Raw genomic sequence first — 72,089 nt, 5'->3', positions numbered from 1 at the left:
AATGTTTAATTTATAGTTAAATTGCAAAACCTTTAACAGATAATATTTTGGAATAAAAATATGAGGTCTTGATCTATGTCTTGATATTTCTGGGCATTTTAAGGAAGGCTTAACAAACCATTCCCCATATTCCCCACATACATTAAATTTCTCAATAAGAACACTGAAAACTAAAAACAAATTATTGTTAATGGGCTGAATATTATTCGTTAAATTAGATTGAATTGTGTTTTTATAGTGTGCATAACGTCAGTTTCTAATTTTTTATTTACAGATCCTTCCTCATGCCCAACCTTACAATTTCGGGTACGCAATCAGGGATCACACCAGTGACCAATACAGGCAAGAAAAAGGAAATGGACTTGGAGGTGTAGTGGGAAGCTATGGTTTCAAGGATGCCAGAGGAATCATTCGTAATGTCAACTACGTGGCTGACCATGCTGGATTCAGAACACAGGTCAACACCAACGAACCAGGCACCGCCAATCAGAACCCTGCTGCCGTTCTCGTCAATTCTCATCAGCCTGTTGTAGTTAAGGCAGTCGAACCTATTCATCCAGTTCCCGTGGTTGCTGCCCCAGCTGCTCTTGGAGATTACAGATTCGGACCTGGATTCGCAGATGCCTTGGGATACCATGGAGGCGTCGACTTTGCTTTGCCTTTAATCGGAGGAGCTGTTAGTGGATATGACAGCCGATTCGCTAATGTGATTGTTTAAATAATGTTTCTCCTGTAAAATATTCAATTCCTAAAGTAATTTAATATTGCTTGTAATAACTTCATCGTTTTCTTAAGAAAAATCTTCAGCTTTTCTATCAGCTGCTTTTAATCATGCTTGCTTAATAATTCTTAATAAAGAAAAAGAAGAAAAAAATACATGTAAACATTTCTCTACATATTCTTTATCATTTGCTTGATTTAATTTTATGGAATGCTGAGTATAAATCTTTGCATACTTTCTGCATTTTGCTTTCAAATAAATTTGCTTTGATTCTATTTCTTGTGTCACTTATTATTATTATTGTTGTTGTTTTGCGATCATCTCTATTGAAACAAGTCAATCCAAATTTATTATTTGTTTATGAGACATTCCATAAAAGGGATTCTTAGCTAAGAATATATCACATTATTGCTAGTTGTTACATTAATGAATATGAATTATGTGTTAATTTTTCATAAATATTTGCTTCAGGACACGATGAATTTTTTTAACTACCAAGCAAGATTTTAAAAATTTACATGCAATTATAAGCTGATCTTCATAAAGAGTTTCTTTGAGAATTTCTTAATATACCTGTATACTATACTATATATTAATATTTTTTGATTTTGCATTAATACATCGGAAAACTAATATAAAATTTAAAATGAATATATAATATTAATAACTATAATTTAACTGAAATCTTTTTCAAAATTCAAAAGAATATTTTTTACACTGAATCTTTATTTGGAAAAAAAAATATAATTTGATTGATACTTTTAAGATATTAAAGAAAATTTTATACGCCTGTTGTAGCAACATACTAGTGAAGATTTCTTCATAATGAAATTGTGTGAATAGAGACTCAAAAGAAAACACAATCACAAATTCATTCTCGTTAAAATATCCAGAAGATTTCTCATTTAAACCTAAAAACAGTTCCAAGTACTATATATTCGTAAAATTAGAAAACATTATTTGTAAATGATAAAACATATTTTACCTTAAATCCATCTACTAAAATTTAAAGCTGTTTGGTCGAATTCGAAATCTGGCACTTAGTTTTTAAATATTTTGTTTTTGTTGTTTAGACTGATTTCAATCTGATTTTTAGAATAAAGGTAAATTTTGATATATTTTTACAAGCTTCAGACCCTTTGAGCGATGAAAAGCTCCAAGGAATTAACTCTTAGATAATGAATGTTACCTTTTAAACATGTCAAAATTTGCATGTCAAAAATTTTTAAGGAATACGTTTGAATTTGTAACAATATTTATTACCAATAGAACACGTAATGAAAATGTTATTGTATCATTTTGCAACGTGTTAATGAATCAGTAACAGAAAAAAGCGAGAGAGATTGTTCTTCATTTCTGATTATAGGTCATTTTCACTTTATTTGATGATTAAAATATGGTATTAGCATAATGTAGATATCAGTTATAGCTTCAAAACTAAAGTATTTAAACTCTAATTCACAGTATTCTCAATTTTTCTTTTTGTTTACATCTGAAGCCAAGCATTAATAATGCCCATTAGACACAGACTAATTATAAACTGTAAATAATGCATTAAACAGCAATTGCTTTTTTTTTTTTGGTTTTTTAACAGCTATTTAATGCAAGCTGCAATACTTTATTCAAGGAATGAAAACCAAAAACATTCTAAGAACAAATCCTGCATTTAATGGTTAAATCTTCCCTATTTTATTTGATTCAAATAATGGAAATTGAATCAATAATAAGGCACATGCTATGTGCGATCCTAATTAATTGTGAGATTTTGCAACTAAAAGATATTTTGCTGTTATTTGTATTTGTTCTTGTTGTACAAGCATTTATAATTCATAATTTTAATCTTCAGTGTATTCTTTCAATATATATCTGTGCAATATTTTATATTTTACGCTAAAATGTTTGAATACTATTCTCATTACACAAATATTATGTGATAAGAATAATAAATTATCTAATTTGCTTGCTGGAAATTTTCCCGTTGTAAAATTGCTATGTTTTACATAGTTAATAATTATTTTTGAAAAAAAAAAACTATTTGTTCTGTTTCATACATCTAGCACAGCCTGCATCTTTAAAGTAAAACATAAATGTTATGTTGAGCCTTTGTAACGTTTTGAAAAATAAACTTCACCTGAATCCATATTTCATTTTATTTTAAACCGTCTTTGGTTTAACACAAAGTAAACAAATTTTAACACTTAATTTTTTTTTAATTTTTTTTTTTTTGTTTTAAGGCATGGCATCTGCTTTTATTTGTATGTTAAGATCTCTTATACAAATTAAAATTGTTGCTAGACTTTATTGTACTCTCCCATATTCTATTCTTCCATTTATGAATAGAACAAAATCATTCATAGAATTTACTGATTCCTCCGAAAATAGAAAAATCTTTGCTTTCTCAGGTTTTCATCTTGAAATATTCGGAAGCCTTTTTATGTAATTTCTAAGAATATTTTTGGAAACTTTTATAAAATCAGATTAAAATGGGGTTTTTTCTTGGGTTTTCTAAAAAAAAACCCATTGCAAAAATCTCAAACTATCGACTCTCATTTTGGTATCATTCTGATATACTATAAATATAATTCATAAATACCAAAATATGGACTTTCATCTTTTCCTGAGAAGTGGTAACCTTTTAATAGGTTCTATAGAAGAAATGTTCATTCTGAACTGATTTATGTAACTGTTAGATATCTTTTCCAAATTTTTCAGTCATAAATTTATAGTAAGAATTCTCTAAATAATAAAAATAAAAATCTTGAAGGATGTATGATCTATTGAATCATTTAAGTTTCTCTTAATACTGCCATCAATGAATGATTCTGCATTCCGTTTTGAAAATAATTCTCGTTTTTAATTTTATAATGATTTCTAATATGTTGCGTCAATTCTTGTATTAACTTAATACAGAATTTGGATTTTAGGTACAATGTAATTTTATGTATGTAAAGGTGATAACAATATACAAATCTCAATGTTTCCATGGAAAAAAATATATATGTTAATTTAAATTTTCTACAAATTGTGCATCGATTTTAATTAAACTTTTTAAGAGTTGCCGTACTTTAATGATTCTTACTCGTGATGACAATTTCCGACCGAGTAAGAATTTAACGAGTCACATTCAGGGTAATAAGTAAAGGTCTGAAGTGACTATTGCGAGTCAAGCTCGTGGAATGATCATCGGCGAAATATGTACACAAATCAAACTCATGGAAGGAAAAGTTGGGCATATATAGTGTTCAAGTTTGAATATTGTCTTCGTAGCTTTATGTTCCTATTAATCATAGAAAGGCCAATCGTTCATATAATTGTAACAGTAACATTTTTTTTTGTTTTTTTTTTTTTTTAATTACGGCCAGTCACATTGTTACCAAAGAAGTAAGCAGTATAAACAGGATTCTTTAGGGAACTGTTGGTATATGGACGAAATCAACAATCTGAAAAAGAATTAACTGTCAGTGAAATCTGGGTTTGAATGGTTTCCATTATATTACGTAGCTGACCACGCTGGTTTGAGGGCTTGAGACCATTCCAATGAATCAGCAGTTCACCACAACGCGCCTCTCGTTGCTCGCATCGTCTCCAATGGTCTTCTTGCAGGTGACGTTGTTTCAGCTCCTACCTGACCTTTCGGCAACCTGTCCTAATGTTGACCCTCTTCTTGGATATGATTAAGGAGTAGACGGATCTGGTTACAAAGGTGCTTTGGAATACACTAGCGTACATGGCATTAAAGAGGTGTCTATTGTGCCCGAAATTGTCTAGCCAGTTTGGAATATATCACTCTATTTTTTAAAGACATTATAAGAATGTTTTTATTTGATACTATTTTTTTGGAATATTGTTACTATTGACTAAAGCTTATACCTACCATAATACTACTTTTGTTGCTTGAAACTTTATACATTTTAGAATTACTTATATTGCTTGATTTTTTTTTTTAAATTTCTTTTATTTTTTTATATTTTTGATTTGTTAGCTTTTATGTTGTACTTACTTCATTAAACCATATATTCTTCATGCATACACTTTTAAAAATAATATATAATTGAAATAACCTTAATTCCATTAGAGAGTCTTCTTGCGTATATGACATCGAGTTGACATCATAAGAGTGAATTGTCAAATACATATTGTAATGATTCAGCTTCTTCCCTGGGTGACCACTGTGACATTCCTTTTTCCCACACTCGATAATTTACATTCCGGGCCATTCTTCATCAACGAAACTCCCACAGTGTTAAGTGCCTCCAGATTGCCAAATGGAAGACCCTCCTTTTAAGTACGGTCGTCTGGCCAATTAGTGCTAATCCAGATAAGGAACCACACGTGCGTTCCCAGGGAAATAAATCGTGTCTTCGAAAGGCGAGAGTGTCAAACACTCCAGATGTCCAGATGTCCTTCATTTTTCCCACTGTGGAGGGTGGATCATCAATGGACATTTCCCACGGGCGACCAGAGATGATTCAGGTTGTTCTGAACGGTGATTGGTTAACAGGGAGTGGACAGGAAAGGTGGAGTCTGAGAGAAAGATAAAAGGTGAGATTTTTCGGAAGAAGGGGGAGAGAGGAGCTTGGTATGAAGTGGACTTCTGAGAAAAATTCAACCCGAAGGAAATTCGGTGGATTCCTAGAGCTAACCCTGCAGTAGCCTGAGACGCCAACCGCCTGTTAGCTGTTCTTGTGAAGGCGTTTTCTCCAAATTTGTTAGAGGAACTATTCTTGTTTAAATTTCGTGCTAAAAATAGCATCATTCATTTAACCTAGATGAGAAAGAGTTGTTTTTATGTAATAAAGCTGTAAATAAAGAATTTGATCATAACGCTACCTGTTATTGGATCGAGACTTTACAATATATATGAAAGTCGTTCTGTATACAAGACTTGCAATTATACGTGCAATAAATGAGCAATATTTGTTTATGTGTTATACTCTGAATATTCTGACTTCAGCTATGTCCGAAAGCAATTTTGTCTCCAACGTTTTTTTGGGATTATTAATATATATATATTGCAAATATTAAACACAGATATATCACATTCGCAAATTTACAACACGAAAGTTACATTTAATAGATGAAATGAATTTTCTATCATATTTAGAGGTCATTTTAATAACGAATTTTTTCTTTGGCTAGTCTAATACTTTTCTGAAGCATTCAAAATTAGAAGAAGGATAGTCCAAAAAAATTATTACCCAATTTAGAAAAATATTTTACAAAGTGTTAAAAATAGTTTTTTAATTCTGATTTAAAATAATTACAAAGGTTAGTAAGAAAAAGTTAATGACAGAAATATGCTTTAACTTTTTCGCATATAATTTCTTATCCATGTACGTTGGATTTAAACCGTTGACTAAATTTTTTTACAATTAAACCATAATCATTAGTATCCAAGATTATCTCAATAAGGAAAAATATTTGTAACAATCTGTATCTTAAATCGGAATCTGGAACGATATTTGTCTCAGCCTGTTGAAAGGATGAAAAAACATAGGAGAACATATAAATAGAACTAATTATAAAAGCAATGTCTGAATATATCATATCAAGAAACATAAAGAATTCACTCTTTTGTGACTATGGAATTACAGGAGTTCGACAAATCAAAATTTTAAATAAAATGATAACAATATTGCAATAATATTCTAAATTTTTTAATGCCATATTTATTATATAATTAATAATTTTTCTGTAATCATATTTTCTATTTTTAATTTATATTGAAATACTTAATTTACATTAAAAAAAACTCTAATATATTATAAAGCAACTTTCTAAACGTAGAAAATATTTGAAATACATAATTTGGCTGTATACATGAACCTTGAGTAAAGTAATAATATGTCGATTACCAGATATGAGGATTAATAAATATAGCATTAGTTTTAAGTCCCTAATTAAAAAAAATAAATATTGTATATAAAAAAATAATCCGATATAAATCAGTAAATGACGTCTTTTTTATCCTAATAACAAAAATACACAAAATTTATACAGCAATTACGAACAGGAAAACTATAAAAGAAGGAAATAGAAGTGGAGATATCTATAATTATTTCAAAAAATAAAAATCATTTAATTTCCCGAATCATTTATGCATTTTATAAAATGGATATATATTATTTTATAAATATTTCTATACGGAAATTTAGAGGGAAAGGTCAAATCATTGATGCATCATCTAGATGAGATGAGATAAGAATAAGATGAAATACTAAAATAGATATAGTGAAGTTTTCAAAATTCCATGCATGACAACATCAACAAAAAGTTAAAAAAAAAGAAATGCGAAGAATTTTTTTAATTAAGGTGTTAATTTGGAACAATGGAAAAGCGTTTAATGTGATTCGACAAGGTAAATTCAAATAATTTGGGCATGAAATAAGGAAAGACCACATTTCTTTTGAAAGCTTTTCGTTGAGAAAAACATGAATCATTCTGAATGCATGAAATTCAGAAAATTTCTGGATGAATTGGATCCTTCTGATCTTTCAAGCTTTGAAATTATTTTAAGTGTTTGGAACACAAAAATGTATAGAATTACTCTGAAAATTCCTATAACTCATCTGATACTATCTGCAATTGCGATTTTGGCATTTGCAATATTTTTAAGAATCATCAATCAATAATCATATCCATATGTATATCCATCCTCTTTATATATAGATATATCTATCAATCTAACTCTCTCTCACACAATATATATATATATACAGGGTGTTTATAAAGTCCCGGACCCATTTTGATGTTTAATAACTCGTAAAATAATAAAGATATAAACGAACTTAGGGCATTTATTGATGGAATAACTCATATATTTTCCTTTTCAGGTTTGAATATTTTTACTTTTGTAAATATCGTCTGCACGTGTGGTTAATTTCAGATAATTTCATTTTCCAGTCTAAATATCTGTACTTTTCTAAATATTGTCTGCTTATTAATTGCATTTTTCTCTCTTTTGTTTTTGGCAACTATTGCAATGTTATGTTTACTTTTGATGTGTTTTTTCTATGTAGTACTTTTGTATGTGATGTTTTATTCTAGCGGATATTAAGGAGAATGCATACACCACAAGAGAAAGCACAGATTTTATGGTGGTTCATAGAAATGAAATCGATAGTGCAAGCACAGAGAAATTTCAGAAGAGTTTACCAAAAAGATCCTCCATCCAAAAACAGCATCTTGCGGTGGAAAAAGAATTTTCTAGAAATTGTGAGTATCGAAGATAAGAAACGTTCCAGACGTCCTTGCACAAGTGATTTTGATGTTGAGCGTGTCAGAAAGACATTTTTACACAATCCTAGAATATCTGTGAGATCAGCGGCAACAGAATTGGATATCCGAATTTCGACGGTGTACAAGGTTATTAAGAAAAAATTAAGACTGCATGCATACAAAGTTCAAATTGTTCAAGTTTTGGAACCGAACGATAGGTCTAGGAGGATGGCCTTTACAACAGATATGCTAAGAAGGATAGAAGATGCTGCTGATTTTCTGAAGAGCATAATGTTCTCCGATGAAGCATCCTTTCATGTTTCTGGCATTGTTAATCGCCATAATGAGAGCAAATGGCTCTGTGGATGCCGACATGCTTGTCGTTACCTGGCGTGAAATTGACTATCGACTTGATATTCTCCGTGCGACGAAGGGGGCACACGTGGAAGTTCATTGACAAGGGTCATGAAACTTTTTGAGTCTATTTAACCATTTATGTTATTAATTTAAATCTATCTTTATTATTTTATGAGTTATTAAACATCAAAATGGGTCCGGGACTTTATAAACACCCTGTATATATATATAACGCAATGACTGATTACGGGACCTCATTAATCATAAGGAATTCAAATAAATTCGTCAGGTTTTTTTCTGGGGTAGTATTCTTCTTCTTTCAATGCAATTAAATAAATATTAAGAAAGGATTTAATTCCTTCTTTGTTATTCAGAAGAAAAAAAATATCATGAAACTGACTATTATAGTAGTTTACCACTTTACTAATTGAATTTCAATTATCTTGCGAAAACCTGAAGTTGGATGCTGCTCAAATTCTGAATTATATTTTGCAATACTAAAAAAAAATATAAGGAAATTTTTTTACAGGATGTGGCAGAAAAACCCGGACAAAGTTTTTAATATAACTTGATTAAAAATAAATAACAAAATATAAAGAATAATAATAAGAGTAGACTCTTTCTAATAAATAAATTTAGTTAGTTTCAAAGTGGCCACCTTATGCAACATTGCAGAAGTGCAAACGCTTATTGAAATTTTCAGCAATGGGCTGCAACACTTCTACCTTTAATCTATCCCATTCCAGACAAAGCGATTGCTGTAGAGAATACTAATTACAAGAATTGCAAACCCTAGATTACAAAATGGACCATACACCGTAATCATTGGATTGAGATTTGGAGAGTATTGTCCCACTCTCCAGATGATATGGAAAATGAGCTTTGCATCTATTACTCTTCTGTTTTTTAGTCTTGTAAGCTGGTGCAAAGTCTTGTTGAAATTACCATTTTAAATTGCCGAAGTGCGTTTTGTCCCAAGAAAATACAACAGCTTCTGGAATATCCCGCTGGTACACTTTTTGATTTATTTTAACGTCCTCATCCATAAAAACCAGAGGTGTTTTGCCGTTGGTTCAAATTCCTCCAGAGGCCATGGCCGACTTTGGATATTTGCGATGTTCAACAATTGATGAAGTGCTTGGAGCGTCTACAGATTAGATCCTATAGTTCTAGGAGGTATGAGCTTTGGAACGGTAAAGAGCTTCTCATTAGTGAAAAGGAATCTCTCTCAACGCTGACTTGCGGCCCGTTTCAAAAGTTTGCAGCGTCTTTGGAGCCGCACGAGTTTGTTTTCTTCGGTGAGAAGCTGAACTTTTTGAAATTTAAAAGCTTCAGTCGAAGCTCTGTTTTTGCCATTCGTAGCACTGATGCCAAGGCACATTAAGCAAACGAACGACTTCGTTTACTGCCGTTTTCCTTGCTTAAACAACAATAAAATAGCAGATATTTTTATTTACATTGTAAAAAAACAAAAAAAAATGCGTACATTAAAAGATACATCATAAATTATGTTAAAATGGAAATGATAGACAAAAAAGAAATGAACAATAATTAAAGAGAAATTAATTTACTTCTATTCTGTGATGCAATAGCTTTGTCCGAGGTTTTTTTTTTTTCCCTCACCTTGTAAATAAAATTCAGAACATTTTGTGCAATAAATATTTTTAGTTTTTTTTTATTTATGAAATATTTTTGAAATCATTTATTCATTATTTAACAGATTTTGATAATTCGGTGGTCCTTTGAATTGTTATATGCCGCGTTACTTAGAGAAGACTATATCAAAATTTAAACCATTAGAGCTTTAATCCAAGTGCAGATACATGTATTAACTTCAATAAGAGCGATTAATTGCCAAAAAAGATGACTAAAAATACAATGTTAGTCTATTGACTATTCTCGTCAATATCATGATGGTAAGTCTGAATATCGCAGTTAGTACACAGGTACCTGCATGTATCTTTAAAAAAACTGATGTTATATTCCCTTTAAAGATAGAAAAGAACTTGGACAATAAATAAGTTGATAAAAATTCTACATTTGCCTTCCAGTTTGCCTACAGGATTTTTTTTTAATCTTTATTCGATTTTATCACTGTTGCAAACATCATTATATAGACAATAATAAGTATTTCTGAGCATAGAATAGATGATATTTCTTTTGCTCAAATTCACAGTTGCAGAAGTGACCAAAGAATTGAACTGCGGAATGTGACTTTGACTGGAAAATTACTTTTTTTTTGTAAAAGTAACACCATAACCCATTAAAACGGACCAGAAGGGCCATGAGTATAAACATATATTATTAGTTAATTAAGAATGCGATTTTACTTGATTTTTTCAAACAATAAAACTTAATTCAAAAATAGAAAAATGAACAAAGGCAATTCTTCAAATTGTGCTATTATTTATTATCCATTTTCCACCAAGACATGCTGTTAGATCGGTGAACCGGTTGGTATAGCTGATATGCAAATCAAAAATACATAAATTCTGAGCAGGGGCAAAATTTTTTCTCCACAAATCACCCTGTAGATAGTTTTTCTAGTGTTTTTGTCTTTAATTTATTGCTTTAGAAAGTCAAGAACTGATGACCGAATCAAAGATTTATTTTTGTAGGACATTAAAAATAGGCAGCAGTTTCATATATTCTTCATCGAATCCAATTTATAAAATGATATTTTACGAATTCAACTTTCATAACTGAAATATTTTTTTTAAAAATATCATGAATACCTTTCATTTCTGTGATCACTAATGACCATGGATTTCAAAAAAGCAGCTATTTAAAAAAATTATGAAATAAAACGTATATAATAGAGCCAAAACAGAAAATATAGATAAGAATGAAAAAGTTTTCATGACATTGAAAAGATAATGATTGTCAAATATTTTAATCGTAAATATTCTCTTCACTAAATATTAAAAAAATAAATGATAATATAATCGATTCCACATTTTTTAAATACCATTCCTTCTGATTTCTTAAAATTTATTCATTGAGTTTTAATTTATGAAAGTCGAAAAGATACAGAGTATTCTAATGTTAGAGATATTCATCACAAAATACATGTCATTTCGGATTTGAAGGTTAATCTGATTTACTACAACTTCCGCCGCTAAAACACCAAGCAATGTCAAGACTTTGACCTAGAAAAATAACAAGAAAATGTAATGCTTCGTTCAACTTCATTGCAGAACATCAGGTATAAATATGTGAATTTAGAATCAAACCAATCATTCAGAAATCACTGAAGAACCTGTGAAAGTAAGAAAATTTTTCTTTTTCTCCATCTTCTTAGAAATTATTAGTGATTATTATTACTTTAGAATTATTCGTGAGTTCTCGCTCACAGAAAGGAAAAAAAACCTTGTTTTATGAATTACAATTTAATTGACATCGTAACTTCAAATATAATTCAGAAACTTAAAATAAAGATTTAAGTTTGTCGAACAACTTTAAATGTAGCAAAAAAATATTACGCTCTAATATTGAATTTTAATGCAAGATATATAAAGGGGGAGAAATCTTAAATTCATATAATCCAAATTTTATAAAATGTCTAATATATATGCGTAAGAATCTTCAGGCATTTAAATCTTAATGAAAACAAGATAAATTTTGAGCTCAGACTGTTATTAAATGCAACATTCTATGAAATTTTATTATCTTAAATACAATCAAAATCTCTTAAAAATTGCTTTATATATAGCTTATGAATTTAAAATATAATTCTCATTAGAATCAATAATTTCAAAATTTCTTTATGAACTTTGATGCATTTAAATAAAATAATTAATTATTCTAAAAGTATAACACAATTTAAAACCAAAAATACTGTAACCAGTCCGAACTGGTATCTGTCATAGTTGAGTCTCAGAACCATAAAGCCATCGGGATAATAATAACAGTTTTAAGGTTCAATACAAAATGGCTTCTATCAACTTATGCAACAATTCTTCTCGATGGAGGTTAAATACAACATTACCACGATTATTGTATTTTACAAGTAAGCGAGTACTTGCTTACTTGTTTAGCTAATTCTCTTCTTAAAATTTGAAGCAGATTTATCATTTTAAAAGACTAATTTAATTGATGAAAGTGATGAAATTTATTTGCTGTATAATATTGGATAATTAATTCTATTTACTTAAAATTGATTAAATTTTAAAGAATTTACGCAAATTCATTTCTTTGCCTGCTTTTGGAAACGAATGGCGAATAATTTAATCTATTAAATGTAAACGAATTAACAATAATTGAATCTATTAAATGTATTATCAATTAATCCTATAATTAATCAATTAATATTTCCCAGCACAAATTTGAAATTCCATTTGAATAATTTTTTTTCCTTTTAATTTTAACGATTTTTTCAAATTGTAAAGTTTTTGATTAATTATAATCTTATAAATATTTTAGTAACATAACATATCATCGTATTTTGAAATATTAAGTTTCCTTTTTTTAAAAAAGGTCTTCATTATATATTTATTAAATAAAAATTCTTTTCAGATGTTTTGTCTAGTTGTACTTTCCTGCGTGGCTTTGTCCCAGGCCTCCCAGTTTTTGTCACCTGTAAGTATAAAAATCAGTAACGTAAGAGTTAAACTCAACTAATAAATTTGTGATAATGCTTGCAGAATTAAAATACACTTCAAAATATAAAGCTTTAGGAAGTATTCAAAATTTTTCTTCAACTAAAGATAATTAGAATTATTTGATCGATTAAAAGATAACACTTAATTTTATATAATAAAATTAATTTCTAAAAAAAGATGAGAAAAAAACCTACTTTAAATATACCTACTTAAAAAAACCTACTTAAATAAAGAGCAACTTTATAGCAAAGTTAAAATATATATATTTCCAAAAATTCATGTGCTCAGTGTAATTTATTATTTTAAATACTAGTTCTTAAACCAAACACTTCACAAAACAATTGTAATATCTTTACAAATATAGATTGCCTGAACTGCAACATTGTTATTAAATATAGAAAAGGCTATAATTTTAATTATAAGTTCGCATTAAACCTTGACTGATAACTTTAAAACTTAATTGATAATTCTAGGATTAAAATCCAGAAAACTGTATTTAAGGCTTTATTTGGATAGAATTATAAGTGTGAGTCATGAAACGCTTTGCGATCGAATCTTTTTCATATGTTATAAAAAGTCACTTTACCGTATTCGGAAGACACGAAAATAAAATAATATTACAAGCAAATATTGATAATGAAGTCTTTTATAATAAAAATAATAGCAAGATTAAATACTAAGTTTTCTTTCATTTTTGATTTTAATTAAAATGATTTTGTAAAATATTTAATCTCTGGTTTAAAAATAAGAAGTTATACCAATTAAAAGTATTGTTTCTCTCTTAAATGTTCCTCATTTTTCAGCATTTTGATGACGATTCAACAAAGCCTTTTTTATATTCTCCTCATATGTAAAATTTCTCACCATGATGTATCGAAAAGAGGCAAAACAGTTATTATTAATGGGTGAAATATCAATTTATTTCGATGAAATTGTGTTTGTTTAATATGCATGTTTTCTATTTCTAATTTCATTTACAGATCCTTCCTCATGCTCAGCCTTACAACTTCGGGTACGCAATCAGGGATCACACCAGTGACCAATACAGACAAGAAAAAGGAAATGGACTCGGAGGTGTAGTGGGAAGCTACGGTTTCAAAGATGCCAGAGGAATCATTCGTAATGTCAACTACGTCGCTGACCATGATGGATTCAGAGCACAGGTCAACACCAATGAACCAGGCACCGCCAATCAGAACCCTGCTGCTGTTCTCGTCAATTCTCATCAGCCTGTTGTAGTCAAGGCCGTCGAACCCATTCATCCTGTTCCCGTGGTCCCTGTCCCAACTGCTCATAGAGATTATAGATTCGGACCTGGATTCGCAGATGCCTTGGGATACCATGGAGGCGTCAACTTTGCTTTGCCTTTAATTGGAGGAGCTGTGAGAGGATACGATAGCCGATTCGCTAATGTTATCGTTTAAATAATGTTTCTCTTGTAAAATAAGTTTTTACTGTTGTGAAATAAATTTCCTTTATTCTACTTTTTGCATCTTTCCTTTTATGTAATCCTCTCTAATCTAAAAAGACATTTCAAAATTTCTATCCGCTTATCAGAGAAGCGATAAACTTATTCTTGCCTGATAAATTTTTAAACTGTTACCAGATATTACTTCAATAAAGATGAGCTCTATACTTTTTCTAACTTTTACATTGCACTTTCTTAATGAATATTTAGTAAATATTTGTCGAAATACAAAATTTATTATTTTTTTAATTAGGGCGCGAGCGTTTAAAAACTACTTATGATTATAAATAAAATTATTGAAGATTTTCTTAGAGAAGTTTTTGTTGCACTTGCGTATCGTGTATATATATTAAATGTTCTTTATTTCGCATTAATATATAAGATAACTAATATAAAATTTAAATCTAAAATACTGTTGAAAATTATGAAGAATATTTTTAAATCTGAATCTTTATTTGGGAAAAAAAATATTTTGATTGATATTTTAGGATATGAAAGAAACGCTTATACGCCTATTGTAGCCACTTACTATTGATGAGTTCTTTCTAAAAGAAATTGTAATGGGCAAAGAGCGGTAAGACGATATATTCTTTTAAAAACAGAATAGCGATCGCATTCTTGTTAACAATTAACCAGAAATGTGCTCTTTTATATTTAAATAAAATAACTATACTTCATATATATATAAAATAGGTGCCACAAAATTTCACCTAATTTCTTAAATTTGAAGCTGTTTTGCAAATTCAAATGTGGTACATGCTTTTTATATATAATTTTTTGTGTTACGAGGTCAAATTGCCACGAAGTTTAAAACATTGCGGTGGATGGTATAAATTAGCATTCAAAAAATATTTTGAGCGAGTTAGACGAATTCTTAAATGGTGAGCTATGAGCATTTTTAAGTAAATCAAAATTATAATAGATTTAGTTAGAAAAACTTACAGTATTGCTGTCTTTACAGCAATTTAATGCCAAATTTCATCTGTTTTTCTAGTATATAAAATTCGAAAAAAAATCTATTTTGCTAAAAAAAAAAATTCACTATCATGTTTTTTATCTGTAAAAGTCCCAATCAGTTTTTTTTTTCCCTCTAGAGTAAAATTTGCATCTAAAGAAGAACAGATGAATTTCAGCAACGAATATTCAAATTAGCAAATTGTAAAATCTTATATTTATTAATTTATGTGCTTATAGTTAAAATGGTGAATTTAAAAGCATGGTATAGACTAAATCTTGTTATAATTTTTCATAAAAAATATATTTTCTTTTGTGCCCATATTTCTCTCTTTTCTTTTTTTCCCGTCCCGTCATAATTATCCTTATCGTTACTGTACTTCTGGGCAGGTACTCACAATGAAAAAAAAAATCAATGAATGCTTAATTTATGATTAAGTTTACAAAAGCCACTTTTATTCAAAGAATTCAAACAAACATGCCCATTTTGTCGCTAAGAAAAATACTTTATTCTAGAATTAAGTGCATAACTTAGAATTGTATATGTCTTAAAGTTATTTAAATCATTGCGTTTACATGTTTTTGAGAGTATGGACCGACAGACGATCAATCCTCTTGGTGAATTTGTCTCAAACTTTGACAAAAGTCTACACTATTAATGTTAAATCTGAGTACCGACTTTTATTTGTCTAGCTCTCCCCGTTTTGTAGTTATTCTGTTAGCTTATATTGGAAAAGCCGGATAGAAGATCTTTTTCTAAACAGATTTTAGTCAAAATATGATAGAAATCTGCAAAATTGGTTTAAAGACCGTATACCAAATTTTAATTGCCTAGCTCACAGAGTTTTTAAATTATCTTTGTTATATACAGACAGACGGATATTTTCCAAAAATGGACTCTGTTTTGTTTAGAATTTGTAGATTCGTCAAAATCTCGAGTTCGAATTTTTTTGACGATTACTATACATTCTCTATATTATGTAAAAGAGGAAGAAAAATTTACTATTTGTTGCCATACACAGACATGTACCGGACACTGTATGGCATTTCTTTTTTTTATATATAAATAAACCAAATTATTTTCTAAAGCTTTATTTTCTTTTTGATAATATGCACAGAAGTGAAAAATCATTGACTCTGTCATTAATTATGGGTTTCCATTAATCATAAGGGATTCAATTAAAATTAATCAGGTGCTTGTTTCTTGAATAATAGTCTTCGTTTTTTAAAAGTGATTAAATGCTAACGAAATAATTTATTTCATACTCTGCTATCGAAAGAAATTACTAATCACTAATTAAATTACTAATTAACTGACTATTATGGTGATCAATCTATTTACTAACAAGATATCAATTATCTTGCAAAAACCTAAAATAGATTACTGCCCAAATTTTGAATTATATTTTGCATATAATATCCTTTATTATATGAAAGATAATATTTTTTAAAAATAAAATTCTACATATTTTGCACAGAAACATCATAAATTTTGTTATTTGAATGCATTTTTAAATGAATTTTTCGTTTTTACAAGGCTTTTGTTTATTTGACTGTCTTGTTTGATATATGTAGCTTTACTGAAAGTGCACTATATTAAAAAACTAACATTATAACTTTACCCATGGACGGATACTTGTATTAACCCTCTAATCGACAAAAATAAAAAGTCGCCAACGAAATAATGTTGGTCTATTGACTGTGTTTACAAATGATATACGGTTAAGCTAAAGCTTGCCAATGACATGATGGTAATACGCAAATACCGATGTATACATTAAAAAAAACTTATGACATATTCTCTTTTCCTCCAATTAATAATTATAATTTCAATAATAAAAACGCAAAAGAAAATATTTTAATTCCAAAACTAAGAAAAATAGAAGATGTTTTCCCTTCCTAAGTAATTGTAAAATCAAGCAATAAATTCGTACATTCCACTATAAAACGATATTTTTTTTTGTATTTAATTGAAAGAATAATAACTGCAAGAGATAACGTTCAAATGTTCCTTCAAATATGTTTAATAGATAATGTTAGTGTTCCTTCAAATATGCTTAATATGCGATGATAAAATTTTACTTCTTGCCAAATAATACAAAGCTTTGGCACTTGCTGAATACAAAATTTTTCAATAATAAAAACTTCTTTGCCAGCTTATATTTGTATATTATAATATTTTCTTTATCTAAATAATATTAATAATACAGAATTGCAAGCGAGTAATAAAATCCTCACCCGTGTTTACTTTTCAAAATTTAATAATTCCTTATTTTTGTTTAAGGATTAAGAAGAATTTTAACAATAACTTAGGATAATAAGGATTCTTCCTTCACTTTCCAGCGTGCCGAGGAGAATATTTTTAAATCTTCCAGTTATCTTCATCCAACTTTTTCACAGTTTCAACTATCATTATATAGACAAGATATTTTTCCACACAGAAAACTTCTTTTTGTTCTAATTAGCAGCTCAGAACTGATCAAAGCAATGGACGGCGGAAATTACTTTAAATGGAAAGCTACGTCTTCATAAATGTATTAAAACAGGCCAGAGGTATCATGAGGATAAACAGTGATACATTATTAGTTAAATAAGAAAACGATTTCGCTTTTTCCAAAGAATATAATGTTCTTGCATCGTCAAAAATATAAATAGGAAACAAAATTATTTAAAAAAAATATAAACATAAAGACAATCCTTCAAATTTTACTAATATGAAGTAATGAGCTTGCACCATAGGATTATATTGTCTCGGTGACCGTGGTAGTACAACTGATATTACAAACACTGATGCTTAATCTCCGATCAAGAACTTATCTTTTTCTCCACATATCCCCTTTAGGGTGTAATTGTACAAGTACAATCAGTTTCTGTCGACCGGAAGACCCCATTAGAAATTTTATTTTCAAATGACATTAAAAATGTGAAGAAATTTCATACGTTTCTCCTAGAATCGCATTTATCAAATGTAGTTTTCATTTTTCTTAACCTCTCATTTATGCAATCATTAATAAATGTGATATTTAAAAAGAATGTTTTTAAACAATTAATAGAATAAAACGTTTATAATAAAGAAACAACATAAAACAATAAATATTCATAATAACAAAATTTTCATGTCATTGAAGAGGTTAACATCGTCAAATAGAATAATCTAAATATTTGAAACAAATTAAATTGCAGGTTTCTTTTTCAATATTATTGCTATCACTTTCTGAAAGGTTATTAGTGATGAAGTTTATTTTATGAAACCTGACGCGTTACAGTGTATACTAATATTATAGATACTCATCAGTGAATGCATGCTTTTTCGGATTTAAAGGTTAATCTGTTTTACTGTTACTTCCTTCGATAAGAAATCAAACAATGTCATGACTGTGACCTAGAAAAATGGCAAATAATGAATTGCTTCGTTCACCTTGATTGCAGAACATCAGGTATAAATACGTGATTTTAGAATCAAACGAATCATTCAGAAACCACTGAAAAGCCTGTAAAAGTAAGAGTATTTCTCTTTTTCGTCTTTCTAATATCGGTTTTTAAATTATTTTTGAGTTTTCTCTTACAAACAAAAAAAATGTCCCGATTTGAAGATTCAAATGTTAACTGATGTCATAATTTGAAATGTAACTTAAAAGCATAAAATGAAGCTTTGAGTTTAACTAATGAAATGTATAAAAATGCAACTGAAACGTCTATGCTTATACTGAAATTGAATGCAAAATATCATGTAGAATAAGAAAATCTTAAATTTTCATGAAATCCTAAATTTTGAAATATTTAATGCATATATGTAAGTAGTTAGAGCTATTTAAACTTCAAAGAAGAGTAGATAATTTGTAAGCTCAGATTCTTACTTAGCGGCGAAATTAGAAACTTTTTAATTCCGTGTAAACGCAAGAATTTTGAAAAGTTACTTTAAACATAACCTATGAATATAAATATATTTCTCAATAAATTCGATGAATCTAAAATATAATTCTCAGTAGAATCAAAAATTTTAAAATTTTTCTAAAAGCTTTGATACACGTAAATAAAATTTTTCGTTTAAAGCATAACGTAATTTAAAACCAAAAAGAATTTTACTTGTCCCTGCTCGCATTTTTTTTCAATATCGGGTCAATGCAATAATAACAAGAATTCTAATGTCAGTTACAAATGGGCCTTCAGCAGATTATACAACAATTTCTCTTAAAAAAGGTAAAATATAACCATACCACAATCATTGTATTTCCCATAGAAATGAGAATTTTAATTTATTTTTCAAATTCTAGTCCTAATATTTGAGGTACGCCACAATAATCAATGATTTAAAATAATAATTTATGAAATTAAAAATTTAAAACTTGTCTGCTGTTTAATATATGTGCATAATAAATTCTCTCTGCTAAAATTAGATTAAATTTTATCGAATTTATAAATGCTATTCTTCTCATGATTTCACAAACGAAATATTAGTTGACAATCTATTAATGTATTGAATGCTATCTGTTCCAAATTCAAGTTTGGAATTCTAATTGCATATTTTTTTCAAAGTTCCCAATTATTTTAAACACATTAGTAATAATAGTACAAACTCTAAAATAATTCGAATAATTAGAATCTTATAAATATTAGCAAATTTTATCTCCGATTAATATCATGTTTTTTTAAAAAAAAATATCTCCATCATATAATTATGAAATAATTTTTTTCAGATTTTTTTAGCTGCATTTAAATTATTTGTCGTAATTTATTGCACATATTATGTGATTTATTACACAGACACATGAAATTTATTACACAATATTTCACAGTGTTAAATATAATTGGTCGACTATTTAGAATCTGATCTTGATTATTTAAAATATTTCAGTATCGTAGCCTGTTTCGGTATTGTAAATATCATATTTATTACCAACTTCATTATGATTTATTTAATAAATTTTTTTCAGATGTTTTTTCTAGTTGTACTTTCTTGCGTGGCTTTATCTCAAGCCTCCCAGATTTTGCCGGCTGTAAGTATATAAATAAACATTTTTTTAATTAATATTAACTAATATATATGCTCTCTTGCTTAAAGAAATAAAATATACATCGTATCATCAGTTTTATGAAGTATTTCGTTTTTACTGAAATGCAATTAGAATTATTGACGTAATAAAAAATTGTTCCGACTAATTCCCGATTCTATTTTGTATGTAATACAGAAATATCTTTAAAATGATTAAAATAAATTGCCTTCAATACAAAGAGCAACTTGAAAAATGTTTTTCCAAAAGCCCATGTTCTCAAATTCAATTCAGTATATTAAATAGCAATTCACAAGCCAAAACTCTCACAAAAGTGTTGTAAGATTGTTTAAATAGTAGGGAAAATTCGAGTATGGATTGATTTAAAACATTGAAATTAGATATTAAGAATACTTTACTTTATTTGAACGTTAAAATTTCAGCTGAGAATCCAATAATTCAAAGTTTAAGTCTAAAATTCCAAATTTGGAATTTAAAGATTTTTGTAAAAGAAATTTATATAAAATGAAAATACAAGTCTTTCCTTAAGAAAGCAGTTATTTACTGGAAACGACAGCACTGGCAGTAAATAAATATTGATAAAATTCAAAATCAACTGTAGGACATGTAATGTGCATTGCTTTAAAATGACAAGTTTTGTCCTTTGGTAAACCATGATAATAGAATGTAATGTAATTCAACTTTTAAAATTGAGCATGAAATGATTATTTGGAAAGCAATATCTGGGTGACATGAATTTCATAACATGCTAAAACGAAAATGATTCAAAGAAAGGATGAATAATTTAAAAAAGAATAATAAAAAATATTGCATACCATCATTTAATTTTATTTATGCCACCATTTATTATTATTTCGCAGTTGCATCTTACGAATTTTTATTATTTATTACTAATGCATTTAAGGAGAATTCAGGATGTTAAATCACGTCTTTATATTTAAAAATTATATACTGAATACTATCTTAAAAAGCTAATTTTTTAAATCGATATCAATTAATTACTAATAAATTTTTTGAAAAAAATTATAAAAATATCGATGAGTTTTTCTTAGTTAATTGGATTATTGCATATTGTCATAAACCTAAATTTGAGGTATACAAGCAATGCACTTATATATCATAGATTGTATAATGTCACTTTAATAATATAAGAGCTTTCTCTTGCAGTAATATTAGCAGAATTTATAATTAATATTCTTTTAATTTCTGATTTTAGTTGAAGTAAATTTGTGAAATGTAAAATTCTCTCTTTTAATTTGAAGAATACATATCAAATAAATTTTTTATATAATATGACGATATTCATATATTTAATAAATATAAATATAAAGATTTTTGTTTAATTGCATTATGTATCACTTTATTAATGGATAAATCCGGTGTCGAAGCTCTATACCTCTTAATAAAAGGCTAATTATTGTCATTTTAAAAATTTCAAAAAAGAATCTAAAGACGTATTATGGCTAAATAATGACATGATACAAAGATCTCTTTAACTAAAAATTTTTGTAAAAATTAATATCAATTATTTGAAATTTGGTTAAAATGATTATATTAAATATTTAATATCTAGTTTAAAAATAATAACAGATAAAAAAATTAATTTATAAATAAATGTATTTCTGTTTCTCCAGTAATCCTTGATCTTATTTTGCATTTTGGTGGAGAATTAGCAAGGCATTTCTTATATTATCCTAATATATAAATTTCTCATTAAGAAGCATTGAAAACTTAGAAGAAATTGATTGTTATTGGGTCTTAAAATATTATTAGTTTTAATTCGATTGATTTGATTTGTATTTGTATAGCGTGCATATATTCACTTTCTAATTTTTTTATAGATCCTTCCTCATGCCCAGCCTTACAACTTCGGGTACGCAATTAGGGATCACACCAGTGACCAATACAGACAAGAGAAAGGAAATGGACTCGGAGGTGTAGTGGGAAGTTATGGATTTAAAGACGCCAGAGGAATCGTTCGTAATGTCAACTACGTCGCTGACCATGCTGGCTTCAGAGCACAAGTCAACACAAACGAGCCAGGCACCGCCAATCAGAACCCAGCAGCCATTCTGGTTAATTCTCATCAGTCTGTTGTAGTCAAGGCAGTGGCGCCAATCCATCCAGTTCCCGTAGTCGCTGCCCCAGCTGCTCTTGGAGATTACAGATTTGGTCCTGGATTCGCAGATGTCTTGGGATACAATGGAGGCGTCAACTTTGCTCTGCCTTTGATCGGAGGAGCTGTCAGAGGATACGACAGCCGATTCGCTAATGTGATTGTTTAAATAATGTTTATCTTGTAAAATATCCGACTCTTCATGTAATATTGCTTGTAAGAATATGAATTTCTTAAGAAAAATTTCTGCTTTCCTATCACCTACTATTAATTATGTTTGCTTAATAATTCTTTTTAAACAAAAGAAAAAAAACGAGATGTTAATATACAAATTATTTATCATTTGCTTCCTATTATTGTATGGAATTCAGGGCATTAAGCTTTATATAGTTTCGGCATTTTTCTTTCAAATAATTTTTTATTCTTTTGTGAAATAAATTTGTTTTGATATTACTTTTTATGTGTTTTCCTTTTTTGCAATCATCTCTATTAAAATATAACAATCTAGAATTTCTATTTGCTTAAGAGACACGCCATAAAAGTATTCTGGCCTAAGACTATATTATAATATTACTAGTTGATGCATTAATAAATATAAATTTTGTTCTGTTGTTCTTGCTTATCCCCCTTGGATTGAACTCCAATTGAAACAAAATCCAAAGGATCGGGGAAAGAGGGGTGCAGTAGCTTGACCCCTAAGCACCCGAGGTCAGAAGTCTGACCTTAGCTCATAAGAAGAAAACACTCAAACAATATCTTGTGCGACCCCATTTTACAACGGTGCTCCTTCCCACTTCTTACAGATAGAACAAAGGGTAAAGAACAATTAGGCCAGCATCAGGACTCGAACCTGGGACGGCCAGATCTTGGGGAAGAAATTATGTTCTTGCATAATTAACAACATGCAAATTTCACAGAGAAAACATGCAAATTTCGCAGAGAAAATGTATTTTTAGTATAAATTTTTCAGAAATATTTCTAGGAAATTACAACTACTTATTCATTATCAAACAACCGATTAAAAATCTACATGTGATTAAAGGTTGATCTTCATCAAGTTTTTCTTTGAAAATTTTTTAATATACATGTATATTGTGCCATCTACTATATATATATATTTCGTATTTCCACATCGGTGAACTAAAATTAAATTTCTAATATCTTTTTCTATAAATCTAATTTCTTTTTAAAATATTTTTAGGATATAGATTAATTCCTAGATCAAATATATAGAAAAAAAAATAGTTTGATGGATATATTTAAACGTGAGAAAAATTCCTATACTTCTACTGTAGCCATCTCTTTATGATAAACTCAGAGTCATTTCATGAAGAAATTGTGACAAAGACGAAGAAAGGCAAAATGTCATATCCTGATTAAAACAGAACAACAAAATATTTTTTTAAAATAATTATTCAAAATGTTGTTCTTTTATACTTAAAAAAATACCCATGCATTATATTTTTGTAACGCGAGAAAGATCTTAAATCTATTAGAAAATTTAGGGCTGATTTTGCGAATTCGAAATGTAGCACATGATTTTTTTAATGCATTTTTTTGTCACTACAATTAAAATTAAGTACTTAGACATTAGTAGAAACCAAAAAACTGCACCCTGAGTAATTTTTAGAGTAAAGGTAAATTTTATTATTTTTCGCCAAACTTCATATTCTTTGCACGAGAAGAAGATTCAAAGAATTAACGTTTAGATGTCGAGTGTTGTCTTTTATACATGTGAAATTCTACCTTTTCAAATACATCAAGAATACGGTTAAAGTTCTAACGCTTTTTGTTACCAACAAGATACATATTGAAAATGTTATTAAATCAATTTGCGACATGTTAAGGACAAATTTGAAATATATTGTTGTATCCATCTAAACTCAAGTGTTACCAATTTGCAACATACATTCTCTTTATCTTAAAATGGCATTTAAAATAACTATTTTTAAACCATTGTCTAGTGATTTACTCAAGCAATGAATGTCGAATTAAAACAAATCAAGTATTTAAGGCTGCTGCCTCTGTACCAATATACTAAGTTATACAGAAATTATGAACAAGAAAATTCAAAAAATAATGTCAGATATAGTATTTTCTGTATTTAAAGCTTACTTTTTAATGCAGTTAGTATAAAATTCCCATTAACTGGACATTGACAAAAAAATGAAATTAGAATTCTGCTTATGGCGCTGGGTCAAATTAACCCAACGTTCAAAATTCCCTCTTAAAGATCCTGAAATAATCAGACTAATGATTATTATCATTTAACAGTAGAGAAACACGTTTCATCTCTAGTGTTAATTTTTGTTTTTCAGTTGTCAAGGTTTTCTGCCAATTTATAATTCTTATTTGACTTTAAAAATTATATTACGTTTTCATTACATTTGCAAAACAAATGAAACAAATATTTTTAGAGGCTTAATAATATTAAAAATCAGTTGTACCTTGTTAAATCAACATTTCAAATAAGAGTTTAAATGTTGAGATTAATTTGATACAAGAATGATTTAGAAGATTATATTAAATATTTACCGAATAATCGAAAGCAAATTTTTAGGAAATAAAAAGTGCTATTAATTAAAATTTTCTTTTAAGGATGAGTTTTTCTATTGAGAAATAATATACAAATTAAACATCTTTGAGATACATATTTTTGTTTTTTCAAATGAAAAATATTTAATTCTCTAGAAAATGAATGTCCTGATTCTTTGAAAAGATCTTATTTCTATTTTATAAATATACTTTTTTTTAACTATTATAATATTTTATTCCATGTACTTATTTTATCTTAAGGAATCATAATCAGATAATTTAATTCAGCGTTTTGGATCTGAAACATATTTTGAATACGTATGGCCAATTTATGACCAATCGATAATTTATCCCTACTTTTTGTCACCCTAAGCAATATCGTTCGAGATTTTTAAGGATTTTTCTTTACTCTTAACATATATAATATATGAGAGAAGCTGAAAATCATAAATTGACTTCGTAACAGAAATTTGTAATTGTTTTGTCAAGTGACAACAGAAAGATGCACTTTAAATTGCTACTTAGAGAAATATTGTCCACTAGGTGTTATGTTAGTTAATTTTGTTTAGATTAATGTTTCTTTTTGAAAGTCACATGAGGCAATTTTTGAATGTAATCGAATGTCGAAAATGTTTACTAATATAAACTTCAACGTCATCTCAACAAATGGTATTAAGATAGCTTTTGTGCCATAAAGCAAAACTTCAACAGACACCAAAATTACGTGCCGTCAAAAATTACTTTTAAAAATCTCTTCGCCTTTGCTTAGAAAAAAAAATCTTGAATTTACATAATCAGTGCATTCAAAGCCAAAACATTATAGTAATATTTTAATCAACCCGATTTGACATCCCCCCCCCTTCCAAGGTATCATTGAAATCGAAACTCGCCAATTCAAGTAAGAGACAAATGAGGTTTTTTTCAGGCTGAATCGCCTTTTATAGGTCAAGAAATATTTGGATACTTCTTGTAATAACAAAGAGGCAATAAATTCAAAACAAGGAAATACTGAAATAAAGCAAAACAAAACCCAAAAAATAGCACAGAAATAATATAATTCGTTTAGCAGAGTTATTACAATAATCTTTTACATAAAACAGTTTTAGAACTTGAAGAGTCCTTAATGTCAGAATATATTTCCAATTTTTAATATATGTGGTACGCTTAATATTGTTACGAAATTTTCCGGGGGTTCGTTTGGATAGAGGGAGTTATATGGTGTGAAGAACGCTCATTCACCAGGCGGCGGTAGAAAATTAAACAACGATGTTTATTTACACGAGGACACACAGGACAGCACAAAGACGACAACTATATACAACACAAAAGACGATTATCTTCATCCGAGATTATCTTCATCCTGCAGCATACAACAGAATACAAAATAGCAGCATGCAACAGATTCTACTACAGACAGTAGCACACAGCTTAGTTCAGCACTAGCTTCACTCCGTCGCTGCTCCGCTTATCTCTGGAAGGTCAGTTCTTTATCGTCGGTTCCGACTACGACGACTCCATTGGTCCACGACTACTCTCTCCGATCTGGTTCACGACGACGACTACTCTTCGACTCCACTGGTTCGCAACATCTCAACCAATCAGGAACGTTCGAGACGTAACTCGGTTCCTACTGGACGGATCGGGAAAATTCTCGAAGTTTCGGGTATAATCTATTTTGGCGCCAAAGTCACCAAGTAGCCAATTGGTCGCCAAGTTTGTCGCTAAGCTCTGGGACCTAATATGGAACCAAATATGCTGGGAAGTAGCATCACATGTTCGTAACATTGTCCCCCTCCTAAGTGCAGTCCCACTTCAATCCAACAGCTGGCTTAGGCTTCCGAATGATGTGATGATGTTGATGCGTTTGGCGACTTCCGCACTTTCGAAGATGATATCATTCACTAATTTGGCGGTGACTAACGATCCATCCGAACCTTCTCAATGCTTTTAACACGGACCTCTTCGTCGTTTTGGATTGTACACAAAGACTTGATTTCTCTTCTTGAAATGCAATGTGTCCCATGGAGCGAAACGCTGGATCGTAGTAGAGGCTGCCGGAATGAATTCTTGCCAGGCTGGTCGGTTGGTCACTTTAAACTTCTTCCATCGAACCAATCGTATATCAGGATGATCCAACGGTGCCTTCTGAAGTCCACTCGAAAGCCAGGTATTCGCCTTCGTCGCCAAAGCTTCCGCGAGAATATCTCCGCCTATTCCCGGCCCATTCTCGAAACTTGAGAATTGTCAGCAGCTCTCCACGATGGATCTTCTGAAGAGGACATCTGCCTTTACGGGAAGGGCTCTTCTGCAACGACACAACTTGACCGGATGTACAGGAGATTCCTCGGCACCAACTTGCATGACACTCCTTGGAGAATCCACAGCAAAGCCGAATTCTTGGAAAAAATCGAGGCCGTGACAACAAGGATCAGCAATTCCAGCCACGTAGTCTTCTTCCGTGTCACTATGCCAGGAGATATCAAGAGGCTTGCAGAGAGGCAGTTCCTTTAATCTTTGGGACGAATCCAATCCAAACAGGATCGCATCAACTCTTGCATCCATAGGCATCGAGCATGGGTCGTCACCAATAGACCCGTCCGAAGAAAGTCCATCTTCTCCATCCCCAAGCGCCTGCACTTTCGGTTCCACCCCAGGGGACTCACTCGGAGAAGACTGTTTCAGTTCCGCAGTAATTTGACATTCTCACTGTTCGCTCCTCTCCTCATTAAACCTCGGCTAATCCTCCGGATGGCTAAGCTCCCTTTCGGCTCCATTTGATCCTCAGTCTTTTCCTCCACTTGGCTGTCGTTGCTTCCTTCCATTTCTTCTGTGATAAGTTGGATGTCTTCAGTTTTGTTAACTTTATCTTCTAAAATTTCTTTTACGACGAAAGGTCTTTCTTCAGTTCACTCTTCATGTCTTCATATCTGGTTTTCATTTCTTCCGTGAAGGCTTTCATGTCTTCCGTGAAGACTTTCATGTCTTCCGTGAAGGCTTTCATGTCTTGCAAAAGTTTATCTTGTCCGGCATTCATTTCTTCTTGTCCGGCTTTCAGTTCTTCCATAGATTTCTTCATCTCAACCAACAGAGCCAGTAACTCACCATTACCGCTATCAGCCATCGTAGCCTGAGGTCTCGTTTTCACCATACACTGTTGACCACTACCCCACTCCTGACACCAAATGTTACGAAATTTTCCGGGGTTCGTTTGGATAGTGGGAGTTATATGGTGTGAAGAACGCTCAATCACCAGAGGGCAGTAGAAAATAAAACAACGACGTTTATTTACACGAGGACACACAGGACAGCACAAAAGACGATTTTCTTCATCCGAGACGTGCAGCATACAAAACAGCATAAACAGCAGCATACAACAGATTCTACTGCAGACAGTAGCACACAGCTTAGTTCAGCACTAGCTTCACTCCGTCGCTGCTCCGCTTATCTCTAAAAAGGCCAGTTCTTTACCGTCGGTTCCGACTACGACGACTCCACTGGTCCACGACTACTCTCTCCGATCTGGTTCACGACGACGACTACTCTTCGACTCCACTGGTTCGCAACTCAATTCACCACTGCCTGGCAGCTGTGGGTGCTTCCTTTTATAGGTCTCAGGAGGCGGGGCTAAAAGCATCTCAACCAATCAGGAACGTTCGAGGCGTAACTCGGTTCCTACTGGACGGATCGGGAAAATTCTCGATGTTTCGGGTATAATCTATTTTGGCGCTAAAGTCGCCAAATTCGTCGCCAAGCTCTGGGATTTCCTATGGAACTAACTATGCTGGGAAGCAGCATCACAGGTTCGTAACAATATGTTCAATAGAGTTGCCTATTACTTCCATTGCCAGGGAGAGGTGTGCATCGGAAATGTCAGTCACAGCATTGAATATTTCTTATAATAAATATTATCTAATAAATGTCAATATTTTGCGGTTGTTTATTCACATTTTCTATCATCTTTATTTTATTTAATTTTAATTTTTTTAATTTTCATTCTCGATATTGAAAAAACCAGAACGAAACTTTTTTTGATTTGGTACCTACTACTGCTTCTTCATGCTCAAATATTCTTTAGGATAAGTATATTGTTAAAGTGGGGTTTAGAAAAAAAGCGAATTCATGGGTAATAGTATATATATCAGTTCTTCTAGTAACTTGAAAATGAAAAATTTAAAGACTCACATTTCTCTAGTAAACTTTCTAAAGATTTTCCTTGCAGGAAGTACCTTTACTTTGAGAGAAAGTGCGAACGTTTGTAGAGATCATCTTCAGTATTCTGGAGAGGTTATTAACTAGATAATGAAAGGAATCAGCACTATATATAATTCTATAATTTGTTAGTCATTTTAATGAATATAATAAACAGTTATTTATATTTAGCAAAAATAAATATTTCAAAGCATAAAAATAATATGAAATTGGTTCAATTAAAACTAACTAATGACAATCCAAATTTTATTATAAGAACCAGACATAAACAAAATTAATAAATGCTCCAAGAATTAATAAAATTAATGTCATAATTTTCAGTTTATTTCCGGAATTAAACCTTAACAGGTTAATTCAGGTTGAATAAAATTCAAAATATATATAAATGATGCAATAAATTAAATTTAAATTTTTAATTTATCTCCGAATAACGTTTTCCATCAGTAAATGTTATTATATATAATAATATTGATTTCTTCTTCAATAAATTTCTTTTTACTATAATGAACATAACTATAATATACAGAATCAACCAAAATATTATTTAGAGAGAAAGAAATTTGAATGGATAACTATTTTTTAATACATGAAACATAATAATTCATTAAAATCAGCGCAAGAGTCAAAGGCAAAGCAATAAATATATTGTTAGTCAATTGCTGTGTTGTAATCTATCTAAAATAGAAGGTAAAGGTAATCTGTCTAAATATAAAGGTAATTCTTCACATTTTATGCATTCTTTAATCGGTGAATAAAGAATGAACATATTTGTACAACTGATGTGCAAATGAATAATGTGTAAATCTTCTGATCAGGAGATGATCATTTTCTCATCAAATTCCTTGTAGGAAGTTTTATTTATTTTTTTTTGTCTTATTTCACACTAGCCGCCTTTGGCGACCAGCCGGTTCGCCAATCTTAATGTTCGTTTAAATTTTAATAATTAAATAGGTTGAATTGGAGTTTAACCCCCTTCTTCTCCAAGTTGAGATAACGCACTAAAGCTGGCAATCTTTATTATGCACTATAATTGAACATCTGCTTCTTTGCTTTTGAACATTTCGCATGGCCGTTGTTTGCGATTTTTAAAAATTTCGCCAAGCAGGGGATAAAACTCCGGTCGTACCATTAAATATTTTACACAATTCCAACTTTAATAGATTCTTCAGCAAAATATTTTAAAACTTCAAATTTTGATAGTCATATAATTCACTCATAATATTATAAAGGCCTTCAGTTATAGCGTGATATGTATCTCTCTAATTTTCTGTTACCCCTCGTAGAAATTATGCTTTAAATTAAAGTGTAAATGATTAATCTGCAATTAATATAATGATATTTTTTACTGAAATAAAGCATTTTTTTTAATAATATGATTACTGATAATAGAGTCACTGAGCGTTTAAACTTTATGGTCACTAAAGAATATCTTTCTTAATTTATGTAATATCTCAAGAATTTGTCAACAAAAATTTCTCAGATTCATCATGAACAGATCGATTCATTAACAATGTTTAATTTTAAATGCATCAAACACTAAGAAAATAAAATGAATCGTTTAAAATAATCGGTCGAAAACAGGTTTAAAAAAACTACTTAAAAAACGATGTACTTAAAACTATAAGCATATACAAAAAATATATAACTAACATAAATACATTTTACTTATAAAAGCATGCAACTAACCTAAAAATAATTTAAATCGTCCGTTGGTTGTCATGCCAACAATCAGAACAATGCGCATGCGTGGATTTTCTTCGCCAGTTACGTTAACGCAAATGCGTAAATTTTTCTACGCCAGTTGGGGTAACGCTATGCAGATTAGACATTTTTAATTTCCTTTATTCTGTGTTATTTTAATTCAAAAGTACTTCAGAATGAATCTGAAACATGGATTAATTAACAATGTTTAATTTTAAATGCATAAAACATTAAGAAAATAAACAGAATCGTTTGAAATAATCCGTCGAAAAATGTTAACCCTAGCCTCATTACTGTTGGGAGAAAAAAACAACTGATGCCTTACTTATTTGGCGGTGGGGAAAATGGAAGATTTTTTTGGCGGAAAAGTTGGCGGTGGGGAAAATGGAAGATTTTTTTGGCGGGAAAGTTAGTTTTTAATTAATAATTAAAATTTCAAAAAAAGGGACCCCAGGTGCACATTCCCGACCTCTAAGGTATACATGTACCAAATTTGATAGCTGTATGTCAAATGACCTGGCCTGTAGAGCGCCAACACACACACACACACACATTGAGCTTTATTATAAGTATAGATGTATTACTTTTAAATTCATTGTTTCAGAAAACCAATGCTTATTACCGAACTTGATATTTTATTTTAGAATGACAAAAAAAAAAGTAAGAAGCAATTTCATATGTTCACTTGAATCTCATATTTCAAACAACAGTTTGAGATTTCAACTTTCATAAAAGAAAGATCTTAGTAATTGTGATGAGTACCTTTTATTTTTGTGATCAGTTATGACCGTGCACGTAAAAAATGCAGCAATTTTTTAAAAAAATTATAAATATAAACCTGAATAAAAGATAAACAAAAAATAAATATCTACAACAAACAGAAATTTTTAGGATTATTGAATCACCAAATAGTTTAATCATAAATATTCATTATTTTAAATCTTTAAAATGAATAAATTTGCAATTTTTTTCAATATCATTTGTTTCCCTTTCAATATCATTTAGGTTTATTAAACGAGTTTTGAGTTATGAAACCCAAAGCATTACAGGGTTTTATAACATTGAGATACTCATCAGAGAATGCATTTTCAGATTTAAAGATTAATCAGTTTACTGCAACTTCCTATGTTAGATAAAAACAATGTCAAGACACTGACCGAGAAAATTGATAAGCAAATGAAATGCCTCATTCATTTTCATTGCAGAAAATCGGGTATAAATACGTGATTTTAGAATCAAACGAATCATTCAGAAACCACTGTAGAGCTGTAAAAGTAAGAAAATGTTTCTTTCTCTCCTTTTCTAATATTGGTTCTAAATTATTTGTGAGTTTTCCCTTTCACCCAAAAAATACTCTGTTTTGAAGATTCAGAAGCTAACTGATACCGTAATTTCAATTACAATTTATAAACATAAAACTTAGCTATTACTTATTAAATATTATTCTCTATTTAATTGAAAATTATTCGATAGTTTTTCTCTAACAAACAAAAAAAAAATCTTTGCTTTGAAGATTCAGAATCTAATTGACTTCGTATTTTCAAATATAAACTTAAAACGTAGCCTTGAATTTAACTAAGGAAAGTAACTAACAATGCAACTAAAATATTCCTGCTTATATTGAAATTTAATGAGAAACATCACATAACAATAACACAATCATTGCGTTTTCCAAGAAAGTAAGGGCTTGCTTACTCATCCAACTAATTCTCTTCCTCAGATTTGAACAGTATCCAGGAAGAATATTTTAAATTACTAATTTAATTTTAAAAAATTAAAATTCATCCGTTGTAATAAATAATAATTAATAAAATTGATTAATTTTAATTAATGCCTTTTCTTTAACGATTTTGCAAAAGAAACATTAGTTAAAAATTCTTTTAATCTATTAAATAATCTTTTCAAGCTGAAATGTGAAATTAATATTGTATATTGTTTCATTTTTTGATGCTACATTTACTTGAAATTAGTTAATTTCTTGAGTAATTTGGATGATATACATATTGCATAGCATATCTTAGCATTTGAAATATCATAATTACTTTATAAATACCTTCACCATATATTCATTTAGTAAATTTTTTTCAGATGTTTTTTCTAGTTGTACTTTCTTGTGTGGCTTTATCTCAAGCCTCCCAGATTTTGCCTCAAGTAAGTACGAAAATAAACTTTTTAATGCCAGTATGTATCAAACATAAAGAAATAAAATGTGCAACAGAATATCAAGCTTTATGAAGAATTCGAGCTTTATCTTCACCTAAAAATTATTAGAATAATTTGAATGAAATAAAAAAAAATGGCTAAAAAATGGCCCCAATTTCTCGTTTTGATTTTGTATGTAATACAGTAAACTTTTTTAAAACGATGAACGAATTAGTTTAAATATAAAGAGCAATATTAAAGCAAATTTCAAAGTATTTTTTTAAAAACCTCTACTTTCTTAAATTTATTGAGAACAATTCAGTAAATACCATTTTCTTAGTCAAAAAATACGGGAAAGTGTTGTAGTATTGTCTGAAGTATATATAAGATTTAATTAAGTGAAAACATTGAAATTAGATATCGAAAATACTGTAATTTTTTAACATTTATATTAAAACTGGGAATGTAGTAATTCAAGTTTTAAGATAAAAATCTAGAATTCAATATTGAAAGTTTTATTTGGAAGAAATTTTGAACGTCTTTAAGAAAAATGTATAGACAAGTCCTTGCAGAAGAAATCAATTATTTATAATCTTGAAATGATAGAATTATTAGTAAAGAAATATTGATAAAAATTATTATCAATCGGAAAACATGAAATTTACATTTGTTATAAAATATCTTTTTATTTTTTGATAAACCATTTTAAAAGTGACGAATATAATTCAACTTTATACAACAAAGATCGAAAATAAATGATTCCATGAGAAACAACATCAGCGCAGCATTCATTTTCTAACATGAGAAACTAAACTAATATCTAAATAAACTTCTCTAACAAAAAATTGATGTAAAGGAAGGAAGAAAGATTAAATAAAGAATGAATAAAAAGATGTTACATATCACCATTAAATTTTATCATGTAATTGCATCTTACGCATTTTTTAAACAGATACTTTTACATAATTTTTCTTTTTTTCTTTTTGACACATTTAAGGACGAAATGCTAATTCTCGTATTTATTTTAATAAATTATTATCCAAATACTATTTTGAAAAAGTAAATTTTTAGATCGAAATCAATTTTTTTTAAATTTATTGGCAAAAAATAGTTAGAATATCTACGAGTTTTTGATTAATTATTTGGATTGTTACTCATTGTCATAAAAGCTAAATTTGTGGTACTGAAGCAATGAACTTCTTTATCTTAAATAATGTCACTTTTACAATATTCGATTTAAGAATTTTCTCGCATAGTAATGATCTTAGAAGGACTTATTGTTAAGTTTTCTTAGTTTGGGATTTTCGTTGAAATCAATTTATAAAAGATTAAATCTTTTGCTTAATACATAAAATATACACCAAATATATTTTTTTTTGTATATTAAAAGGATCTACTTTTCATATATTTTAAATATAAACATGAAGATCTTTGTTTTACCCTTAAGCCTTAAATTTCCTGAGAATTTAAGTGGTGACTTATCATTCCTTTTATTTTTCTACCATGTAATAATTTTCACCATAAAAGAAAAAAAATTTGCAAAAAAAAAAAAAAAAGAAAATGTTCATGGATTTATTATTGTTAAATTTATACTTCAAGGAATTCGATTTTATAATTAAGTAATTCTATTCTCATCCATTATATTAAAAGATAAACAGGAATGCCGAAGTTCTGTACATCTAAATAACAATCAAAAAAAAAATATCAATTTAGCAATATTTAGCAAGATTTTAAAGAAGCACTATGACCATATATTTATACGATACAAAGATATCCCATAATAAAAAGTTTGTAAGATTTAGTACCAATTAATTTGAATTTTAATTAAAATGATTATATTAAATATTTATTCTCTAGTTTAAAAAATATACCACAATAAAACTGAATATATAACTTAACTCATTTCTGTTTCGGCTTTAAGTTTTGATCATTTTTTGAATTTTAGTCCAGATTTTACAAAGCATTTATTATATTCTTATTTTCCTCAAATGTATATTTGTCATTTCGAAGTATAGAAAACTGTAAAAAAAATCCTTTTTAATGGACCATATATTATTAGTTTCATTCGATTGAATTGTATTTTATAGTGTGCATATTGACAATTTCAAATCTTTTTTTAGATTCTTCCTCATGCCCAACCTTACAACTTCGGGTACGCCATTAGGGATCACACCAGTGACCAATACAGACAAGAAAAAGGGAATGGACTCGGAGGTGTAGTGGGAAGCTATGGTTTCAAGGATGCCAGAGGAATCATTCGTAATGTCAACTACGTGGCTGACCATGCTGGATTCAGAGCACAGGTCAATACTAACGAACCAGGCACCGCCAATCAGAACCCTGCTGCCGTTCTCGTCAATTCTCATCAGCCTGTTGTAGTTAAGGCAGTCGAACCTGTCCATCCAGTTCCCGTGGTCGCTGCCCCAGCTGCTCTTGGAGATTACAGATTCGGACCTGGATACGCAGATGCCTTGGGATACTATGGAGGCGTCAACTTTGCTTTGCCTTTAATCGCAGGAGCTGTCAGAGGATACGACAGCCGATTCGCTAATGCGATTGTTTAAATAATGTTTCTCTTGAACATTTTATATTGTTTAATAACTTTGTTTGCTTTTATATCTTGAAATTTAATATTGTTTGTAAAAACTTCATGAATTCCTTAAGAAAATATTTACCTTTCCATCACCTATTTCTAATTATGTCAGCTTCATTATTTTATATAAACCAAATGAAGAATATAAAAAATTATGTTCTTTATCATTTGCTTTATTTAATAGCATGAAATGCTGGGCTTTAATCTTTATATACTTCCTGCTTGTTTCTTTGAAATAAATTTTACTTTTGTGAAATAAATTTACTTTGATTCTATTTTTTGTATCTTCTTTTTTAATGATATTCTCTATTAAAACAGAGCAATCCAACATTTCGATTTGTGTATGAGACATGCCTTAGAGGTATTCCTTTCTAAGAACATATTACATTATTGATAGTAATTACATTAATAAAAATAATTTCTTTGGAATTTTTAAAAGTTTCATGTGTATATGCCATATGTATTGTTTTCTTGATTTCGTATTAGCATCTAACAAATCTAATATAAAATTCTTCTATATTTTCCTATAAATCTAATGTCTTTTTCAAAATTCTGAGAAATAGTTTTTAATCTAGATCAACTATTAAAAATATTTTAATTGATATCTTAAGATGTGAAAGGAATATACTCTTATTGTAGACATATATTCTTATACTCTTATTGTAGACATATATTCTTATACTCTTATTGTAGACATACATTCTTATACTCTTATTGTAGACATATATTCTTATACTCTTATTGTAGACATCTCCTTGTAGTGAGCCGTGGCTCATTTCACAACGTAGTTGTGAGGAAACCGAAGAGAAGTTAAAATGATATATTGATCAAAACCGAATTACAAACTGATTCTTATTAAAAATTATCCACATTTGGTCATTTAATTCCTTAAAAAAGTACCCACAGAATATACATTTGTAAAGCGAGAAAGATCTTAATGCAACATCTGCATTCTAGAATTTAAGGCTGTTTCAGCTAATTAAAAATTTAGCAAATGATTTTATTAAATGAGATTTTTATTTTGTCGAGAGAATTAAGATAAGTTCCTAGGTACTATTAGAAACTAAAAATCTGTAAACCTGCGCAATGTTTAGAGTAAGGGTTTTGTTATATTTCTCCAAACTTCCAATACTTTGCATGAAAAGAAGATTCGAAGAATTTATGTTTAGATGTCGAGTATTTCCTTTTATACATGTGAAATTTTGCCTTTGCAAATATTGAAATTGTACGATTGAAGTTTTACTACTTTTGTTACCAATAAAATAGATTTTGAGAATGATATTAAATGAATTTGTAACATGTTAATAGCAAACTTCACATTTTTTTGTAACAATCAGAAATCAAGTATTACCAATCGGTAGCAGATATTAATAACAAATAATAACATTGACAATAAATATTGTTAAAATTATTAATATTCATATTAAATATTAATATAATTATTAATATTAAATATTATATAAAAATTAATGAAAAATTTAAAGCAACGATTTCTTAAAGTAGTTTCCGGAGATTTTTTTAAGAAATGAAAGTCGAATTAAAACAAATGAGGTATTTAAGGATTGAAATTTGATCAAAATAGTTAAAATTGAATCGGTGACAATATACATGTTATAGAAAATCCTGTAAATATTGGGACTTTACAGCTCATCTATGTATCTTTTATTTTATCTGCTCTTGGTATACATAAATCTTCAGAGTACAGAGCTGATCGATTGGTCCGTGGAATAATGTCATATTTTACGTTGAAATGTGTCGCTAATATATATATATATATATATATATATATATATATATATATATATATATATATATATATATATATATATATATATATATATATATATATATATATATATATACATTAAATATGTATCTTCACAAAAGCAACGTTTCTTCGGCAAATCTGTTTATAAACAAGTTTAAAATGTAAACTTTTATTCTATGTTTGCAAAAGAAATCAGTGCCTGTCTATTTCTTGTGGGGTTCTAACAAGTATAAAAAATATAAAACGAAAATGTGTATCTATTTTAATCTATTAATTTAAAAGTTTTTATAATATGCATAACATAATAGATATTCTAGCAATCATATATCACTATTTCATTGAAGTTCTTTTTTTGTAATTACTTAATAGTTTTTTTAATTAATATAAAGATTAGAGCTATGACAAATATCGAAACCAATCAAGATTGCAATGAAACGTACTTAGGTAGGCAAATAAAATAAATAGGTAAAATAAAATAAATAAATATGATGCAATAAGACAAGACTGAAAGTTCAACTGTCAGAAGAGATAAATCACATACTTTTACGCTTTGATTATCGAGCGCGCTTCAACAAGTATTGTGAATTCAATTCTGGTGCTAGTGATGCGATACTTGCTATGATATCGTTTTCAGAGATATCCAGAATATTTGTATGTTATATCATTTAGGGCCACAAATACATATCAATTATCGTTAACCAGTGATATATGGGATTCATGTAGTATGCTATCACTGATGCCTAAATCTAAAATTATCTGATTGATTGATAAAATGATTGCAAACAAAATGTTTTAAATGCATTGGAGTTACAATCTATCCAAATGTCGAGCAAAATTTGGGATAAACCAAGTAGATCTATGTATACATGTGTGCTGGGTAATTTTCTATTTAAAATATACCTCATTTGTCCCTCACTATAGTATTCTGAAAGTGATTTTTAAAACAAACAGATCTTTCTAGGCACATAAATTGCATGCATTCTTTATTAAGAAGAAAGACACCAGAATGAAGATAACAAACTCTCTTGACAGACAAAATGTGTATTAATTCTCCAAAGTAAAACAGTTCTTTTTTTTCCGAAAATTAAAGATTTCAAAAAAAAAAATTATCATCAATTTATGCATAATAATATTTATAAAAAAGGTATACGAAAAGAAACTTTTTCAAAAAAACTTGAATGTTAAATCAATTGCGATAAATGAAATTCCAGAAATGTTCAAAATCATGAACCCTATTTATTGCAACTCTTTTGAGTCATGTATTGATGTAACTATAAATGAAAAACCTTTGCAATGACCATTTCGTTTTATTTTTTTATATCAATCTCAGTTATCATTCATAGGGTACCTTGAAAGTGAATTTTAAGGCAAACGTCCTTCTTCAGCACATAAATTAAACTCATGTTATACTAAGAAGAATTTCGCTTCGGTTTATATCCTCAATAAGTGTCAAAAACAGAATGTGAATCATTAAATCATGTCAAACAAAATGTGTAATAATTCTCCAAAGTAAAACGATTATTCAAAAATAATAGTTTAACCCTTATCGTGGTAAGATTGCTTTTTTGAAGAAAAAAAAATGTATATAGGTATGTATATATAAAAATGTGTAAGAACAAACATTTAGGCATGTGTAAAAATAAAATAATAACAATATATTTTTATAAAGTTGTATGTATGGTATACTATAGAAAATGAACATAAGGGTTAAAGAAGTTCCTTTTCATATGCTACTGCATAATAATTCGTATAAAAGGCACATAAAACAAAACCTTTTCAAAGCAAACATGGACGTTAATTCAATTGCGACGAATATTAGATCAAAGGTTTTCAAAATCAGGAATCCCTCATATAGTAACTTATACGAAATGTATATTGTAAAGTCTCGATCCAGTAAAAGATCCAATAAAGGGTAGCGCTATAATCAACTTCTTCATTTACAGCCTTATTTACACAAAATTACAGTTCATCATCTAGGTTCTAGGTTAAATGAGTGAATAGTATTCTATTCGACACAACAAGGATAGTTCCTCGAATACTTTCGGAGAAACCTCCCAAGGGAACAGCTAACCGGCTCTTAGCTTTCTAGCAAACACAGGCCGTAGCTCCAGGGATCCACTGAATCTTCTCGGGTGGAATTCTCGTCGGGCAATCCGCTCTCTGCCTCCTTCTCCACAATTCTCCTTTCTCTTCCAATCTCCTGGCACTTTTATTCTGTCCCCACCCTCATTCACCTCGGACCATTTTCCCGGTTATCCAATAATCGTTCAGCAACAACTTCACTGATCTACCGTCAACCGTGGGAATCCGTTGGGGAGCCACCCTCCACAATGTACAATGTAAAGAATGCAGGTTTACATCTGTTTCACATACCCGTTTCCTGCATGTGTGGTCCCTTATCTGGACTCACACTAATTGCCCAGATGTCCTTACTTTAAAGGGGTTGACCAATTGGCACTTCTGGAAGCACTTACACTGCGGTAGGGCGTCGCCATTGCTGATATTGCTGTCTGGATGCTAATTATGGAGCGTGGGAAAAAGAAGCGTCACCATGGTCAAGCAGGGAAGAAGCTGAATCATTACAATATTGAATGTCATATTTCATAAACAAAACTTTCTTCTTTATCTCTGCAAAATATTATACAAAATTCCAAGATTAGTTATACTCCCTCAATTCCAAACCTTCATTGAAAACAAAGAAAAAAATTGAGGAAATAAATATCCATCATAAATGTTTCTACTTTATTCGCTTGAAGGAACAAACTTTGGGATTCCATTCCAAAAGAATATAAAGGTTTTATTTCAGCAAAGACATTCTCGCATAGTTTTTTTGTGTGCATAGTTTAATTTTAAGAATATAAATAGACATTAAGATACAGGAGCAAATCATAGCTATTAAGAATAAAGTAAACTGTCTTTGAGCAAAAAGTAGAATCGACATGAAAGTAAGTATTGAACTAGTTTTACCTTCTCACTGAAAATTTTCTATGGTCCATTACCATTATTCTCCTTTGATTGTTTTTTTATTTATATGGATCAAATGCTTTTTTGCAATTTTTTAGTAATTTACACTGGCAGATATTTTGTACAATAATATTAAAAGACTTTATTTTACTATTTGTAGTAAATAAATACTATTTGTTGTTATTGCTTTTTAAAATATTTTTTTACTTTATTTTTTTTTCAAACATTATTTTTCCATTGTTGCAAACTACTTTTTATTATTAAACTCAAATATTAACATTTCGAAACGGTTTTTTTCTCTCAATATCTAGTTTTTATTTTAAAAGCTAGTATGTCCTCGATAAATTTTTGATTTTAATTATGAAACAATCAGGCAGTTAATAGTTAAATTTTAATGACGTATAAGAATCAATATTTGGTAGAAAATTTGAAAAAAAAAAGTTTGTGTAAAATTCCATAATTTTTACTATAAATAAACTTATATTAATGAATGTATTGTAAAATTGATTAAAATATGACTATTCTAATTTTAGATATACCAATAAAATTGTGCTTTTAAAAATTGTTTGCATTTAAGAAACCACATGAATATGCTTAAGACATCAAAAAGATTGCATCCATTTAATATGTTAAGCGTCGAAAGTAATTATTACTTAACAATATTGGCGACTCAACAAAATAAATGTTCATTGTGATTGGTAAAACGAATGATCATTTTTTTTCTGTCTTTTTTCCGGATGATTCTCGTTGTGGTATTTGCATGCGTTGGCCTTGCTCCTGGCTTCGGTTCAGTTTACAATAATGTAAGTATGCGCACAAGAAAAGTCCAATTAAATTATTGGACTGCTTTGATCTGAAAATTCTACTTTGAAAACAAATGATAATAACTAGTGTCTTAAATACTTATTTTTTTATTTTTGTGATGTCAAAATTTTAGAAACCTCCAACCTACATTAGAAACATTGTTAAAGGTAGTGAGTTTATTAATTACGCTTTTAATTTAAAAACGGTAAAATATTTTGCATACAGCACCTCTGGTCCAACCAATAATCAGATATCTAATATCTCTTTCCCATTGTTCCTAGACACGCCATAAATAATTGATCTATCCAACATTCGAGAATTCCCCCAAACTTAATTGTACTATTCATTCTTTAATGAAAAATTGATAGGAATCTCCAGTCATATTCGCTACACCGATTTCGTCATATTTTGTCTTATATAAAAATCTTATCTCTTAATGCACCGTTGCAGGTAAGTTTCTATACTCTCCATTTTGACAGATAGCACAACATAAAACTTTGTCACTCCCATATTTCAAAACTGGCGAGATTTCATTACTTCTCAAAAATAGAGACAGTGGGAATTTTCAATGATTTTTCTGTAATTTTGTATATTCATTGCTACAATAAGTATTATTTATAAATAGCCTGACTCTCAAATCTCGAATTTGCAACAAAGGAACTTAAACTGTTAATCTCAGTTTTTTATTTGAGGATAGAGCAGATATCGAAAAAAGAAATATGTCATCTGAAGTGTTGAGAAATATACTTACTATTATATAATTTTCAAATACATTTTGATTGGTTCATCCTTACAGACAATTACATTAGAGCCCCCCCCCCCATCGTCACAAGCACGCTGAAGTAGCTCGAGACCACGTTGGAGCCGTTGCTAGTCGCTATGGTTATTTGGATGCCAGGGGAATCGGCAGACAGCTGCATTACATTGCTGATCATGCTGGACTGAGTGCCCGTGTCCAGACCAATGAACCAACCGTTGTCCACAACGCACCTGTCGCTTCTCGTGTCGTCTCCGATGATCTTCTTGCTCGTGGTGTCGTTTGAGCTCCTGCCTATGTTGACCCCGTTCTTGGATATGACTACGGAATAGACGGATATGGTTACAGAGGTAGCTTGGGATACACTAGCGTCCTTGGACACTAAGGAGATGTCTATTTTTATGTTAACATAAATTTCTAGCCAATTTTTAATATATTCTTTTCTTTTCTAAATTTTTAAGACTATTCTTTAAGAAATTATCTGTTTTTTCTAAATGTCATATTTGTCAAAGTATTTATGCCTTTCATGCTGCAAACTTTGTTGCATGAAATTTTATCCTTATCTTTGTATGTTTTAAAATTATTTATGCTGATTGCTATTTTGAAAATATTTTTTTTCAAAATCTGTTTTTAATTTTCTTTTAGTCTTTACAGTTTACTTGCTTAATTAAAATATTCATTTCTCGTGCATATTTTTTTTAAAAATAAGTATTTAATTGAAATGGTCATAAAACTTTTAGAATTATTTTCAACAGTATCTGGTATCGAGTTGACAATTTAACTATGAATGAACAAATCATTTATATAAAGATCTTTCAATACAGAAGAGATTTGCAAGCGTTTTTCATTGAAAAATAAATTTTTTGAAATGGGTGTAAACTTGCTTTTAGTTATGCATGCACAAAGGTAACAATGTATTGTTTATGGTTTAAATTGCCAATTTTATTAATTATTCTAATGCTGAAAGTAGTTTAGTATCGAGCATTTCTAAGGTACAACTCAAAAACAGAAATTAAGTATTTTCAGCTTTGATACAGAATTATCACATTCACAGATTTACATCACGTACGTTTTTAAATTTATATTTAATGGTTAAAAAGAATTATCTATCATATTTGGAGCAAATTCTGTAAACGAATTTCCTTTTATGGGGTGGCTAATATCTTTATGGGGGATTTTAATTTAAATGAAGGGGAAAAAAATCATAATTCAATTTAAAAAAAGATGAATATACAAACTGTTAAAAATATGTTTGGAGATGCTTGTAAAATTATAATTAATAACATAAAATGCTTTCATATTTTAGCATTTAGTTCCTTATCAATGTACATTTAAATTAAACTTCTGACTACAATTGTTTTACTATTAAATAATGGTAATTAGTCACAAGATTTTCACAACAATAAAAAAATATATGTAACAGTGAAAAATGAAATCAAAATGCTTAATAATATTTGTCCTCATCTGTTGGAGGATAGAAATAAAGGGTCGGGCATAAACTAAGTACATTATAAAATTAAAACTTGATATGTTGTGCATGTGTGTACACAAATAATAGTTTTAATGTAAATATGTTTTCTATTTTTTTAAAAAGTTTAAACTAAAAATAAAAACATAAAAATAGAAAAATATAATAATGTATCAGGAAATAATTTTCTAAACATTGAACACATTTGAAATGCATGAATTGTTTGTAAACATGAACTTTCAGCGTAAAGAAAATGGTTAATATGAAACAGAACTAATTAATGCTTTAAAGGTTAATAATATATTAGCTTACTGAAAGCTGCATTATATTTTTATCATATAAATAATACTGTGTTCAAAAACAGTAATTCGATCAATTTCTGTAAATGAGACCTCAATAACCAATATCAAGATAACAATTTATCCAGCAATTTTAAGCGGGATTTTTTTTAAAATAAGAAACAAATAAATTAAGAAATCCATAATTTATTTTTAATTCCATGCAGGACAACATACATTAGTAAGTGAAAAATACAAAGAATTTTCAAGGGTTCATATTTGAGACAGAGGTAAAGCAATAAATCTGAATGGGCTAGATGGATTCATGTATTTTGGCATAATTTATAGAAATAATCAAATTACTTTTGGAAGTTTTTCTTGGAAGAATAGAGTAAAAATGATCTGTTGTTTCAAGCGGGGATTTATTTCAGGTGTTAGGGACAAAAGAAAGGCATCAAATTAGGCTGAAATAAACCTCCTATGAAATCTCATTCCAAACTATCTGCTGAGGGTAATGCTATTGTTGAAAAAGATGAAAGATTGTTCAAAAAGCATTCTCGCCATTTTTACCGTTATTATAAAAAAAGAAAAATTCCTTACACCTTTTAAGAGAATGGGTTTAGATCTGATTTCGAATGTATTTTAAAGTTGAATTTATCTATAGTTGATGCACTTTTTAATTTTTATGGCAAGCACTATATTCAAGTAAAGTGCATTCCCCAGCCATCAATCATCATATTCATCAATTTTTATTATAATGTCAATGGACAAAAACGCACAAAACGAAACATATTAAGTTTCCAAGTAACAACCGTAAATACTAATGACATATGGTATTTTGTAACAACATAAAGGAATAACATATCCCATACTGAAACTCGTTGTCAAGATTTAATTAATCTATTGAAATGTTTTGTTTGTAAAATATTTTCTTAAATTTGATATACGACATTTGATATAACACTGATAAAATCCCAGGTAAAATCTCATTATAATCCATATAAAAGATAAATGTATACTTTTGTTATATTTATGAAAGACAAAATATTCAGTCTTATTAGGAAATGTATTTTTTTTTTTTAAGTTCAGAAATTTTTTTATACATCCTAATCTTTTTTTCTAAATACTTGTAAATACTTAATACTCGAGTTAACATTATTTTCGCATCATTAAAATTAAAATATTAACAATTAATAGTCACAAAATTTTTTCAAAATCTAATTTTTACTAAAAAAATTTCAAATCTTATAACTTATCAAAACACAACAAACAGCACAAAATGATTCTCAAGAGCTACAAAAGCTATTTGTATTTCATGTTGTTAATAATTTTGAAAGAATGATACAAAATTTAATTAAACATTATAAATAGCAGATCGGAGGAAGATATATAATATGATTTAAAGCATTTATAATAATTTCATGGAAAAACAATAGTAAATCTAAATATAAAATAAAATTAGAATTTTCTTTTTCTTAACAAAAAGTTAATTGTTTAATTAATTGTGATGAAATTTCAACTTAAGCCTCCCTCAATGTTTCACAATATTTAAAAAAAAAATCTGATAAAAAAAATTATTTAGAAAATTTATGAATTTTACATTTTTTAAATTCAGAATCGACTATATTACAACATTTGCAAGATGATTAAAAATATAACAAATAAAATATGAAACAAAATAAATTTCTTTATAGTTTATTGGGTTGGAACGTAAACTACATTCCGCTGTATTCACATAATTTTGGACGCAATTGAGCTAATAAAAAATTAAAAAACAAATGACGAAGAGGTTATAAATTCGAAGAAATAAATATTGAAATAAAGCCAAATGAAGAACAATACAAAAGTATTATTATTCTTTTAGTAGAGTTATCACGGGAATCTTATGCATGGAGCAAGTCTAGAATCTGAAGACAACATTATGGTTGGAATGCATGATAATTTTAATGCGTTCAAAAGAATTCAAAATGCTTCTATCGCCATCGAAAGGCGTCCATTGGGATTGATAATCATGCCACTGAATGTTTTCTTGTAATTGATATGATCTAATAAATGTGAATATATTGCATCTACTTAATGATGTTGTAATAGATATGATCTAATAAATGTGAATATATTGCATCTACTTAATGATGTTGTAATAGATATGATCTAATAAATGTGAATATATTGCATCTACTTAATGATGTTGTAATAGATATGATCTAATAAATGTGAATATATTGCATCTACTTAATGATGTTGTAATAGATATGATCTAATAAATGTGAATATATTGCATCTACTTAATGATGTTGTAATAGATATGATCTAATAAATGTGAATATATTGCATCTACTTAATGATGTTGTAATAGATATGATCCAATAAATGTGAATATATTGCATCTACTTAATGATGTTGTAATAGATATGATCTAATAAATGTGAATATATTGCATCTACTTAATGATGTTGTAATATTATGATCAAAACCAATCAAATAAGAGAGTAGCATAACAAAATAATTGTTTCATTTGCAGCCTTATATATATTTCATAAAAAAGAAACTTGTTCTCATCTAGGTTAATATTATTTACAAAAATCGAATAACAGCTGAAAGTTGAATCACGAAATAGTTCCTCGATCAAATTGAAGAATAAGTCACCAGAAAAAAATAACAGGTTATTAACTCTAAACGGATACCCTAAGTAGCTCCAAAAACCATTGATCTTTATCGGGAGGACACTAAAACAGAAATCCGAATCACATGGGGCTTCTCATAAAATCAGGAACAACTTTCCCCATCCGAAGTCTCTACGAATTCCAATTCGAAGCTTCTCTCTCTCCCATTTAAAAAAAATACCGCATTTTATTTTCATCAGATATCTGCCTCCGGTATCTCATTGGTGAACTGGAGTCCCTTATCAACCAAGAGCTCGTCAACAACACTTTCTTAATGGACTTTTCGTTAAGGATCCATATTTGCCGCCGACAATCTCTTGAGTGCATGTGAATTATAATCAATTCGTAGTTAACATCAATTGAAGTGCATCTGGCTTTGACACTTATTGACAACGGTTGCAGGTGATTGATCATTTCTTGATGACTTGAGAAGTCTCTTCACAAAGGAAAAAAGTTTTGCATCTGGATATTTTGACTTTCCTCTCCCTTGAAGACATGGTGGGTCTATTTCAAACGATGGATTACATATCTGTTTTCCCACCTAGATATAGTAACAATTAACCAGTCACAACAATTTTTCTAGTGAAAAGGATCCCAATTGGAGGTCCATATGCACTTAACTATATGTGGGAAAATTGAAGACGTTTCATCTGTTCGGAATGCCAGTTACCATGTGAAGGAAAAGGGAAAATATTTCAATGTGCTATTCTCTTCCCCATCTCATTTAGTTTTATGTATTTGTTTTTATCCTTGAATTGGCAAACATAACAGAATGTGTTTTATTTGGTGTCTATTGCTGCTTCTTCATGCTCAGTCTATTTTTTAAAAACAATACTTAGTAAACTGCCAAGTTGATTGTGGAAGGACGTTGTAGAAAGTAAGTAATTTTATGTGTAATAATAAATAGACCAGAAATCTTTCTAGAAATTTGGAAACATAGTCTCTTCTGCTACATACACCCTTTCTCGTTTCTCTGTCAAATCCCTAGATCTTCTCCTCGCAGACATTAACTTTTCTTTAAGAGTAAATGAGAAAATTTGTATAGATCATTATTGGCATTCTGGAGATATTTCTATCCAGATCATGGCAGGAATTTCAGCCATTTGAAATAACAAAGAAAAATTTACATTTCAAGCATATTTATTATATTTTATGATTTTGAAGATTTCCATTAATAATTTTAAATTACTAAACTTTATTACAATCCCGATCTCTTTGTAAAGTTTGAAATAAAATTGTTTCATAGTTAATACAAAAAATTTCACTTCAACATTCCTTTAAAAAAAAAAAAAAAAAAACATACATTTTTTTTAATTCAAAGATAACGAGTTATATAATTTTCTATTTATTTCTTGCAATTAAATATTAAAATGTTATATCAAGTCGATTAGAATTCAAAATATATATAAACAATACAAAAAATTAAATTTAAATTTTCTAATGACATTTCACCAGCAGTAAACATCTTTTTATAGACAATAGACATGATTAATCAACGTAGGGAATTTCTTTTTATAATTAGACTCCCGGAACCAACCAAAACATTAGATAACGAAAAAGAATTTTGAATGAAAAACATCCTTTTTGTAAATGAAATACAACAATACATTAAACGCCGAATGAGGGTCTTTCAAGAGGCTAAACAGTAATATTAGTTATCCTATTAGTAGGGATTGCAATACCGGACCAAAATTTGAATACCGGTATTCGGTATTTTTTAAATCTTAATACCGGGATACCGGTTTTAATACCGGTATTAGAAATTTTACAAAAAGAAAGAAAACACAGGTGTTTCTTTGTTTTATTTACCAGTTTTGTTAGAGAGTGTAAATATCACAAAAAATAATTTGTAACTTATAAATTATAACAGTATATAATCACAAAAAAACAAAGAAATATCTTATTAATTTAAATCACAAAAAAGTGTAAATATCACTATTCAGTCTGTGATACTATTACAAATTTTTGAAATGTGATCTTAAAAAACCTAATCATCAATTGTACTGTCATTAAGCCTGAAAAGTAATTTTGTGTAAAAATGACCAGCTGTCGAAAACGCTCTTTCGGCATCTACGCTAGTTGGTGGTACTGTTGGCAATGCGCGATATACTTTTTCCAAGTATTTACCTCTAAATCCCTCGTCTTCAAACAAATCGATTTCTCGTCCGATGGTTTTGAATACAGCTGATTTCTGTATAGCATTTTGGTTCGTTGAATTTTTTTTATTTATCGCTAATTCTTATTTTTGTTCAATAGACAATTCCTTTTCACTATCGATAGTAGTGACATCATAATCTTCGATAATTGAACCGAATTCTTCTGAATGTGGATAGGTTGGTGGGTAAAAAATTTTAAGAAAATTTTCTCTAAACTTAATCAGATTTGAACTGGTTATTTTCTTTTCTTTTTCATTTTTAAAATCCTTATAATTATGTAAATACCATAACACATTTTCTATTTCGATATGCCTATCTTCTGTGCGATTTTTCAATGTAATATATAATTCTTCAGATAGTGATGTGTACTTTTCTTTCAGTGACTGCAACATGAAATTTATTGTTGCATTAGCTGTTAATACATTAGAATCTCTCCGACAATGCCTCAATAGTCAGTTTTATTGGAAGTAGAGCTGATGTAGTTCTGGATATTAAGTCGAATTCACTATCTGAAAAATTCATTTACAGGTTTCAGTCGATTATTGCTTTTTGCATTGGATTTCTCAGTTTCAAAAATCTTTCCATCATTAGGAGTAAACTGTTCCAACGTGTCTTAGAATCTAATATTAACATATATTCTGTTTTATTTTCAGTTAGTTTATATTTAAGTAATATATCCTTTTTATAGGGGAACGTTTGAATATCTTAACAATTTTTCGAGCTTTATAAATTATAGGAAGCAATTCTTGATAGGTTAATATTTCATCCTCATTAGCAATATCTTCTTCAACAATTACATTGTCATTATCTTCATTGTCAATATCACTCTCACTCTTACTCTTTTCAAAGTTGGAATCCGAAGTTTCTATATCCACAGTATTTGGATTCTTTTGTTCTTTATTTTTTTGGTATAAAACATCTATTGCTCCTAAATGAATTCCATGTGCATAGCACAACTGCTGATTTGCACCAATCAACTTTTCAACTTTTTTCATAATTGTTGCCCCATCAGTCGTTATGGATACAATATTTTCTTTCAGGGATAATCCATGTTTCGCTAATTTAGATTTAAGCCATTAATTGGCTAATTAATATCGCCGGTTAGGGATATATAAAAACAAAAACGTATATTATTTTGCTATGTTCGCGATACCTGAACATATAGTGGAGACAATTTTAAAAATTTCTAGTAAATACCGAAAAACCGGTATTTAAACTTGTGAATACCGGTATTACGAAATTGTACAAATAGCTCAAAATACCGGTATTCGGTATCCCGGTATACCGGTATTGCAATCCCTACCTATTAGTTATTCAAGAATACAATTTTATTTAATTTTTTTAAAAGAATTTAGTGTTCTATCGTCAGTAGCTAATAAACAGGAAGAAAATCATTTAAAAAATACAAATATAAAGTCAATTATTCTCATTTTGATAATATGTAGTATTGATTTTGCACAACGAGATTCTTTTATCTAGTTGAACGGGGTGATACTACTGATATACGAATTAATAATTTATAACTTTACATCACTAGCTGATCGTTTTCTCCACAATTTCCCCACATATAGTTTTTCCAATGTCTTTTTGTCTTATTTTATACGTATAATTTCTAAATTGATTGCTTCCGAACATCAAGTACTAATGACCGAACAAGAAATTTTATTTTAGAAGGACAATTTGATATACTTTTCTTAGAATAGCATTTTTAAATGACATTTTATTGAACATTTCAGCTTTCGTAACTGAAAAATATAATTATTATCATAAATAATCTTATTTCTGCTATCACTAATGATTGTGGGCTTGCAAAGAAGCAGTTATTTAATAAATTTACAAAGTAAAACGTATACAATAAATCAATGACATAAAACAATATATATCCAAAATAATAAAATGTTTTCATGCCATTGAAGAGATATGAATCTTCAAGTAGTTTAATCATAAATATTCATTATCCAATGCATTTAAAGTGAATAAATTTGCAATTTTTTTCTAATATCAATTGTTTTACTGCCTTAAGATTTATTCAATGAATTTTAAGTAATGAAAACTAAAGTGTTAGAGTATATTCTAATAATAAAGATACTAATCAGTGAATGCATTCTTTTTCGGATTTAAAGGTTAATCTGTTTTACTGCAACTTCCTATGTTAGGAAAAGAAACAATGTCAAGACTTTGACCTACAAAATGAGAAGCAAATGAAATGTCACATTCACTTTCATTGGAGAACACCAGGTATAAATACATGAATTTAGAATGAAACGAATCATTCAGAAACCACTGAAGATCCTGTAAAAGTAAGAAAATTTCTCTTTTTCTTCTTTTCTAATATTGGTTTATAATCATTCTTGAATTTTCTCTTACAAACATTTTTTTTTTTTTTTTTTTTTTTTTTTTTTGAAATTTCAGAATTTCACATAGTAATTTGAAATATAATTTTTTAAAAAAGGAAGCTTTAAGTATAAAACGAAAAAAATAAAAATGTAATTAAAATTATTTTTTTTCTTATATTGATATTTGATGCGAAATAGCACAAAAGGCATAAAAAAGCTTTCATTAAATCAATTAAAATTTCATGAAGTATCTAATGTATATCTGATAGAATCTTGAACTTTTTAAATTTTAAAGAAAACTAAATACCTGGCGAGATGATAAACTTATTAAAAGAAACTTTCAGCGAATTGAGAAATTTTATAAATTTGAAAATAATCATGAGCTTTAAAAATTCCATTATTATCCGAAAATTTAAAACATAATTCTCATTATAAAAGAAATTTCAAAAAGTTCTCTAAAAGCTTTGTTGCACTTAAAATTCATAATTTAAAATATATGGCAGTTTAAAACTGAAAATAATGTTAACGATCCGAGTCATAATTGGGTCGTAGAATCATCGCGATAACAACAGGAGTTAAAAAGTTAGTTAAAAATTGCCACCAGCAACTTATGCAATAATTCCTCTAGAGAGTGATAAAATATAACAGATATATAATTCCACAATCGTTGGATTTTTCATATAAGCGAGAACTTGCTTATTTGGTAGCTAATTCTCGTCCTTAAATTTGAGAAAATCCCCAGGAAGGAATAATTTAAAAAACTAATTTATTTCATAAAAAAATAAAGTTATTTTGCTGTATAATACATGTGTAAAAAATTCTTGCTAATAAAATAGATTAAATTTTTACGAAATGTGTTTAATGCTTTGCTTCTCATAATTTTTCAGACAAAACATTAGTTAATAGTCTTATAATGCTATAAATATTAGCTTTTTCAATCTCAAATTTAAAATTATAAATAAATATATTTTTTTAGTTGCAACATTATATTTAAATTGTAAAATTCTTTAAGTAAATAGAATCTTATAAAAATTTCATTAACACAAGTTATCAACGTTCTTATTAAATTTCATATTTTCTTTTTTAAAAAATGCCTTCATTAAATAATTTTTTTCAGATGTTTTTTCTAGTCGTACTTTCCTGCGTGGCTTTATCTCAAGCCTCCCAGATTTTGCCGGCTGTAAGTACAGAAACAACGTTTTTAAAAATCAATCTTAACTAATATATATGCACTCTTATATAAACACTTGAAATACACATCGAAATATCAAATTTCATGAAGTATTCGATTTTTATCTAAATATAATTATAATTATTGCTACAATAAAATATAAAACTTGCAAATTTGATTCTGATTTCATATGTAATGCATTTAATTTCTTTAAAACAATGAAGAAACTGGTTTAAATATAAATAATAGCTTAAAAATATCTTTCCAAAAACTCCTAGTCTCAAATTCAATTCAGAATAATTAGAATGTTAAATACCAGTTCCCAAGACCAACCCAGAAATAAGTGTTTTAATATTTTCTGAAATGTATATAAAATTTGAATATGCTTATTCTAAAACAATGAAAAATAGATATCGAGAACAGCATATATTTTTTTGATGACATGAAATTGATACTTGGTATAAAATTTCGAATTCATTCCTCCTGTAAACTATTATAATGATAACCATTATAATTCAAATTTTATTCAAAACTTTATTCACATTCAACAAGCAAAAAAATAAATACTACCAATTAATTTTTATCTTATAATTGTATCGTAATAGAATATTAGAATTTTACAGAATTTTTAAATTTATTTAACAAATTTAAGAATGATTCAGAATGTCAGATCTCCTGTTTCCGTTAGAAAATTATATTCTGAATACCATTTTTTCCAAAGTTAATATTTAAATCGATATTAAATAATTTCTTTTATTAATCGATTGTCAAAAATTATAAAAAATTCGATGAATACCCATTGTAATAAAAGTTAAATTTGAAATTTGTGGTATAGAAGCGATGCACTTCTTTACCTCAGACTATATAATGTCATCTTATATAATAGTATACCTTAGAATATAATATATATTATATTGTATCTTAGAATATATAAGGAAGACAAGTATTTCTTAAAGAAATCGGAGCATGAAGTATCTCTTAGAATATATTATATCTGAGATATACTGTATAAAGTCTGTATAAAGCTACTTTAAAAATATCCAATAATGTAAGAACTTTAACATATAGAACTAATATTAGTAGGTTTTTACATAAATTTTTTAGTAGTTGATTTTAGTAACTTTAGATGGACCTTTCTAAAATGTTAAATCTCTAGTTTAAATTTTAAAACATGCACAAGATAAAATTTAAAAATAATATGTGGATCTATGCTTCATATATTTATTCAATATAAATAAGAGGATCTATGTATCATATATTTAATGAATATAAATATGAGGATTTTTTACCTTTCAGCTTTCAAATTTTGAGAATTTTAAATACAGACTAATCCGTACTTGTACTTCTCTAATGTGTTTTAATTCTCCACTGAATGGAGAAAAAATTACAAAAATAAAAATTGTTCAATCAGCGAATATCATTAGCATCATCCCTGAAAGGACTCAATGAATCTAATTAGCTGCATTATCAAATATTGTATCAAACACGAAATGCAGTGTCGAAGCTTTTTTGCATCTTAATTCTATGACTATAAAGTATCAATCCCATCATATTCAGTAATACAAGTACTTATGTTACTATAGCCTCACATAGTAAAAATTCTTGTAAGATTTAATGCCATTTTTTAAAGTTTAGATTTTAGTTAAAATGAGTTTGTGAAGTATTTAATCTCTAGTTCAAAAATCAAAAATCTTACCAGATAAAAAGATAAAAATATAAATGCATTTTTGTTTTTCCCTTAAGCATTGATCTTTTAAAAGCATTTTGATGGAGACTTAACAAAACATTCGTTATATTCCCTAAATATGTAAAATTTCTCACCATTACGAATAGGAAATTTAATAAATTGATTTTTAATGAGTCAAATATTTTTAATTGCATACATTATTTATATAGTATATAAAATTTCAATTTCTAATTTCTTTTACAGATTCTTCCACATGCCCAGCCTTACAATTTCGGGTACGCCATTAGGGATCACACCAGTGACCAATACAGACAAGAAAAAGGAAATGGACTCGGAGGTGTAGTGGGAAGCTATGGTTTCAAAGACGCCAGAGGAATCGTTCGTAACGTCAACTACGTCGCTGACCATGCTGGATTCAGGGCACAGGTCAACACCAACGAACCAGGCACTGCCAATCAGAACCCTGCTGCCGTTCTGGTCAATTCCCATCAGCCTGTTGTAGTTAAGGCAATCGAACCTGTCCACCCACTTCCAGTAGTCGCTGCGCCAGCTGCTCTTGGAGATTACAGATTCGGACCTGGATTCGCAGATGCCTTGGGATACCATGGAGGCGTCAACTTTGCTTTGCCTTTAATCGGAGGAGCTGTCAGTGGATACGACAGCCGATTCGCTAATGTCATCGTTTAAATAATGTTTCTTCTTTAAAATATTCGATTCTTCGCATAATTTAATATTGCTTCCAATAATTTCATGAAAATAGTTATCTTTTCTTTCACTTACTTTGCTCCATTATTCTTTATAAACAAAAGGAAATATATTATTAGACGCTTCTGTACAGATTCTACATTTCCTGCTTTATTTTACTGCATGGAATGCTGGGCATTAACTTCTGTATACTTTCTGAAATTTTTTACTTCTGTGAAATTAATTTGCTTTGATTTTATTTCTTGTGTCTTTTTTTTAATGCGGTCATCTATAATGAAACAAGACGTTCGAAGTTTTCCATAATATTTATGATACAATCCATGAATGTATCATTGTCAAAGAACTTTTTAAAATATTGTCAGATATTTTATAAACAAATTTAAATTATATATATGCTTTCATATGTATTTTTATATGTATAAATTCATTGAGGAAACATTTTCTTAATATGAATATTACATAAGGATTTTTCTAAAATAAACTATTATTTTATTAATTATCAAACAAACATTTAAAAATCTATATGCGTTTATTTTTTTTTTCCGTATGAACATTTTCTTTGAAAACAGTTTGAATATATTCACATACTATAACAAAAATACATAACATTTCCTATTAACATGTCGAATACTATATTTAATTTTTTTTAAATATTTAATCGAAAATAATATAATTTGATTGTTATTTAAGGATGTCAAAATAACTCCAGTACTCTAAATGTAGTCACCTGATTATAGAGAGTTCTTGATTAATTTATAAAGAAGTGAAAAAGATAAAAAGTGGCAAAATTATATATTCTTAACAAAACAAAAAAAAAAAAACAAAAAAAAAAATACGGAATCATCCTTATTAAAAATTATTCCAAAATTTCCTGATTTCTACGTAAAAAATATACTCATATAGTACATATTTTTTAAACGAGAAATCCCTATTACTTTACCTACGTTATAATATTTAATGCTGTTAGGTCGAATGCGAAATGGGACACATTACATTTAAATATTTTAATTTTTTATTGGAGAGTTAATGTTAAGTATTTAGACGCTATTGTGAATGAAAAAAATAAAAACCGCAGGACCGGTTTATTTTAAGATTAATGGTATGTTTTTTATATTTTTTTTCCCCATATTTCAGAATTTATGTACGAGAAGATGATTCAAGGAATTAACACTTAGATGCCAAATATTGCTTTTTAAACATGTCAAATTTCGCCTTCTCAAATTTTGAAGGAATAAGATTGAAGTTCGGACATTTTTCTTTTATTACCAATAAGATATATACTTAGATTGATTATTAAATCAATTTGCAACATGTGAATAGCAGCATGAGTGCTGATGACAGAAAAAAAAAAAAGATGTTTTTCACTACTGATGCCATGTCTTTTTCAATTTGTTTGCTGAATAAAATTTGATATTCGCACGAAGTAGAAACGAGTTATTGCTTCGAAAACAAAGTATTTAAACTGCAATTATCGATGTTATCAATATGCGACAGACTTTTCTTAACTGTAAATAATATTTAAAACAACGAGTTTTTAAAGTTATTTGCCGTGATTTATTCAAACAATGAGATTCAAAAACATTTTTTAAATGAAATCAGGCATTGAAGGTTTTTATCTTGCCATTTTCACTTGATCCAAATAATGGAAATTGAATCAATAATAAGGTACATATCTCGCTTTTATCTGTATTTGCTATTAGCATACAAGTATTTATAATACAGAATTTTGATCTCCAGGATAGTACAGATGGATCTGTGCAATATTGAGATATTTTACTATGAAATAAATCAAAAGTTCGAATAACCTAACCTATAAATATTATGTTACAAAGTTAATGCATAATTCTGCTTGTTAAATCAGAGGAATCTTATTTAAGTAAGTATCGGAGTATTCTTTCCTAACTACTCAATAGATAAACAGTGTCTTTCTATTACTTATGAGATTGTGATATTTTTCGTTGAAATACATTAAAAGTTTGAATAACAAAATGTATTAGGTAAAAGCATGTTACAAATCCAATACATAACTCTGTTTGTTAACCCTTTCTAGGGTCGTGGGAAGTATGCTTCCCACCAAATTTATCAATCTTTGTATGAAATTATGTAGGTTGGCATAAGTTCTGACGAATTTTTTCAGAAAGACAGAAACTTAGATGTTTCAGTTCTTTATCTCACACAAAATGATGCGTCTTGATTTTTTATTTAATTATTAATTAAACAAATTAATTAATTAATCGAATTAAATTTATCTAATAAGCTAAACGAATCCCTTTTATTGTTCTAATTTAAAGCCTAAAAATATTTTAACATAATATGACTAGAAAAAAATGGCCCTTTAAAGGGTTAACTCTGAGTATTCTTATTTAAAGTACGCATCGGAGAATTCTTTCCTATCTACTCAATAGATAAAAAGCGTCTTTATGTTTCTTATGAGATTCCAACAGTTATTCAATATGTAGAACGAAATATTATAACTATTTTAATCTCATAAATTAAGATTTAATTATATATGGATAATAATAGCAATTCTAAAAGTCACTTATCACTATTTTACTAAAGTTTCTAAAAATTTTTAACAAATTTAATAATTTTAAGGTATGTGACAAATTTCAGGATGCATTTTTCTCAAAACTTTCAAAAAACTGATATTTTTGAATAGTTGCTTTAAAAAAAAAATCATCGATATAAAACAATATTTAAAAAAATGAAATATAATAATAAAAATGGAATCTACGATCGCAAATTACAAGTTAACATGTGAGAACATTATTATTGTTATGTCATTATTTGTCTTAATTAATTTAAGTCATTAACCAGTTTAAATCGGTTTGAAAAATCACGAGACTTCTCTATCCCTCTCTCTCTTTATATATGGAGATAATGTTTTTAAACTTTCGTTTTCAGTTTCTCTACACGACAAACAAAGCTTTGGAGCTCGACCGATTTTGAGATTTAAAAAAAAAGAAAAATCTAAATATCGACACATGCGTAATCTGATAATCACGTGATTGAAATTAATTAAGACAATTCGTAAAAATTCAGAAAATTAATAATTTGGAAATAAAGTTGTAACTTTAGTTGGCGATAAATCGTCAAATGTGGCAACCTTCTGCATTATTTTCTAATAACCCTAAAAGCGAAAAATGAATGTATCTAAAGCGATAAATCGCCACTTTCTGGCCTACGCATTTTGAGGCTTCAAAAATCTCAAGCTGAAACAACGTCATGTTCTCACATAATAATAATTAAAAAAAAAAAAAAAAAAAAACGGAAATCTGCTTTCGCGAATTTCAACTTATTATATGAGAACATTATTTTTTAAAGTCACGTGATATCACTCTGACAGAAAAACATCATTTTCTCTCAACAAACATATTTCTGAATCCTCATTATTTAGAAAAGCGATGGGTTTTGACCATCTATTAGAAAATAATAAAGAAGGTCGTCACATTTGGCGACCCCGGCCCCTTTTAAAAGTGTTTGAGCTTCAAAATTTTAACTGGAGGCCATTTTATTTTCCTTTTTACGGAATTTTTGTTTAAATTACTTTAGAAGGATCACGTGACTATCGTATTACGCTATCGTCAACTTTTAGAAAACCGATAGTTTGTTTTTCTTTTTTTTTTTTTTTTTCACCATCTCAAAATTGTTTGAGCTCTAAAATTTTTCCCAAATATATATATATATATATATATATATATATATATATATATATATATATATATATCGCTCTTTCGTGCTCATTCCTATTTTCATTCCCTTACTGCTTTCGGCTATAACTTCGGGGGGAATGTATCGGGTACATCGGCGGGCATTCGTGGCAAGTTGTAACTTTCCCTTGGCGATAAATCGCAAATGTGGTGATCTTCTTTAATTTTTTCCAATAACCCTATAAGCGAAAAATTGGCGTCTTTAAAGCGATGACTTTGAAAACCTAAAACCAAAACAACACCATGTTCTCACATGATTAAAAAAAAAAAAAAAATCTTAAATCCTTTATATATTTATTTATTTACTTAGCTAATCAGAGGTATAAGGCAAAAAAAAAAAATCTTCTAGTTAGAGGTTTATTAGATAATTTGCATAAACTTTTGCAGATAGTTTAAGAAATGCGCTATTTAGTTTCTGAACTAAATCATAAGCTGTATTTCTATTCATTTTTGAAATATTGGGATTCAACAGGTAAAAAAAGAGAAATTTTCAATTTTTTAACATATTGAAACATTAAAAGAATTATAATTTTTTTCTAACTAAACGGATTACATATTTTAAAGTTCAGGAACTGCAGAACATATTGGAAAATTAGTATACGAAATTCAAACAAAATCTATTCATTAGAATTCTATTAATTCGTTTTTTCAAAGAAAATTATAGAAGTTTAGAATATGAGATAATAACATCAAAAGATAAAAGATTAAATAGCATTAAAGCGAATATAAATGCAAAGGCAAAAGTCAGCGCAACTTTTTAAAAATTAGAAATGTTTGAAATGTTACTTTGAACATTAAAATTATGAAAACATTTCATAGCTTCGAAGAAAGAAGCGGTTCTTTAACCCTTTAAGGGCCATTTTTTTCTAGTCATATTATGTTAAAATATTTTTAGGTTTGAAATTAGAATAAGAAAAGGGATTCATTTAGCTTCTTAGATAAATTTAATTTGATTAATTAATTAATGTGGTTAATTAATAATTAAGTAACAAATCAAGACACATCATTTTGGGTAAGATAAAGAACTGAAGCATCTAAGTTTCTGTCTTTCTAAAAAAATATGTTAGAACTTATGCCAACCTACATAATTTCATGCAAAGATTGATAAATTTGGTAGGAAGCATACTTCCCACTGCCCTAGAAAGGATTAAGGAAGTTACTTAACATAATATAAGAGTTATACCTATAATAAACAGCCAAATGAGTCATGATTCTAATGAAATGTATAATAATTACACCAATAAAAAGTGTTTATAAATGCAATAATAATAATAATAATCAGAAAGAATTAAAGATGAAACTAATGGGAAACATTTCTTAAACATATATTCTCAGTCAGATAATTAAATAAATACTTTTTATAATTCAAAGAGAAAAGTCAAAGTTGAACTATTAAACGATATAAATGACGAATTCCAATATTATGATTATAGAAGTAATTCAACAAGATTTGAGAATTTAGAGTGGTGCTAGTAATGTGATGCTTGTAGCAATATCCATTTAAGAGTTATGAAGATATTCGTATATTATACCATTCAAGACCTTACAAACACACATATTTATCAACTATACATGGGATCCACGCAGTGTGCTATCAAAAATGTTCGAATTTTAAAAAACTGGTCAAAATTTTCATAAATACAGTTTCTTAAATATGTTGGAGCATGTATTGTAACATTCCCCGTTTCCCGGTACTGATAAGACATTTACAACCAACTGTGTCGTCGCTGTTACTTACTAAACGCCTCGAGATAGCCAGATGGTGAATATTTCCACCTGGGTGGTCTCGCATCTGTTCATTAGCGATTACAGTGAAAGACCACATGTGGAATTCCTCGTCCAAGAGGTATTGATAGTACCTTCAAAGAGAAGGGGGTGTCCAAACATCTGGATGCTAAATGTTTCTCATTGTGAAAGGACCTTGCCACGACCCACTGGCGACGCTGAGGGAGCATATTGCTGAATCCCGATTGGCCGAAAGAGAGCTCAAATGACCAATCTAAATTAAGAGGCGGAGATTGTCGCCGAAATAAAGTGCGAAGATTTTTTTTTTTTTTTTTTTTTTTTTTTTTTTTTTTTTTTTAGGGAGGAGAGAAGAAACGAATTGCAGGAGACTGTTAGACTACGCCCACAAGTTCAGACTCCGAGAACCAACTGAGTTTCAAGAAATCCTTCGACTTCGACAGTTGTATCTCCTACTACAAGTGTAAATAACTATTTATTTTACCAAGATTAGAACAAATTGTTCTTTTGTATATATAGGGCTGTAAAATAAAGAATTGTTTGGAAATTCTGCTTCGTTATTTGATCAGTCTAGATCAAGACACTACAGTATAATTTGTAACACCGAATAACACCAAATAGCGTGTATAATTTGATACAATCTAAATGGATTAAGTAGCTAGGAAATCCTTTAAAGATGAAATAATCATTTTCTTTTTAAAGAAATTTGGAATTACTACTCATTATAATATATTGAAAGCAATTTTTAAGACAAGTAAATCGTCTTATACACATATATTTAACCAATTCTAATAATAAAAAAAATTAATCTATTTCTTTAATCTGTGTCTAAATCAGAGTAGGTATAGCTAAATGAATTCAAACAAAATATGTAATAATTCTCCAAAATAAAACAATTCTCTCTCTTTTTTTTTTCCTAAAAAATATTTACAAAAAGTACTTTTATCTACTACTATAGAGGGTATCGCAAGAACCTTGACCGCGACTTTTATTCTTTAAATATTGATCACAGACATATACTGTAAATTACAAGTTGCGTAAAAAAAGTGCAAAATGTTATGAAATCGATTAAAATTTTCAAAGGATTAAACTTCAAAAATTATAAAAATTAAATATTTATACGGACCCCGTACAAAAAATTCCTGATTAGTAAAATGTGCCCCATCCTTTAATAAGGTCATGTACAAAATTTCAGAATTTTTTCATGAAAACTCTCAAGGATATGTTAAAACAAAGTTGGTGAAGGGTCAATCACAAATTAAAATGCAAATATCTACAGCTTCAGTGCAGATGACGCGTCGCAGGAATGCATCATAAAAAAATAAAATATGCTTTATATCTTTAGTTTTAAATACAAATTTCAAAATCTATGCTTCCTGAAAAATATTTAAACATTTTATATCATGAATTACAGAATACAACTTAAAAATAGCACGGTCAATGAACTTGTAAAAACACTTATGCAATCTGTCCTTTAAGTAATATTTCTTTTATGTAATCTTTCCCTTAAGTTGTTATTTCTACACATTTTTAATACTTTTGAACCAATAAATATCAAAATTATTCTTTATTTATTCAATAATTACTTACTTCGTTAATATGTGCAAGACCCCTGAAACACGAATATCCAACATGATTTTTTCTCTTTGCGAACTCATATCCAGACACCGAAAATTGGTTTAAGTCAGCATTTACGTAGTTTCATATTTTTGAGACCTTTTGTGATAAATTGCTGAAATTTTGTACATAACCTTATTAGAGGATGGGGCACATTTTACTCATCGGTAATTTTTTTGTACGGGGTCCGTATATATATTTAAATATTTTATTTTTTTTGAAGTTTAATCCATTGAAAATTTTAATCTCCTATTGTAATCGTAATCGATTTTCTAACATTTTACATCTTTTTTTACGCAATTTTGTAATTTACAGTATATGTCTATGATCAATATTTAAGGAATAAAAGCCGCGGTCAAGGTCTTGAGACATCCTGTATAATAATACGTATAACAAGTATGTAAAAAGAAATATCGAAGGTTGAAAATATTTCATTTCAAACATATAATTTCAGAATTTCCAGCATTGCAAATCCCTCTTATTGTAAATTTTTCGAAAGATATATTTAATGTCATTTCTCATAAACAAAAGTTTCTCCTTTATCTCTATGAGATATTATATTGAATGCCAAGATTAGTTATACTCACCCAAATCCAATTATCACTGAAAATCAGAAAAAAAAAATTTGAATAAAGGAATATCTATCATGAATTTATTCGCTTGAGAAAACAAAATTTGTGATTGAAATCAAAAAGTATGCAAAGGTTGAATTTCATCACAGGCATTCTCTCACAGTTTTTTGCCTACACTAAGAGTATAAATAGAGAGTGGGATACAAGAGCAAGTCACAACTGTCAAAAGTGAAGTAAACTGTCTTTGAGAAGAAAGTACAATCGACATGAAAGTAAGTATCAAATTACTTTTACGTACTATATGTATATTTGTCATTTCTAATTTAATTTTGTGATTATTTGTTTACAATAATAAAATAATTTTATAAAATCTTTAATAGTTAACGCTTGCAGTAATTTTGCAAAAGTATTATTAAAAAAGCTTTACTCTAAAACAAATTATTTTCGTGTATTATGAAAATCTTTTCATTATTACACGTACTTATTTCATTTTTGCAAAGATCAAAATTTTGAACTGATTTTCTCTCAAAATTCTCTCCCAATTTTTGCATCTTTTAAAAGAGTTTTGAAATTTTAAACCTAGTAAATTCTCAATAAAGTTTTTAAGGTTATTCGGATCAAAATTATCAAATGATAATGCTGATGCTAAATTCTCCCTCAATTTTTTTTATCTTTCAAAGGAGTTTTGAAATTTTAAACCTAGTAAATTCTCAATAAAATTTTTAAGATTATTCGGAACAAAACTATCAAATGATAATGCTGATAATGGTTCAATTTTAATTCTATTTTTGAGTCAGTGACAGTAAGTGAATTTGAGAAAAAGAAGTGCAAAATAATATTTATAATATGCTATCTACATTAATGCTAAAGTGCAAAACATTTTTAAAGTAAGAAATTTGAAATGTTTGGCATACAAATGCAATTATGTTTTAGAAAATTGACAATGTTAAATGCATGCTTCTAATATCTATAAAATGCTTCTTATCTACATGATTGTATTCATTTGATATATTAAATTTTGAATTTTATTATTACTTAACATTTTAGGTAACGCAATCATAATTCTGTTGGTGAAACTTATGATTATTTTTCTTTTATTTGTTTTCAGATGTTTCTCGTTGCACTACTTGCATGCATTTCCCTTGTTCATGGCTCAGTACCCATTGTTCATGGCTCAATTCCCCTTGCTCATGGCTTAGTACACAATCATGTAAGTGTGTGCAGAAAATGCTACTTAATTTATTCGTCTACTTTTACCCGAAAGTTTTAGTGTGATAACAACTGATAATGAAGTATATTTCAAAACATTTTCTTTTGCATACTGTTAAAATTAAAAAAAAAAAAAATCAACCTGCATTTGAAACAGTTTTAAAGAAAAAGTTTTCAATATTTAAGACTGAATTGGCATCCAGCCTCTCAGTCTATTCAAAGATCAGATATCCAATATCATTTCCGCATTCTTTCTAGATATATCGTCAATGACTAATAGGCTAAAAAAAATCAAAATGTATATTTTATTCAACACTCCTTATGGAAAAATTTTAAAGGATACCTCAGTTATATTCATAGCACCGTTTTCATTAACTTTTACTTCATATCAACGCTTCTAATCCCCTAAAATATCAGGAATGGGGGATCCACATTCTCTATTTTTGAGAAAATCCAAAATAAAAGCTTGTTAGTCTTATGTTTTGGAATTATATAGAGTTTATTTTGATACCTCTTAAGAATAAATGATCAATCAGAATTTCCAAATATTAAATATTAAAAAAATACAATGCTACAATACACATTATTTAAAAATAACATGAATCTATTATTTCGAAATCGAAACAAATGATATCTTAACTTTTAATGTTGAATTTCTCATTAAGGATAGAGTGTTAGCTGAAAAAAAAGTGCATTCATTAACCTTTTGAGAAATTTGTATGTTCTTCTATAATTTTGTATTAATATTTTTCAGGCTCGTCCGTATCAGGCTGGTTACTACATCAGACATCCTCACCGCCACGAGCATGCTGAAATAGCTCGAGACCACTCCGGAGCTGTTGCTGGACGTTACGGTTATTTGGACGCCAGGGGGATCGGCAAACAGGTGCATTACGTAGCTGATCACGCTGGATTGAGAGCTCGAGTCCACACCAATGAACCAGCAGTTGTCCACAACGCACCTGTCGCTGCTGGCGTCGTCTCTGGTGGTCTGCTTGCACCTGCCGCTGCTCGCGTCGTCTCCGGTGGTCTTTTTGCTCCTGCCGTTGTTCCAGTTCCTGCGTATACTAATCTTGCTCCAGGACACGATTTCAGAGTGGATGGATATGGCCTTGGATACAGTTATAGAAATCCTTTGGGATACTCTAATATCATTGCACACTAAGGAAATGTTTAAGTTTCCAGGAAATGTCGACCAATTTGGAAAATAATATTTTATTCTTTAAATTTTCTCTTTAATAAATAATCTGTTTGTTTTTTTTAATTTTATCTTTGTCAAATAATTCATGACTTATATACAAGAAACTTTCTTGCATGGAATATTATGCCTATCCTCGTATGTTTTAAAATTGCTGTTGTTGTCTGTTGCTCTTAAAATAAATTTCTTTGATTTTCCAACATCACTTTCTTATTTAATAGACTTTACATTATACATATTTAATTAAAGTATGCACCTGTTCTGCATAAAATTTTATTAACCTAAATGTTTAATTGAAATGGTCGTATGGTCGTACAACTTTTAATATTGCTTTATGTTATACATTATATCGAGTTGACAGTGCAAACTTCCTTCTGTAAAAAAAAAAAAAAAAAAAAAAAAAAAACTGCATTTTTTTATTTGCAAAATTATTTTTTAATTCTTTGAAGTATGCTCACAATTTCTTTTAATTATACATGTAATAAGTTAATAGTACTTGTTTATAAGCGTAATTTTGCCAGCGACTTGGCCTATTTGTAGCATGTTTTCTCCGTGATCGGGGCGTCCCGGGTTCTATTCCTCTTTTGGGCATGGTTGTTCTTTATCTGTGAGGTGTGTGAAAGAACCCCCTGTAAAAAGAGGTTGCACAAGCGAATGTGTGTGTTATCTTCATTTGAGCTAGAAGTCAGACTTCTACCCTCTGGGGCCATTGCCCTCATAAGCTATTGCACACTCAGCTTAAATCGCAGACAGTTCGTCAATGGGGCTTGCAAAGTATCATACGTAAATTCGAGCTAAATTTTGAATTAATGAATAAAGTTACATCCAAAAGTCATAAAAAAAATAAGGAAAATTAGTAATGAACAATTCAAAAACATTAATTGGTTTGGTAAAGAAATATTATATTCACAGATTTTCAAATAGGGTTTTTAAAATGTTTGATAAATAAAAGAATTTTTTTAAATCATTTTTAAGGAAAATTACAATATAGAATTACATACTGACAAATATTTTTAGCATTATTCTAAATTACAGGAAAGGAAATCGAAGAAAGATGAAAATACAATTTAAAAAAATGAAAAATTTCAAATATTTAATCATATGTTTATTATAGTTTGTAAAATTATAATTAAGAACCAAAATATTCTTTAACATCTTGGCATTTAGTTTATTTATGTACATTTGAAATAAACTGTGGATTATAAATGATTTTCGTTTAAAAATTAGTCATTAAACGTGATGTTATCTCAATAAGGAAAAATATATATTATAGTGATAGTGAAATCAGAATCTTTAACGATAGTTGAGAATTCTTTGCCTGTTGGAAAAATCGAAAAAGATATGTAAATAATCTAAAGGAATTTTCCAAAACAACTGCGTATATTATACCAATAAATTGAAGGAATTCACTTTTATTTGGAGATCGAATTACACGAATTACACAAATTAAATATTTAAATGATTTATTACAATATTATACAAGCAATTCTAAATTTTAAAGCATGCATTTACAAGGGGAGTTCAAATGAAAAGGCACGAAATGTCGTAACAACGTAACTGTTAACATATTTGCCTATGCCACTATGGGAGAACGTAGCGAGACATTTAGGGATGCGATTGGAGTCTACGACGTAGATCGGAGTATGCTCATGCGCAGGAGAGGTCAGATGCTCTTATAAAGTGCGCCTCCAATACGCGTAAATTGTTGAATTCTTTGAGCACAGAAGAGCCTTTAACTCAGATGTGTACTGTGAGACACTCCGAAGACTACGCAGGTCCATCAAGAACCAAAGACCGAGGTTACTCATGGGGGGGGGGGGTCTGCTTCATGATAATGCGCGTCCACACTTCTCTAAGGTCACACATGCGGAACTGGTCAAGTTCAACTGTGAGCAGCTCGAACTTCCTCCCTATAGCCCGGACATGTCCCCCTATTATTTTTATGTGTTTAGTCCTCTGAAAAAACACCTGAAAAGGAAGCGCTTCAACTCGAACGGCGAACTCAAGAACGTTATGAAGGACCGGGTCTCGTCAAGGTTACAGGAATTCTGAGAACAAGGAATCCTTCGGCTCGTTAATCAATGGGCTCGTCGTGCTCAGGCCAATGGTGTACACTTTGAATAAAGTCTTCATTTATACCAGCTATGTCGTTTCATACAATTTCATTTGAACATCCCTTGTATTTCTAAACGTTAATTTTAATGTAAACATATTTTATGAAGTAATTTTCTCATCTTAGAACACATTTCAATTATTCGTTGAAAATAGGAACTTTGAATTTTAAAAAATGAATAATAAGAAACAGAATTAATTATCTCTCTACAAGTTACCAGATGCATTGAATTGCCGAAAATAGTATTACAGTTTCATCCCATACTTTGAAAGTATTAGGTTCAAAAGAGTAATTCGCTATATTTCTATAAATGAGGACTTTGTGGCGACAATAAGGAATAAATGACAAGTTATATATCAATCATGAAAGGGGAAACGAAGGGAAAAAATGAAGTTGAGGAAGAAAGGAAAAGAAAGTTGAGAAATCATTTTTTTAACATAAATCATACAACTAAAGTATCTGACAAAAAAAAAAAAAAAAAAACTCCTGTTTCTTTGCAAAATATTTATATGCTCTGCACTTAAGAAAAACAATCGTAAAGAAAAATATTAAATATTTTTTATAATAATTTTATATTGAAATAAATTATCCCTTTATCCATTGGAAAATGTAAGCGGTTTATTACCTTGCTGTTTTAAGTAAAAACTACAAAAAATGTTTCTCTAATATATTTTTTTTTCATTTTTATAGTCTATAATCTGTAATTAATACTACTGACTACTTTGAAAATAGTCTTTTTTTTTCGACTATGTAGGTCAAAACTGTTTTTGTAAAAAACATTTAACTCAATCGCTTTGCTTCTAAAAGATTTTTTTTTCTATATTTTTTGCCATATAGATATAGTTAATAAAAAAGATATTGCTAATATAAATAGTTAATATTAAGAAATTTAGAAAATTAAAAATTGCTACTTACGGCTAAATTAACCAAATGTCTCAGTCTATAACAAGAAATCATAGTAAAATGGAGTTTTAACTCATTAGTTGATACTTTTTGTAAACTTTAATTCATGAAAAATATTTTTATAATGTTGCGGGTGCACATTTACATCTTTTGGAACCTATTTTCTTAATTTTTGGATATTGATTGGTAACAACCTCGTTAACAATGTGAATTAACGAGCATTAATTCACATTGCAGCTTTAATTTCGATTTCATGTGAATTTCGTTTCGAAAATTAAATACAAGAACAACGACAAAGGGACTGGGAGGAAAATGCAAGTTAAAGATAATTTTATTGACAAATTATAAAACTATGATGGAATTGAAATTCGAAGCTATTCTGATATGCTTGAAAGTATGCAATCTGGAGTCAAAGCAAAATTTTGTTACTTCTGTTCAAGAACTAAACATTTTGTGCATGAGCAAAGCCTAAAAGTAGCCAATAGTTGTTGCAAATATCAGCAGACAAAGACACAGAAAAAATACCTATTGAAAAAAAGTCATTAAACTTACTTAAAATATTATAAAACCAATGTACATGAAACTCTATGACCAAAAGTTACTAAAGAATCCCTTCCTATGCAGAAAGAACCGAAAATGCCAATTGTTTAATTATATTAACATCCTATTTCAGAGCAACAGAAGGCTATTGGGATGGATCACGCAATTCCGATCTTCGGTCAGACGACACCAGGATTGACACCACATTTTTCAAACCGACACCACATTAATGAGATTTAACGTGTACATGGAGGTTATAAGGTCTGAAACCTGGAATTCTACAGGCCTTAAACCAAAACTCTTACCACCAGACCACCGCACAGTGCTAAACGTCAATGAAAGCTTTATGGTTTTTGCTCTGAAAAATAATTCCGAAAGAACATTTAGTTAAGCAATTTTCCAGTTTAATGAAGTTGGATTTTGCTTGTTTGTAGGCTTTTGCTCTGAAAAATAATTCCGAAAAAACATTTAGTTAAGCAATTTTCCAGTTTAATGAAGTTGGAGAAGGTATATTGAGTGTATTAAATAAATTGCTAGTATATTTTAGCAGTTATACGCAAGATTTGATTATTAACGAATTTGCAATTCCAAAAGACACTCTTGATCACCTAAAAAGTCCATAAAAATAAAAAACGAGCCCAGCAAATAAAAAAAAAATGTAGAATATATGAAGAAAAAGAAGGTTTAAGTTATAAATTGGAAATTTTTGGACAATTTTATAAAGAGGAAATACTTTTTTACTATAATTACAAACTTTAAACGTGGTCCCTCTAGAATCTTATATTTCAAATGATATTTTGAATTTTCAACTTCTGTAATTGACAACTTTCAATAATTATCACGAATACCTCTCATTTCTGTGATCACTAATGTTTGTAGGCTTAACAGAGCAGTATTTAAAAATTACAAAATTAAAACGTGTATATTAGAGATATAAAATAAAATAATAAATATTCACAATAAACGAAAGGTTTTCATGCCATTGAAGAGATATGAATCGCCAAATAGTTTAATCATAAATATTCATTATTCTAAATATTTGAAATGAATAAATTAGCAATATTTTCCAACATCAATTGTTTTACTTTCTTATGATTTATTCAATGAGTTTTGAGTAATGAAAACCAAAGCGTTAGAGTATGTTGTAACATTACAGATACTCATCAGTGAATGCATGCTTTTTCGGATTAAGATTTTAAAGGTTAATCTGTTTTACTGTAACTTCCTATGTTAGAAAAAAAAAAAAAAAAAAAAAAAAAAAAAAGGTCAAGACTTTGACCTACAAAACTGATAAGTAAATGGAATACTTAATTCACTTTCATTGCAGAAACTCAAGTATAAATAAGAGATTTTAGAATCAAACGAATCATTCAGAAACCACTGAAGAGTCAATGAAAGTAAGAAATTTTTTCTTTTTCTCCTTTTCTAATATTGATTTAAAATTATTCGTGAGTTTCTCTTACAAAAAAAAGTATTCTCCTTTGAAGTTTCAGAATGTAACTAACATCGTAATTTCAAATATAACTTATAAATTGAAAATGAAGCTTTGAATTTCACTAAGGAACATGTAAAAAATAATAAGGTTTATGCTTATATTGATATGTAATGTAAAATATCACATAAAACTTTAAAAGGCTGAAATTCATACAATCAAAATTTTATAAAATACTTAGTATATATCTGAAAGAATCTTGACCTGTTTAAACCTTATTGAAAAACTAAATAATTGTTGAGACGTTGATTCTTATTAAGCATAACTTTTAACAAATTCTGAGATTTTATAACTTTGAATATAAGCACGAACTTTGAAAGATTATTGCTTTACTTCTAAATCAAAATGTTATTCTCAACGCATTTAGACATTTCAAAATTTCTCTAAAAGTTTTTATGCATTAAAGCAAAAATTTTAATTTAAAATATATAAGCATTTAAAACAGAAAATAATGCAACAAGATCCGGGCCCGCATTCTTACATAATTCTATCAGAGAAATATGGGATCACCGCGATGATAACAGGAATTTTAAGGTTAGTTACAATTTTGTCACTAAAACCTTATGAAACAATTCCTCTCGACTATGTAAAATATAACCATACCACATGCAATGTATTTTCCATGTAAGTGACAACTTGCTTACTCATCCAGCTTATTCTCTTTCTCAGTTTTAAGCACATTCCAAGAAGAAATACTTAAAAAAATAATTAATTTCATAAAATTTCAAAATTTTCGGCTGTCTGATACATATGTAATAAATTCTGGTTAATAAAATAATATAACGAAAATAGTTTATTGCCATTCTACTCTTGATTTTGCAAATGATTAGTTAGCAATTCTTGTAAACTATTAATTAGGTTTTTTTAAGCTGAATTTCAAAATTCCAATCCTGTATTGTTTTTGTATTTAATACTACATTTTATTGAAATTCTTACAATTAAAAACATAACTTCATTTCCTAATATATCATGTTTACTTTAAAAAAATACCTTCATCATATATTTATCAAATAAATTATTTTTCAGATGTTTTTTCTGGTTGTAATTTCTTGCGTGGCTTTGTCACAAGCCTCCCAAATTTTGCCAGCTGTAAGTATGAAATTAAACATTTTTTTAAGTTAATCTTTACTAATATGAGTTCTTTTGCATAAAAGATTAAAATAGAAAGCGGAATATCAACTTTTATGAAGTATTCGATTTTTTTTCTTTATCTAAAGATAACTAAATTTTTTACCAAATAAATGATAATTGCTGCATATTTTAGTTTCGATTTTGAATGTAATACAGTTACGATGAAAAATATGATGGAATTTAATACTATGGAAAAAAATTAATTAACTATATAGTGCAAAATAAGCCCATGCTCTCAAATCCTATTTAGAACAATTCAGTATGTTAAATACCAATTCCCAAGTCAAATTCCTGAATAAAGTATAATATTATCTGAACTATTTATAAAATTCGAGCATGGCTATATTTAAAACAATGAAATTAGATATCGAGAATACTATACTTTTTTCAACTTAAATATTCACCACTTTGCAATAATTCGAATTTTAAGATTAAAATTCAGAATTTGGCATTTAAAGATTCATTTAAAATAAACTTCGAATAAATTTTAGATAAAATGAAAAGACAAGTGCTCTTTGATGAAATTAATTATTTACGAATCTTCAAACGGCAGAATTGGCAGTAAACAAATATTGATAAAAATTAATTTCAAATAGATGTCATGAAATTTATACTCGCTGTAAAAAGCCGAATGTTATTCCTGTAATAACGGCAACCATTGTCATTCAAATTTTTATATGAGAATTAATAGTTCATTGGGAAACCTCGTCTGCGAACATGCATTTTCGAACACAGAAAAACGAAATTGATGCAAAGAACTGAAGAAAAATGAATAAGTGAAAAATTAAATTCCATCATTGAAGTTTATCTCGCATTTGTATCTTATGCTAATTTAAAGTAGAAACTTTTATTTTTTAATAGACACTTACATTTTTTTAATAATAAAAATGATTTTGTAAATACTTTAATTTCTAGTTAAAACATTAAAAATTATAACAGATAAAATTTTAAAATATAAATACGTATTAATGTCTCCCCTAAGCCTTGGTTTTTGATGGTCACTTGATAAAATATTTTTTTTATTCAACTATTTTGAAAATTTTCAGATAATAATTGTTAATGGCTGAATATTATTAGTATCATTCGATTGAAATGTATAGTGTGCAAAGTTTCGATTTCTAATTAATTTTTTGCAGATCCTTCCTCATGCCCAGCCTTACAACTTCGGGTACGCCATTAGGGATCACACCAGTGACCAATACAGACAAGAAAAAGGGAATGGACTCGGAGGTGTAGTGGGAAGCTATGGTTTCAAGGACGCTAGAGGAATCGTTCGTAACGTCAACTATGTTGCTGACCATGCTGGATTCAGAGCACAGGTCAACACCAACGAACCAGGCACCGCCAATCAGAACCCCGCTGCTGTTCTCGTCAATTCTCATCAGCCTGTTGTAGTCAAGGCAGTCGAACCTGTCCGCCCACTTCCAGTGGTCGCTGCCCCAGCTGCTCTTGGAGATTACAGATTCGGACCTGGGCT

General features: G+C 28.9%; 5 protein-coding genes across 6 annotated transcripts in view; all 5 read left to right on the top strand.

Moving 5' to 3' along the window:
* The window catches only part of LOC129984890 (cuticle protein 10.9-like), a 6,992-nt gene extending 6,274 nt beyond the window's left edge, over window positions 1–718 (top strand). The window contains exon 2 of the mRNA XM_056094845.1: window positions 275–718. Within this exon, the coding sequence (XP_055950820.1) occupies window positions 275–718 (444 nt within the window). The remainder of the gene's footprint in view (window positions 1–274) is intronic.
* A 10,835-nt stretch (window positions 719–11,553) lies between these two features.
* On the top strand, window positions 11,554–14,380 carry LOC129983590 (adult-specific rigid cuticular protein 15.5-like). Its single transcript, XM_056093119.1, has 3 exons — window positions 11,554–11,563; window positions 12,812–12,874; window positions 13,878–14,380. Exons 2-3 carry the CDS (start codon window positions 12,812–12,814, stop codon window positions 14,319–14,321), a joined length of 507 nt encoding a protein of 168 aa, XP_055949094.1. The 5' UTR covers window positions 11,554–11,563; the 3' UTR covers window positions 14,322–14,380.
* Window positions 14,381–18,813: 4,433 nt separating this feature from the next.
* LOC129984585 (cuticle protein 10.9-like) lies at window positions 18,814–54,622 on the top strand. 2 transcript variants are annotated; one of them, XM_056094505.1, is made up of 3 exons: window positions 18,814–18,818; window positions 51,939–52,001; window positions 53,923–54,622. In XM_056094505.1, the coding sequence occupies exons 2-3, from the start codon at window positions 51,939–51,941 to the stop codon at window positions 54,364–54,366; spliced, it is 507 nt and encodes a 168-aa protein (XP_055950480.1). In that variant the 5' UTR covers window positions 18,814–18,818; the 3' UTR covers window positions 54,367–54,622. The 2 variants fall into 2 exon arrangements, with proteins under 2 accessions (XP_055950480.1, XP_055950479.1); XM_056094504.1 differs by lacking the exons at window positions 51,939–52,001; window positions 53,923–54,622 and adding exons at window positions 20,254–20,316; window positions 22,173–22,698.
* LOC129984888 (cuticle protein 10.9-like) lies at window positions 32,981–35,598 on the top strand. Its single transcript, XM_056094844.1, has 2 exons — window positions 32,981–33,043; window positions 35,155–35,598. The coding sequence occupies exons 1-2, from the start codon at window positions 32,981–32,983 to the stop codon at window positions 35,596–35,598; spliced, it is 507 nt and encodes a 168-aa protein (XP_055950819.1).
* A 14,754-nt stretch (window positions 54,623–69,376) lies between the features above and the next one.
* LOC129984586 (cuticle protein 10.9-like) overlaps window positions 69,377–72,089 on the top strand; it is a 3,029-nt gene continuing 316 nt past the window's right edge. The window contains exons 1-3 of the mRNA XM_056094506.1: window positions 69,377–69,386; window positions 70,508–70,570; window positions 71,749–72,089. The exon at window positions 71,749–72,089 is cut by the window's right edge and continues 316 nt beyond it. Coding sequence (XP_055950481.1) covers window positions 69,381–69,386; window positions 70,508–70,570; window positions 71,749–72,089 — 410 coding nt within the window. The 5' untranslated portion in view covers window positions 69,377–69,380. The remainder of the gene's footprint in view (window positions 69,387–70,507; window positions 70,571–71,748) is intronic.

The sequence above is a fragment of the Argiope bruennichi genome, chromosome 9 (genome assembly GCF_947563725.1).
Source record: "Argiope bruennichi chromosome 9, qqArgBrue1.1, whole genome shotgun sequence".
Taxonomy (NCBI): Eukaryota; Metazoa; Arthropoda; class Arachnida; order Araneae; family Araneidae; genus Argiope; species Argiope bruennichi.
This window is presented reverse-complemented; position numbering and strand designations above follow the sequence as displayed.

Bases quoted from the DNA above. Each gene is read 5' to 3' on its own strand.
- LOC129983590 (XM_056093119.1), top strand. From the start codon at position 12,812: ATGTTTTGTCTAGTTGTACTTTCCTGCGTGGCTTTGTCCCAGGCCTCC. The intron at 12,875-13,877 runs GTAAGTATAAAA...TTTCATTTACAG, and splicing joins CCTCCCAGTTTTTGTCACCT to ATCCTTCCTCATGCTCAGCC.
- LOC129984888 (XM_056094844.1), top strand. From the start codon at position 32,981: ATGTTTTTTCTAGTTGTACTTTCTTGTGTGGCTTTATCTCAAGCCTCC. The intron at 33,044-35,154 runs GTAAGTACGAAA...ATCTTTTTTTAG, and splicing joins CCTCCCAGATTTTGCCTCAA to ATTCTTCCTCATGCCCAACC.
- LOC129984585 (XM_056094505.1), top strand. From the start codon at position 51,939: ATGTTTTTTCTAGTCGTACTTTCCTGCGTGGCTTTATCTCAAGCCTCC. The intron at 52,002-53,922 runs GTAAGTACAGAA...TTTCTTTTACAG, and splicing joins CCTCCCAGATTTTGCCGGCT to ATTCTTCCACATGCCCAGCC.